We start from the raw sequence: 72,089 nt of genomic DNA, 5'->3' as shown, positions 1-72,089 counted from the left end.
TCAAAGGCATCCAAATCGGCAAAGAGGAAGTCAAACTCTCACTCTTTGCAGATGATATGATACTGTATGTGGAAAACCCAAAAGACTCCACCCCAAAACTGCTAGAACTCATACAGGAATTCAGTCAAGTAGCAGGCTATAAAATCAATGCACAGAATTCAGTGGCATTCCTATACACCAACACCAAGACAGAAGAGAGACAAATCAAGGAGTCGATCCCATTTACAATTGCACCCAAAACCATAAGATACCTAAGAATAAATTTAACCAAAGAGGCAAAGGATCTGTACTCAGAAAACTATAAAATACTCAGGAAAGAAATTGAAAAAGACACAAAGAAATGGAAAAGCGTTCCATGCTCATGGATTGGAAGAACCAACATTGTGAAGATGTCAATGCTACCTAGAGTAATCTACACATTCAATGCAATCCCCATCAAAATACCATGCACTTTTTTCAAAGAAATGGAACAAATAATCCTAAAATGTGTATGGAACCAGAAGAGACCCCGAATAGCCAGAGGAATGTTGAAAAAGAAAAGCAAAGCTGGCGGCATCACAATTCCGGACTTCCAGCTCTATTACAAAGCTGTCATCATCAAGACAGTATGGTACTGGCACAAAAACAGACACATAGATCAATGGAACAGAATCGAGAGCCCAGAAATGGACCCTCAACTCTATGGTCAACTTATCTTTGACAAAGCAGGAAAGAATGTCCAATGGAAAAAAGACAGTCTCTTCAACAAATGGTGTTGGGAAAATTGGACAGCCACATGCAGAAGAATGAAACTGGACCATTTCCTTACACCACACACAAAAATAGACTCCACATGGTTGAAAGACCTAAACGTGAGACAGGAGTCCATCAAAATCCTAAAGGAGAACACAGGTAGCAACCTCTTCGACCTCAGCCACAGCAACTTCTTCCTAGAAACACCGCCAAAGGCAAGGGAAGCCAGGGCAAAAATGAACTATTGGGACTTCATTAAGATAAAAAGCTTTTGCACAGCAAAAGAAACAGTCCACAAAACCAAAAGACAACCGACAGAATGGGAGAAAATATTTGCAAATGACATATCAGATAAAGGGCTAGTATCCAAAATCTATAAAGAACTTATCAAACTCAACACCCAAAGAACAAATAATCCAATCAAGAAATGGGCAGAAGACATGAACAGACATTTTTCCAAAGAAGACATCCAAATGGCCAACAGACACATGAAAAAGTGCTCAACATCACTCGGCATCAGGGAAATCCAAATCAAAACCTCAATGAGATACCACCTCACACCAGTCAGAATGGCTAAAATGAACAAGTCAGGAAACGACAGATGTTGGCGGGGATGTGGAGAAAGGGGAACCACCTACACTGTTGGTGGGAATGCAAGCTGGTGCAACCCCTCTGGAAAACAGTATGGAGGTTCCTCAAACAGTTGAAAATAGAGCTACCCTACGATCCAGCAATTGCACTACTGGGTATTTACCACAAAGATACAAATGTAGGGATCCGAAGAGGTACTGCACCCCAATGTTTATAGCAGCCATGTCTACAATAGCCAAACGGTGGAAAGAGCCAAGATGTCCATTGACAGATGAATGGATAAAGAAGAAGTGGTATATAAACACAACGGAATATTATGCAGCCATCAAAAGGAATGAGATCTTGCCATTTGCAACGACGTGGATGGAACTGGAGGGTGTTATGCTGAGTGAAATAAGTCAATCAGAGAAAGACATGTATCATATGACCTCACTGATATGAGGAATTCTCAATCTCAGGAAACAAACTGAGCGCTGCTGGAGTGGTGGAGGGTGGGAGGGATGGGGTGGCTGGGTGATAGACATTGGGTAGGGTATGTGCTATGGTGAGCGCTGTGAATTGTGCAAGACTGTTGAATCACAGATCTGTACTTCCGAAACAAATAATGCAACATATGTTAAGAAAAAAGAAGAAGAAGAAGATAGCAGGAGGGGAAGAATGAAGGGGAGTAAGTCAGAGGGGGAGACGAACCATGAGAGACGATGGACTCTGAAAAACAAACTGAGGGTTCTAGAGGGGAGGAGGGTAGGGGGATGGGTTAGCCTGGTGATGGGTATTAAAGAGGGCACGTTCTGCGTGGAGCACTGGGTGTTATGCACAAACAATGAATTATGGAACACTACATCAAAAACTAATGATGTAATATATGTTGATTAACATAACAATAAAAAATTTTAAAAAAAAGAAATATTCCTAGAAATAGCTTTTTAAACTACAGGCTGTAGCCCATTAGTGGCTCATGAAAGAAAGGGTGAAATAGATAATAGAGTGTATCACATGTAACAGACACACACATTCTGCCAAGACTTGTGTTACAGGTGCGTGTGTGTGTGTGTGTGTGTGTGTGTCTGTGTGTGAGAGAGAGAGAGGGAGAAAGATAGGGAGAGGGAGAGAGATGGGGAGAGAGAAAATGGGTTACAAAGTAAAACAAATGTCTTGCTGTAGATCTTGGTTGAAAAGTTTGAAATCAAATACACTAGACTGAGATTTTTTTTCTCTCAGACAAGATCTAAATGTTTAGAGGACAAATATATATATAGACAAATAGATACATATACTAATAAGTTATAATTTGTGTGTGTGTCTGTGTGTGCATATACATACATATATATATATATGCACACACAGACACACACACATATATGATTCAGAAGATTCCTGACGAGAAAATGAAAAACAAAAACCACCCTTGGGAAGAAACAAGCATTGTAAGAAAAACACATCAAGAAAAAGCAAATACTACAAAATTACCTCGACAAGATGTCTCCGAGCTTTCCATTGAATCTAGCTTTAAAGCATCAAACACCTCAAAGTCAGATTTCTTGACATGGATCAAATTGTTAATCGTGCCAAGCTGACTGGTAACCACAGGCTGAAACAATGAATGGAAAATATTCATATACCCTGTTTTAAATTCATCTCTTCCATCTAACTCTCCTATTTTAAAAAATGATCATACTTGGCACCTCCATCTTTAATCAAGAGAGAAATCCTCCAGTGTAGGAGCCCATCAATCACAACAGCAATGACGTTGGACACCAAGGGGAATAATAGGCAAAAGGACAGTTAAATTAATGGTTACCCTTGGAGATCAAGGCCTTACCTCTGACGGATCATGAACCCACTGTCCATCCACAAAGAACTTGTACTGGTGCTCTCCCTCAGGGAGGTCTAAGATGGCAACAAAGTCATTATGGCTACAGAAGAAAACAGAAGGTTAAACAGGCCAAGTTCCTGTTAGAAGACAGAATGTAAATGTAAAAACCATGAGACATTCACAACATCATACCAGTGATCTCCCACATTCCTAAGCAATTGTCTCCCCTGGAATAAAAAATAATTTACAGACCCATTCCCCTTTTCTGTATCACCTTGAGCACATATTTGCCAGCCCCTCCCAATAACTTTAGTTCTTAATATCTGGAAAAGAACAATAGATGTTAATCCCCCAAAATGGTTCACCTTAGTACAGCTAATTTGCTTCAGTAGGAATAGGTTCCTTCACAAGTGTAAAGATAGCAGGTAGCTTCAGAATATAGAAGTGCCTCAAGTTACCCTTTCCATATTTTGGTGAGCATTTTCTGAAAAATGACCTATTTATAAAGGGCCATTCTGATTACCAAATAATTCATTATTGCTCTGCAAGCAACAACTCACATTACTACCTAGTACATCAGTTGTGTTTTGTCTTAGTGCAGAAGTCAGAACAAGTGGACTCAGCCAGTTACAGATGACTTCCCACAAGCATAGACAGGACTTATGTTAACACAGTCCTAAAGAATGTACCCACAAAGCTGTATGATAAGTTCCTCTAAGGCAATGATATTCTAACTGGTTAAACATTTCTGACTCACTATGAGATTAAAAAAAAAAAACAAAAACAGCCACAGATGTAGTCATTGGTCACAGAAAATGTTCTAGATAAGAGTCCCTATCGGGTGGAGAGGAGCAGTCCAGCAAGGTCTCTCCCCTGAGAAGGGAAATCAGGTCTCTACTCCTGGACCCTGTAGACTCAACCAAGACACTTGTCTTCACCTCTTAATCAGTGGAATCTTGGTGCTCCAATTGTTGAAGGACCCAGAGATGAAGACCTCCTTGCCTCCTTCAGACCAGCGGATAACAGTGGGCCGGGCCTGCTGTGTGGGCTTTACGGAGTCCTCCAAATCCTGCTGCCATGATACAAACTCTTTGTCCCCAGGGAGCTGTAAGAAGGATTAGGTCATCCCTAAATTGTGACCCAGGAATTCTTAAAAGGTCACTCTCCTCCCTAGGGCAGAGAGGGGTGCTAGGTTTCTGGTAAGGATCAATAAGCCTTGAAAATTAGCAACTGAATCAGATACTGAACAAACTATAGAAAAATAACACATCTAGGACCAAAATGGTCAAATGACTTATGCTCAGGCGTTGCCCAAATCACAGCCTAACTTTAGACTTTGCATATATCACTCAACCTTTCAGAGCCTTAAGATCTCCCTTTCAAAAAAAGAGGTGTAGGGAAGCTTACTTACTACTCCCTGTTACCAGATTAACTCACAGGCAGGCAATTATGCTTCTGAGTACCTCTTAAGAGAAAAAATGTGAAAAAAAAGTATGCTTCCGTAAAAAGCAATAAAGTTAGCCATGTATTCTTCACATGTAAATAAGACCAGCTCTGAATTATCAGTTGTAATGCAAGTTAGAGATACTGAAATTCATAAATAATTCATAAACTTCATTTTGGCTAATAGGTTACAAAAGGACATTAAAAGTATAGAAAAATCATAGCATTGGTTTCTTAATTTTTGAGAAGTGGTTATGAAATCTTACTTGCTCACTTCTGCCAGGTATATACTAATTATTTCAGGAGTGGGGATGAAAATTCTGGAGCCTCAAGGAGTATCAGATCAAAAACACAGCTTCCTTTTACAAAAGCAGTTCCAATATCAAATGAGGTCTGTAGGATTATAAAAAAAAAAAATTGACTTCTTACTTAGTTTATTTTCATTACTATCCTTTAGAACAAGAGTTGGCAGACTCTGGCCAGGGAGCCAAATGCTTTTATAAATAAACTTTTATTGGAAAATAGCCATGCTCATTCATTTACATATGATCTACAGCTGCTTTCATGCTAAGCAAAACTGAAGAGTTGTGACAGAGACTGTACAGTCCATAGGTCTAAAATATTTACTGTCTGGTCCCTTACAGAAAAAGTTTGCTGATCCCCACTTCAGAATGGTTTAAATGACTTTGGTAAATAGGTAAATAGGACTACTGTATCAAGTAAAAACATCACCAAATAATGTGGGTTAAAAAAAAGGATTAACTTATTCATTTGGGCTTTACTTTGAAAATGGCTAAGGTAGTCTACCTTCCATACAGTCTCTCAATATTCCTCAAAACTATACTATGAGACACAAGTAGCAGCATAAACTCAAGTAAACAGAGAAACAGAATTGAAGGGACTTTAACATTACATAAGGAAGTGTCTTAAGTGAAAACCTTTATCTCCTTATTCTTAAAGCAATGCACTCTTGCATGACTGGCTGCATTAGAATTACAGAAATTTTTACATATGCCTAAGAATAACTCTCAGATTCTGATTTAGATATAGGGCCTAGGAATCTGCTTTTAAAAAGTTTCACAGAGAAGAATAATACTGTGGTTGTTAAAATAAACAAAGAAAAAAACCTCATCTTTACAGATACATCCTAAAATATTTACAGATAAAATAATATTTGATAGGATGTCTGGAATTTGTTTCAAAATAATTGCTGGGGGGGAGAATGGATTGGGGTATAGAGGATATAAATTTGTTCACAATTTGATCATTGTTTAAACTGGGTGATGGGTATATAGGAGTTCATTACACTACTTTGTTCTTCCTACTCTGAAACATGGAAAATGTTTCCAAATTTCCATATAGTGTTTAAACAAATCTCAAGTGATTCTAATGCGCAAATAGGATTGAGAACCACTGAACTAGTCCACTGATGAGGATTGTCATTTGAAGCAATGTAGGCCCCACTGCCACTGTTTCTATCAGTTACTTTCATGATTTAGTATTTTCAGTTTAGAATTTGAAAGCTACAAACTATTAATATGCTAGCTTTGGAAGAAAGCCCTTCCACATATGACATGACATTTCTGTGGCAGGCCTGAGTGCAGCTGACTAGCAGAAAGCCCATTTACTCCAAGTTAAATCATCAGCAAAATCATCAGGAAAAGAGGAGAAACATTGAGAACTACAGTTTGAAAATGTTTAAGCAAAACACTGAAGGAAGAAGAGAGTAGATTAAGAAGTATAAAATTTTAGACATAGAATAGACCTTAGGAATTATCTGAAACAATTTTCTTATTCACAAATGACTGAGGTTAAGGAAAGAATGAGCCAAAATAGGCTCCATTTCAGATGGAGCAACCTGGCTTTTATTCAGCACACCGATTATTGCAGTAACAGTTTGATAATACACTGTACTTAAATCCTGAGTCATCGATGTAGGAAAAGGGTAAAATTACGAGGTGGATCACCTTGAGAAAGCTTTGAAGAAGTAAATTCAAATGACTTGGTAGATGGCCCAAATGTTGAGGAAGAAGTTCTAAAGTAGGAGAAGGAAGGAAGGAATGGAGAAGAAACCCCAAGAAGTGGTTCTTTTAATCACCTTCACTTCTTTTTCTGTAGTTATGTTCTCAACTGGGATTCAAGAAAATAAACAGTAGAATCCAAATTTCATGTGCCACCTATGGGGCAAGTCAATCTTTACTCTCTGAAACCCCAATTTGGTGGAAGGTTTGAAGTGATAAGAAACTTCAAATACGCCAGAATCTCCTCAGTCCCCCATTTTTCTACTTTATCCCACTCGCACTGCCTGGAGGGATTATTGTATTTCGTGCTGACAGCTCTAAATGTGACTAGAAATATTCGGACGGTAATCACATTGCTGTTAGCTCCATCTAACACTTCTATGGGTGAACACAAGTTGCCACTTTTCTGAAAGTCCTTGGATTTGAGAGCAAGGTCTTCCAGGCAGCTGTGGGTTGTCCTTTTTTCAGCGATGGTAACATCATGAACTGCTATTGGAAGTGGAGAAATCCTGGAAACATTTGCTCTCCCACTTGAGGATGTAGCTGGGCGTGAAAGAAGCACCTCAGCCACCACAATATAAAGTATGAAATGAAAACTGAGCAACCAAAGGAGGTCCTTTATTGACCCCCAAGACTAGGAGAAAGTATCAAATAAGCAAGTGGTTGCTGCTCACAATCATGCCAAAGGGGGAGAGGATCAGAAGCGATGAGTTCTTAGAAGGGCAAAAATGATACTGATACACAGAAATTGTCAGGAAAAAGAAATTCATTTACCCACCTCAGGGTAAATTTGAGAAACTGCCGCCGACGATCAGCAACTCAGGCAACCTACCGTCTTAAGTTTTCTACCAGGGTTTACAACCTTTAAACTCATCAGTACTCTTAAAAGAGGGCACCTGCCTGTTAGGAAAATCAGGGATGGGGTGGGGGTGGGGGTCTACAGTCCCCATCGTAAAAATATGGCCAACAAATTAATCGAGAAACAAAAACTCCGCCTCTATCCTGTTTTGAGGCAGCGCCGCCGGAGTAATTAACCTCCAACATCTCCGTCCCCCCCCCCCCGCCAATCCCTTTAAGTCAGAAAACCGTAACCTAGGTCAGTGTGGTAAGAACCAGGAAAGGGAGGAGGAGCTCTGACCCCCATCCTGCTGCAGCTGCGCCCACCGGGGGCGTGGGGACGCTCACCTTGGAGTCTGGCAAACTGAAGACGCTAGGGTCGTCCGTACTCCCCACCATGATCTTATGTTCCTTGCCCGGCGCATGGCCGCCGGCGCCTTCGGCGCGTGAAGACTTGGCGCCGTGGCGCTCGCCAGCCACCCGGTCGCTGGTGGTGTTTCCCATGGCCGCAGCTCCAGTCGGGGGCCACCTGCCGTGGGGAACAACACGGGACTAGGAACACCCCCGGGGCCGCGTCAGGGGCGCCCCCGGCTCCGCCCCTGCGCCTGGGGACCCGGGCAAGGGAATCCCCGCCCCAGGGAAGCCGTGCCCGGGGTCCCCTCCTTCCCCGGCCTCCAGGAGCGCCCGGAACCCCCCACACCCCTCTCGATACGCGCTGCTCAGGAAACCCACTTTCGGGAACACCCTGCATCCCCGCGCTCACTGCCCGGGGACGTCCCCGACCCCAGTCACCTCCCGCGATGCTCTCCCTCCTCCCCTAGCCACTAGTGCGATGGCTGTTCTGCGGGTAAGGCCACCAATAAAGTTATTGAAATTGAAGCCGCGCCCGGGGCTAGCGATCCGGGTTTCCTCCTAAAATGGCTACAAGGCCCCTGGCGCGAGACCGGCCCCACGCGCGTTCCCTACGGCCGCGCGGCGACGGCTCCGGGAGCTCGCGGGCCCCTCTAGCCGCCGTCGCCTCTATGGTGGGCTGCCTCCTTCGCCAGGCGGGGGCGCCAGCTCTGCAGTTAGCCTCGGGGAAACGCCCGCCGCGTGGCCGGGGTCCAGGAATCGTTCGTGCGGTCAGCCCCAGGGCCTGCCTTCCGGAGGAGACGGTCGCTAGATGGTAATTAGGGCCACCTCCCTGGGTTCAGGTGCTCCGTACCCGGAGAAGCGGCGCTACTTTCTTCCCGGCCGCCTCACCCGGCATCAGGTTAGCCAAAACGTTTTCTCGGCAGCGTTTTTATGGGAGGCAACCCGGAGAGGTGGGTTCCTGTAGGGAATTAAAAAACCGTACTTCCTACTGGAGTCAGAAGGAAGTAGTGGCAGTTGTTTGCGGTTCAGCCTAACTGCTGCGGGGAGCCAGGGAAGAAGGGGTGTTGAGGAGATAAACGTTGACAAATTAGTGAAACGTTAGTCTGAAGGCGAGAAAGCTATTCTAGGCTAAGAAACAGCATATGCAATGAGCAACCCGAAAAGAAATACAGTTTGAGAGAGCAACAACAAAAACATCAGAAGGAACCCTGAAAGCAGAAAAGGACAAAGATTGTTCTCGGGTTGGGACAGATCTAGGTTTTTGCTGATAATTGATGGAACTTAAATGGTTTTTACTAATTCTTACTTTGTATTATAATCATGTGCATGTCTAATTCCCAACTAGAAACCCTTATCACTCAGTGTGTTACACAGACCAGCCGCACTGGCATCACCTGAGGGCTTGTTAGAAGTGTAGCATCTGAAGCTCTATCCTACAGAAATCAGAATCTGCATTTTAACAAGATCCTCCGGGGAACGTGTATACATATTAAAGTGTAAGCAGCCCTGCTTTGACAGCTGGCAGAGAACAAATCTAATTTGATTACTCTTCATATTCTGCATGCATCTTGTACCGAGTGAGTTTTAATGAACATTTGCCCAATGAAGGGTACATGAATACTGTTTATTTCTAACGAGATAATACTACTTAAATAGCCAGTGATGGGGAACCCCAAGTTGACAAGGCCACCCTTTCTGAATGAGCAGCTCTATTTGCTGAAAAGTTTATTTTTAATTGAAAACCCATCCACTTGAGTTCGACATATCCACTTCTCTGCCTTTTGTCTTTCCTCTGCCCCAGTAAACTCAGTTATTCTCTGCTCTTAACCAAAGGCAGTTTGCAGAAAAAAGGTACATTTTTGCTGCGACCTTTTGCTGGTCCCTCCAAAGTCTCCACTGCCTGGTTACCTCCTCTTTGGTCCCTACCCTTCCCCTCCCTGCCAGTTCCTTTCATTCTTTCCATGGGATTCTGAAGCAAGGCGTTGAAGGAGTAATACATTAAATTTTAACTTGTGTACTATTCAGCTTTCTAACCACAGGGTGGTTTCTCTGTGCCAAATAATATGTCCCTGGTGTATACCCTACAATAGTCTGATCAGCTTAGGAGAAGTATACCAGGTATTACATTGGCCAATGGAAAACTTATTAAGAAATAAACTTTTTTTAAAAAGATTTTATTTATTTATTTGACAGAGAGAGACACAGCGAGAGAGGGAACACAAGCAGGGGGAGGGTTAGAGGGAGAAGCAGGCTTCCCGCGGAGCGGGGAGCCCGATGCGGGGCTCGATCCCAGGACTCTGGGATCACGACCTGAGCCGAAGGCAGACGCTTAACGACTGAGCCACCCAGGCGCCCCAAGAAATAAACTTCTTGTAAAAGTAAATAATAGTGCTTTTGGGTTATCTCCTTTAGGGGATTACCCATGACACTGTTTTGCTCTAATAGCATAAGTTAGTCAATAGTTAATATAAGTCAGCCTTGCATATTGCATATTCAGACACAGGAGAAAAGTAATTAACACTGTAGGATGGATTAATTGCTTCTTTCTAGTCCCAAGTTTGGTTGTTTGTCGCCACCCCAATGTTCGCTCTTTCCTTACAGAGAGAAAGAAAAGGAGGTAATAGGTAATGTAATTGGTGGGGGTTCTCTTGACGTTACTGTGTCTCAGATGTCATTGCCGCTGATCTCAGATCGGCCATTCTGCCTGATAAACAGAGGAAAACAACAGAGAGCATGGGAAGCCTCATAGCACAGTAAGCTTTTAGGTACACCGCTAAAGGTGTCCTTCTGAGAGGTGAAGATGGGAATGGGAGAAGAGCATATTGATTTTACAGAACTCGATGGCAGGTTAGATCGGGCGTCTGGGGTTTTACACTCGCGTCTCCCCGCCCATTTGTGGTCAGGGTGTGTAGGGCGGGACGTCTCATCGTGGTGATTTACATTCCAAAAAACAAGCTGATATATTTTTTTATAAAGCTAAATAGTCACTTAACATGTAGTTTAATAATCCTGCTCCTAGGTATTTGTCCAGGTGAAATAAAGGCGGGTTCACACAAAAACCTGTACACAAATGTTTATTTGTATTAAACATATGTGGCTTTATTCATATTTACCCCCAAATGGAAACAACAGAAATGTCCTTCACCTGGCGAATCAGTGAACAAAATGTGGCATAGTTGTGAATGGAAAACTACTCAGCAATAAAAAGGATTAAACTCTCTATACACACATGGATGAATTGCAGATGCATTATGGGGAGTGAAAGAAGCCAGACCCTATGTACATGACATTCTGGGAAAAGTAGCGCGCCAGATACAGAACCATGCCTTCCAGGAGTTGAGGATGGGAGGGGAGGGGTTGACTACAGAGGAGCAGGAGGGAATTTGGGGTGGGGTACGGAACAGTTCTATATCTTGATTGTAGTGGCCAAAACTTACAGAACTGTATCTGCCAAAACTTACAGAACTATACAATTAAAAGGGTGACTTTTATTGTAAGAAAATTATACCTCAATAAGAAATAAAAATAATTTAATACTATTTTAAAAATCAGCTTTAGCAAGAGGAAAGATACAAGTTTATATACAAAAGAGACTACTCAATCATTGTAGAAACCAGTTATTTTTAAAAACAAATACCATTGATTTTATTTTAAAAATTTTCCAGCTTTATTGCGGTATAATTGACAAAATTATATATATTTAAAGTGTACAACATGACGACGTGATATAAACATCGGGGAATGATTATCACAACCGAGTTTATTAACACACCTGTCAATCCACATAGTTACCTCTGTGTATGTGTGATGACAATGCTTAAAATTTGTCTCTTAGCAAATTTCAAGTATATAATATAGTTATTATTCACTATAGTCACCATGCTGTGCATTAGATACTTTTATTCATCTTATAACTGAAAGTTTATACCCTTAAAACAACATCTCCCCATTTTTTTCACCACCTAGTCCCTGGCAACTACCATTCTACCCTCTGATTCTCTGAGTTCGACTTTTTTTTTTGGTTCCATGTAGAAGTGAAATTGTATGGTATTTGTCTTTCTTTGACTTTGACTTCCTTTGACTGACTTACTTCCTTTCTCTGTCTTGACTTAATTTCCTTTCTCTGTCTGATATTTCACTTAGCATAATACTCAGGGTCTATCCGTGATGTCACAAGTGGCAAGATTTCTTCTTTCTCATGGCTGAATAATGTTCCAATATATAACACATCATTTTATCCAGTCATCTGTAGACAGACACTTAGGTTGTTTCTGTATCTTAGCAATTGTAAATAATGCTGCAATGAATATGGGAATGCAGATACCTCTTTGAGATCCTGATTTTATTTCCTTTGGATATATACCCAGAAATGGGATTGCTGGATCCTATGGTAGTTCTAGTTTTAATTTTTTGAGGCATCTCCATACTGTTTTCCATAGTGGCTGTACAGTCCCACCATTTAAGTATGGTGGATTTACAGTCCCACCAACAAAGTATGTGGGTTCCTTTTTCTCCACATCCTTGCCAACACCTCTCTTGACTTTTTTTTTTTTTTAACCTCTCTTGTCTTTTTGATGATAGCTGTTCTAACAGGTATGAGGTGATATCTCACTGCATTCCCCCATGATTAGTGATGTTGAGTGTTTCATGTAGCTCTTGGCCATTTGCATATCTTCTTTGGAGAAATGTCTATTCAGGTCTCTGTTATTGTTTCTAACAAGAAATGTTTATTTGGCCTTTATCCCATTTCTGGCACAGAGCTCTTAAAACTCTTGGAATTTCCTAAGTGATGAGCGCACTAAAGTTGTCTCTTGTTATGTTAATGAGGGGACTTTTAGAAGGAGGGACCAACTTAGATGGTTAGGGGGCTGGAATGTTTAGTCCCACCCCACTGACCTCCAGGGAGTAGAGAGGGTCTGGAGGCTGAATCAATTGACAGTGGCCAATGATTTAATCAATTATGCCTATGTAATGAAGCCTTCATAAAACCCAAAAAGGACAAGGTTTGGAGAGCTTCCAGGTTGGTAAACATGTGGAGATTCAGGGAGAGTGGTGAACTAGGAAAGGGCATGGAAGCTTCACGCCCTTTTCCCGTACCTTGCTCTATGCATCTCTTTGCTGTTCCTGAGTTAAATCTTTTTTTTTTTTTAATCTTTTTATAGTAAATCAGGGATCTAGTGAATAAATGGGTTTTCCTGAGTTCTGTGAGCCACTCTAGCAAATTAATGGAACCCAAGGAGGATGTCCAGGAACCTCCAATCTATAACCTGTTGGTCAGAAGCCCAGGTGATGACTTGGACTTGTGATTGGTGTCTGAAGTACGTGTGTGTATGGGGGTTGGGGGCACTTCTGTAGGACTGAGCCCTTAAGCCGTGGAATCAGACACCATCTCCAGATACATAATGTCAGAATTGAGTTGAATTTTAAGACACACAGCTAGTGTCCTAAGAGTTGCTTGTTGGTATGGGGAGTTATTCCATGTTGGAATTAGTAACCAGAACACTTAAGGACCTTTTTTTTAAGTTGAATTATTTGTTTTCTTGCTATTGAATCGTTTGAATTTCTTATGTATTTTGGATATTAGTCCCTTATTAGATATATCGGATATATGGTTAAGTATCAGATAAATATTTTCTCCTATTCAGTAGGTCACCTGTTGATTGTTTCCTTTGCTTTGAAGAAGCTGTTTAGTTTGATGTAGTTACACTTGTTCATTTTTGCTATTATTGCCTTTGCTTTTGGTGTTCAATCCAAAAAATCATCACCAAGACCAATGTCAAGGAGTCTACCCTCTACGTTTTCTTTGAGGAGTTTTATAGTTTCAGGTGTTAATTCAAATCTTTAATCTATTTTGAGTTAGTTTTTGTGAGTGGTGTAAGATAGGGGGTTTAGTTTCATTATTTCATATGTGGGTATTCAGTTTTCCCAGCACCACTTATTAAGGAGACTTTCCCAGAATTTTTTGGTTTTGGTGCCCTTGTCAAAGATTAGTTGACTATGTATAGGTGGGTTTATTTCTGGGCTCTCTTCTCTCTTCCTTTGGTCTGTGTCTGTTTTTATGTAGGTACCATACTGTTTTGATTATAGTAGTTTGAAGTCAAGAAATGTAATACCTCCAGTTCTGTTCATCTTTCTCAAGATTCCTTTGGCTTTTTCGGGTCTTTTGTGGTTTCCTATTTTTTATTTTAAAATAATTTTATTCTGGGGATGCCTGGGTGGCTCAGTCATTAAGCGTCTGCCTTCGGCTCAGGTCATGATCGCAGGGTCCTGGGATCGAGCCCCACATCGGGCTCCTTGCTCGGCGGGAAGCCTGCTTCTCCTTCTCCCACTCCCAACGAGGGCTTGTGTTTCCTCTCTTGCTGTCTGTCTCTCTCTCTGTCAAATAAATAAAATAATAATAATAATAATAATAATAATAATTTTATTCTGGCCTGGGAGCAGTAGTGGAAGTTCTTACATTCTGTCCACCCAAAGGAAGAGGAACCAAATTAAAGGGTCCAGAATTTTCCTCACATATTATCATAATTCTGTCTTTCAGATTCCAAAGGGTTTGCATGTGAATTGTATCATGGGATCTCAAAACTGCCCTGTGAGGGTAGGCAGAACAGATAATTATATCTCATTGTAAACAAGGCTCAGGTTAAATATATAGCCAGCATTTTCTAAAATGATATGTATACCTTATTCATTTTTTAAAACCTTGATGAGGGCCTAGTACCTGCTGAGCCTATGCTAAGCAGCCCCTGCTCTGGAGTTACTCACAATCTTGAAATCTCCAAGTGAAGAAGGACTATAACTCCAACTAGATATGACCCCAAGCCTGACACTTATAGACACATAAGTATCTATAGTGACACATATGGCTAAACATTCACTGAAAATTTCCTTTTCCAAAAGTATAAACTTACATTATTTGAAGAGTTAGTATCTCAATTAGCATCATAATTAACAGGCATCGATTGAGCACTTTATATATCACCACATGAGTATTGATTTGGTACCAAGAGACTGTTAACTGTAAATTGTTTGACTTAGGGCAAGTATCTTTATGTGGGATTGTGCATGTCATCACTAAATCCTGGGTTAGAGTTGAAGACATTAATATGAATTCATGTTTACCTTAATATAGATACAGATGAATAAATATAGAAATAAATATGTGTGTATTCATGTGGTGGTATATACACATATATTTCCAAGCTCTGTCCTCTGAAGGGCCTAGAAAAAAATGACACCCCAGTAGCCATGAACACACCTGCACCCAGTTTTTGGTTCCTAATATCCTTCTCCAATAAAAGGAACCAGGACTCTTGGGAGAAATGGCTGCTTTTAGGACTGGCACACTGAATATATAAGATGAGTCTGGAGCATCTGGTAGTGCCAGAAAGTGAAGAAGTGCTTAAGCCAAACAGGCAGACAAACACACACACACACAAAACAATTGGGGGTATGTCACAGGGACACAGGAACCAATGCAAGATCTCCTAATGGCTAAAGATGGAATAAAATGAGCAATGAAATAAATGATACAGTATTGGATTATAACCCAAATTATAATATAAATATCCATGAGTCTATACTGATATAAAGAAATGATTAAATAAGCAAATAAAGGGGAAAGAATTCTTCCCATACAGAAGAATTCCAAAAAATTTATGTAGATGTTCTGCCCTCGAAGAGATGGAACATAACTGTCAACTGCTTAAGTGTAGGCTGAGTATATTAATTCCTCCTAAAGAGTACAGTATATAAGGGGGGGAAAGAATAACAACAGTAGAGAAACATGACAAACACGACATCAGCCAGTTGATAAGTAGCATGTACCCTTGATATAATGTAATGAGAATAACACTTTACCTCTGGTCTTTTTCCTGAAAAACCATAATCTCAGCCTAATCGTGAGAAAAAAATATCAGACACTCACCAGGTAAGGGATATTCTACAAAATGCTTAACCAGTAGTACTCTTCAAAACTCTGAAGATCATCAAAAACAAGGAAAGTCTGAGAAACTATCACAGTCTAAACGACCCTAATGATGAGGGTTAATGTATTTTGAGTGGGATCCTGTGACAGAAAAAGAACATTAGAAATAAACTAAATAAATCAGAAAAAAGTATGGAACTTAGTTCTTTTTAAAGTGTCAAGATCCTGAAAGACAACAAAAGACTGAGGAACTGACAAAGATTGGGGGAGAGTAAGGATACATAACAACTAAATACAATATGGGATCCCCGAGTTGATCCTGGAATGGAAAAAGGAAATTAGTTTGAAAATTGGTGAAATCTGAATAAGGTCTGTGGCTTAGTTAACAGTATTGTATCAATGTTAATTTACTTGATAATTGTTGATTACAACAATATATAACATATAACATTAGTTATATGAAATCTTATAATTAGGGAGTCTGGGTTAAGGGTATATGAGAACTCTGCCCATTTTTCAAACAGGGTGTTTGTTTTTTTGAGATTAAGTTGTGTAAGTTCTTTATTTATTTTGAACATTAATCCCTTATCAGGTGTATGATTTACAAGCATCTGCTCACATTTCAGTAGGTTGCCTTTTTATCTTGTTTATGGTTTCCTTCATTGGGCCAAAGCTTTTAGTTTGACGTAATCTCATTTGTTTATTTTAGCTTTTGTTGCCCTTGCCTGAGAAGCTGGTCAAAAAAAATATTGTTAAAGCTGCCAATGTTTTCTTTTGTTTCTTTGGTTTTAGGTCTTACATGCAAGTCTTTAATACATTTTGAATTTATTTTTGTACATGATATAAGAAAGTGATCCAGTTACATTCTTTTGCATGTAGCTGTGCAGTTTTCCCAGCACCATTTATTGAAAAGACTGTCTTTTCCCCATTGTGTATTCTTTTCTCCTTTGTCATAGATTAATTGATGATACATGAATGGGATTATTTCTGGGCTCTCTCTTCTATTCCATTGATCTATGTCTGTTTTCATGCATATATGGTTTTGATTTCTATAGCTTTGTAGTATAGCTGGAAATGAGGGAGCATGAGACCTCTAGCTTTGTTCTTCTTTCTCAAGATTACTTTGGCTCCTCAGGGTCTTTTTTGATTCTGTACACATTTTAGGATTGTTCAATTTCTGTAAAATTGCCATTGGAATTTTAATAGAGATTGCATTGAATCTGTTGATTGCCTTCGGTAATCTGAACATTTTAACTATATTAATTCTTCCATTCCATGAGCATGGAATATTTTTCCATTTATTTGTGTCATCTTCCCTTTCCTTAATCACTGTCTTATAGCTTTCAGTGTATAGGTCTTTCACCTCCTTGGTTAAGTTTATTCCTAGGTATTTTGTTCTTTCTGATGCAATTGTAAATGGGATTGTTTTCTTAATTTCTCTTCTTTGTTGTTAGCATATAGAAATGCAACTGATTTCTTCAATGTGCAGATCTATTGCATTTCTATACAAGAATAATGAAGAAGCAGAAAAAGAAATCAAGGAATTGATCCCATTTGCAATTGTACCAAAAACAATGATACCTAGAAATAAACCTAACTAAAGAGGTAAAATATCTGTACTCTAAAAAGTATAGAACACTTATGAAAGAAATAGAAGAGGACACAAGAAATGAAAAAGTATTCCATGCTCATGGATCGGAAGAACAAACATTGTTAAAATGTCTATACTACCCTAAGCAATCTACACACTTCATACAATCCCTCTCAAAATACCAACAGAATTTTTCACAGAGCTAGAGCAAACAATCCTAAAATGTGTATGGAACCACAAAAGGCCCCAAATAGCCAAAGCAATTCTGAAAAAGAAAAAACAAAACTGGAAGCATCACGATTCTGGATTTTAAGCTATATTACGAGTTGTAGTCATCAAGGCAATACGGTACTGGCACAAAAACAGACACATAGATCAATGGAACAGATTGGGATCCCAGAAATGGACCCACAACTACATGGTCGACAAAACAGGAAAGAATATCCAATGGAAAAGACAGTCTCTTCAACAAGTGGTGTTGGGAAAACTGGATAGCAACATGCAGAAGAATGAAACTGGACCACTTTCTTATACTATACACAAAAGCAAATTCAAAATGGATGAAAGACCTACATATGAGACAGGAAACCATCAAAATCCTAGAGGACAGCACAGGCAGCAACCTTTTTGACCTTGGCCATGGCAGCTTCTTACTAGATATGTTGCCAGAGGCAAGGGAAACAAGAGCAAAAATGAACTTTTGGGACTTCATCAAGATAAAAAGCTTCTGCACAGTGAAGGAAACAATAAAACTAAAATGCAGCCTATGGAATAGGAGAAGATATTTGCAAAAGACATATCTGATAAATGGTTAGTATCCAAAATCTATAAAGAACTTATCAAACCAACACCCAAAAAGAAATAATCCAGTTAAGAAATGGGCAGAAGACATGAAGAGACACTTTTCCAAAGAAGACATCCAGATGCCTAACAGATACATGAAAAGATGCTCAACATCACTCATCATCAGGGAAATGTGAATCAAAACCACTATGACATACCACTTCACACCTGTCAGAATGTGTAAAATTAACAACACAAGAAACAGCAGGTGTTAGTGAGAATGTGGAGAAAGGGAAAACACTCTTGCACTGTTGGTGGGAATGCAAACTGGTTCAGCCACTCTGGAGAACAGTATGGAGGTTCCTCAAAAAGTTAAAAATAGAACTACCCTATGATTCAGCAATTGCACTACTGGGCATTTACCCAAAGGTTGTGAAAATACAGATTTGAATGGATACATGCACCCTAATGTTTACAGCAACATTATCAACAATAGCCAAACTATGGAAAGAGCCCAAATGTCCATCGACTGATGAATGGATAAAGAAGATGTGGTTTGTACACACACATACACACACACACACACACACACACACACGAATATTACTCAGCCATCAAAAAAGAAACCTTGCCATTTGCAATAACATGGATGGAGCTAGAGTGTATTATGCGAAATGAAATAAATCAGAGAAAGATATCACTCATATGTGGAATTTAAGAACGAAAACAGATGAATATACAGGAAGTAGGGAAAAGGAGAGAGGGACTGTATAAGAGGCTCTTTTTTTTTAAGATTTTATTTATTTATTTGTCAGAGTGAGCACAAGCAGGGGAAGCAGCTGGCGAGGGAGAAGAGGCTCCCTGCTGATTAGGGAGCCTGATATGGGACTCAGTCCCAGAACCCTGGGATCATGATCTGAGCCGAAGACAGACGCTTAACCAACAGCCATCCAGGTGTCCCGAAGAGGCTCTTACCAATAAAAAACAAGCTGAGGGTTGATGGAGGGAGGTGGTTGGGGGATGGGCTAGATGGGTGATGGGTATTAAAGAGGGCACTTGTTATGATGAGCACCAATGTTGTATGTAAGGGATGAATCACTGAATTCTACTCCAGAAACCAATATTGCACTGTATGCTAACTAAAATTTAAATTAAAAAAGAAATGCAACTGATTTCTGTGTGTTAAATTTGTATCCTGCAATTTTACTGATTTCTTGTATAGTTCTAACAGTTTTTTGGTGGAGTGTTTAAGGTATTCTATATGTAGTATCGTCTGGTATTAGTGACAGTTTTACTTCTCCTTTCTGATCTGATTGCCTTTTACTGCTGTGACTAGGACTTCTGATACTATGTTGAGTAAAAGTGGCAAGAGTGGGCATCCTTGTGTTGTTTCTGAACTTAGAGGAAAAGCTCTCAGCTTTGTTAGTTGTGGGTTTGTCTGTATAGTACATTATTTCTATACCTACTTTGTTGAGAGCTTTTATCATAAAAAGATATTGACTCTCTAGTCTTTTTCCAACTTTTCTAAAAGGCTGAAACCAGTTCAAAATAAAAAGGTTTTAAAAATTACTAAAGCAATCAAAATAAAACACATGAGCAAGTCCAGTGCCATGATTTATGGTCAGAGGACTCTTCAAATGAGAGAATTTGCATCCAAGGAGTAGAGAAAAAAGAATGCTCTAAAATAAGCTTCAAAATACATTAATTTAAAATTCTCAGGGAGGGGAAGATGCTAGTTTGAATACTTCCTAGCTCCATACTACTCCTCACTCCAACCCAGTTTTCATAAATAGCTATTGATTCTTGCAGATAGTAAGAGTACATAAAGACCTCAGGATTAGTTTGAGGCGTGACAAATGTTCTCAAACTTTGCTATGCATCTGAGTTACCTGGAGGGCTTATTAAGACACACTTGACTAGGCCATGTGCCCAAAGCTTATGATTCAATAGGTCTGGGGTGGGATCTGAGGATTTCTGTCAAATTCCAGATGATGATGGTGTTTCTGGGTACTTGAAATGCTAGGCAAGAGTCTGGAGACCAATGTAGGACCCTGATAAAAGTCAATGTGTACAAAAAAGCTGAATCTTACAGCCTTTATAATTCTTCTCATATCCCCAAAATAAAACAAAGAATCAAAACCAACCAGGATATGGGAGAAGAGATTTCCTATACAGAATTCCAAACAAATTATGTAGATACTACCCCCTCACCTCCTGAGTTGACTCATCTTTATTCATTTTATTTATTTCTCATAGTACTTTTTTTAGGACCATTGATACAATGTTACATTAGTTTCAGGTGTACAACATAGGGATTCAACAACTCTACATGTTATGCTACACTCACCACAAGTGTAGCTATCCTGTGTCCCCATACAACCCTATTACAATACCACTGACTATATTCCCTATGCTGTACCTTTTATTCTCATGACTTATTCATCCCAGTTATGGATACTACTTATCATTAGAAAGGCCAGCTTCCAAGTTTGACCTATGGCTGGTGTCTGGGAACTTGGATTTGGGGAGAGTTATTACCATCCCAACTGATAGAGTGGCTTACTGTGCCCAAGCTATTTGTGCAACCATGTGCTTTAAGCTGAACACCTGCTTTCCTTGTGGGACTCAGGAATTTTGATACAAGCTAGGCAGAGGGTGTCTATGTCTAGCCCCCATTAAAATCATTGGGTGCTGAGCAGAATGATGTGAAAGTCTTCTGATTGCTTCTTATTTCATAGAGAAAAAAGCAAGGTGATTACCTGACTGTGAGGAAAGGGGGCAGGTTTGAGGTTTGAAGATGTGAAATAATCAACTAGGAGAGTAGAGCAAGGAATTGACTAGAAAAATGAAGTGGGATTGACAGGTAGCACTGAAGGCCCACTTAGGTTTTGTCATCATGAATTTAAGATATTAAGTCAGCATAGTGGTGTTTTTCTCTTGCTATATATATAGCTGTTTTAGTGGAGGAACATAACTAAAGGTAAAATTTAGTTAAGCAAGTATGGGGGAGAGGGGCAAAGAAGTTGAGAGTGCATGTAGGGTATGATTACAATGTTGGACCATGGGTTTTAAACCAGGTAGCCTGGGAAATGAAGACAGAGCAGATTGATGGAGGGCCTAGTGGAGTCAAAGAACTGGTGGAGTTGAAATGAATGAGCTTAAAAGGTAAGAAATGGTTTTAGAGAGTGGGCAAATGAGTAAAAAATTGACATCGAGATTTTGGTGGTGTTGGAATTATTGGTAATGACATTGTCTTAGATATGACCATGGGTGTCAGTTGATAAGGTGAGGTAGATCATAACATCATTGGACTGAGAAGGTCATTGAACTGAGAGACCAGGTGGCAGAGAGTGTTAATGTCTACTTCAACACTCATCCACACTCATCCTCATTCTCCCTTCCTCCTTAATAACAGAACCTTGGTTTTTACACAGGCACATTGACTCTCTGTAGAAAGACACATTTCTGAGCTTCCCTGGTAGCTAGATGTGTGTGACTAAGTTCTAATGAGATCTAAGTGGGAATATATCCTAAGTGGAAAATTCTAGTAAGTCTCCTTAAAAGAAAAGGGTTATACCCTTCTCCTATATTTCTCTTTCCTTCTGTGTAGAATGTCCATATGACAGCTCCAGCTCCAGCAGCCATCTTGGACCCTGAGGTAAAAGAGATATGCTCATAGTGGAACAGAAAGAGGAGCTGTGGAGCTGTTATACCATCTTCCTCCAGACGCTCTTCCTCCAGACTTTTTTATATGAGATGGAAATAAACTTCAATTATATTTAAGCCATTGTTACTTTGGGTTTTTCTCTTATATGCAGCTGACCCAAATCCTAATGAATACATTGAATTGGTGAAAGTATTACCTACATACTTGTTAAAATCAACTACAGGAATAGTCATACTTATAAAGAGAGTGAAGCAGAGAGCTTGGTGCTAAAACCTTCACTGAATGAAGGAGAATAAACTTGGGAGGTCTATAAATTATTTCAAATTGTAGAGGTAGTGTGTGTTTGGAAGAAGGTGGGGAATTTGATAAAGGAGAGAGAAATGGAAATGAGGATCAAGGAAGACATTTACCCCACCTTCTTTCCCGTGTTAGGAGTTGTGGAGAAAGGGGAACCCTCTTACACTGTTGGCGGGAATGTAAGTTGGTACAGCCACTTTGGAAAACAGTGTGGAGGTTCCTCAAAAAATTAAAAATAAAGCTACCCTATGACCCAGCAATTGCACTCCTGGATATTTACCCCAAAGACACAGATGTAGTGAAAAGAAGGGCCATATGCACCCCAATGTTCATAGCAGCAATGTCCGCAATAGCCAAACTGTGGAAAGAGCCGAGATGCCCTTCAACAGATGAATGGATAAAGGAGATGTGGTCCATATATACAATGGAATATTACTCAGCCATCAGAAAGGATGAGTACCCAACTTTTACATCAACATGGATGGGACTGGAGGAGATTATGCTAAGTGAAATAAGTCAAGCAGAGAAAGTCAATTATCATATGGTTTCACTTATTTGTGGAACATAAGGAACAGCATGGAGGACATTAGGAGAAGGAAGGGAAAAATGAAGGGGGAAATCGGAGGGAGAGATGGACCATGAGAGACTATGGACTCTGAGAAACAAACAGGGTTTGGGGGCAGGGATTGGTTAGCCCCATGATGGGTATTAAGGAGGGCACGTACCACGTGGAGCACTAGGTGTTATACAAAAATAATGGATCATGGATCACCACATCAAAAACTAATGATGTATGGTGACTAACATAACATAATACAATTTAAAAAAAATTTAAAAAGTGCTGACTTTTAAAATTTATTTATTTAGATTTAATTTTTAATTTTTTAATTTTTTTAATTTTTATTTTTTTTAGAGAGAGAGGGGCAGAAGGAGAGGGAGAGAGAAAATCTTAAGCAGGCCTCATGCCCAGCACATGTGCGCAACACGGGACTCAACCCTAAGATCATGACCTGAGCTGAAATCGAGAGTTGGATGCTTAACTGACTGAACCACCCACATGCCCCAATACCTTTTAGATCCTATGTTTGATTGAGGAAGTAGGTTGTAGACAGGACACATCACTTGTGTTTCAAAACAAACATAATATTAGAGATTACATACTGACTCAGATCATTTATCTATTCCAGAATATTTTCTAGAATATGCTTGCCCCATAGACATTTCAAAATGTTTAGCATCCTTAAAGACCTTAATCACTTTTTTATAAAAGTATTAGTCACTATTTTATTTTTATGTATGTGTATATTTTGGGGTATATTCATGATTTGATTTAATCCTTTAAAAACATTCATATATTAAAGAATATTCATGTCAAATTTATTCACTCAATTAATTAACTCAATTTACTGAGCTCTTCCTATGTTTTAGGCAGCACTGGGAATATATAGAGTAATTACAAAATGTCTTCCTCCAAGGAATTTACTACTTCAAGGAAGAAACAGGTGAAAGAACCAATGTAATAAAAGTGTTATAACCAACCAAGTATAACAAAAATATTCACCAAACAAAATTGAGCAAAATACCGGGTACAATAAGAGCACAGAAGAATGTTACCTATTTCATATTGGAGATCATCAGTAAGAGATTCCTGGAAGATAACAGATGAAATGAATCTTGAGGGTAAAATAGGTGCTAGCCATCTGGGCAAGTGGAGAATTTACCAAGAGGAGGGTACAGCAAAAGAATATTTACAGAAGCATGGAAAAATACAGCACTTTGGAAAATTCCAAGTAGGCAGTCTGGAGGATGTTTATATACAATTAAATATTATATTGCCATTGACAAAAGTAACAGGGCACAGACCCAGTTATTAAGTAAAATTATCTCATTTATGAATGTACTTGCCATTAACATACCATAAAGTTTGCTAGTGGAGACTATTGGCTCAATGAACTCAGCTACAGGAAAGAACTTAATCTAAGTGATCTTAAGAAGATGTCTCTTTTGACCTTATTTCACTGTTTTCTCCTCTCTACAATTATAGTTTATATTTATTCAGCAAAGAAAACAAAATTGCTATAGTAAGTTATATTATGTTTATTAGAACAACTTAATTTGTAATCAAAGGAAAACAGTAATTTATTTTTTATTTTTATTTTTATTTTTTACTTAAATTCAAGTTAGTTAACATGTGTAGTATTGGTTTCAGGATTAGAAGTTAGTGATTCATCGCTTACATATAACACCCAGTGCTCATCACAACAAGTGCCCTCCTTAATGTCCATCACCCATTTAGTCCATCCTCCCACTCACCTCCCCTCCAGCAACCTTCAGTTTGTTCTCTATAGTTAAGAGTCACTTATGGTTTGCCTTCCTCTCTGTTTTTATCTTATTTTATTTATCTTTCCCTTCTTTATTCATCTGTTTGCTTATGAATGAAATCATATGATATTTGTCTTTCTCTGACTTATTTCACTTAGCATAATTCGCTCTAGTTCTATCCACATCATTGCAAATGGCAAGATTTCATTCTTTTTGATGGTTAAGTAATATTCCATCTTCTTTATTCATTCATCAGGCAATGGACATTTTGGCTCTTTCCATAATTTAGCCATTGTTGATAGTGCTGCTATAAATTGGGGGTACATGCACTCCTTCAAATCATCATTTGTGTATCCTTTGGATCAATACCCAGTAGTGTGTGGTGCCTGGGTGACTCAATCAGTTAAGCATCTGACTCTCGATTTTGGCTCAGGTCACGATCTCAGTGTTGTGAGATTGAGCCCCACAGGCTCTGCACTGGACATGGAGCATGCTTAAGATTCTCTCTCCTTTTCCCTCTGCCCCTCCTCACCTCCCTCTCAAAAAAAAAAAAAAAAAAGAAAAGAAAAGAAAACAGTCGTGCAATTGGTGGATCATAGGGTAGTTCTATTTTTAACTTTTCGAGGAACCTCCATACTGTTCTCCAGAGTGGCTGAACCAGTTTGCATTCCCACTAACAGTGCAAGAGGGTTCCCCCTTCTCCACATCCTCATTAACACCTGTTGTTTCTTGTGTTGTTAATTTTAGCTATTCTGACTGGTGTGAGGTGGTATCTCACTGTGGTTTTGATTTGTATTTCCCTGATGTTGAGTGATGTTGAGCATCTTTTCATGTGTCTGTTAGCCATTTGTATGTCTTCTTTGGAGAAATATCTATTCATGTCTTCTGCCCATTTCTTAACTAGATTATTTATTTTTGGGGTGTTGATTTTGATGAGTTCTTTATAGATTCTGGATATTAGCCCTTTATCCGATATGTCATTTGCACGTATCTTCTCCCATTTCCTTGGTTGCCTATTGTTTTATTGATTGTTTCCTTCATTGTGCAGAAGATTTTTTTTTTTTTTTTTTTTTTTTTTTTTAGAGAGAGACAGAGGGACAGAAAGCGGGGTAGGGAGAGGGGCAAAGGGAGATTGAGAGAGAGAGACTCTTAAGTTGGCTCCACGCTGGGCATGGGGCCTGACTCAGGGCTTGATCTCACAACCCTGAGATCATGACCTGAGCCAAAATCAAGAGTCAGATGCTTAACTGACTGAGCCAGCCAGTTGCCCCTGTGTAGAAGCTTTTTATCTTGGCGCTCTCTCTCTCTCTCTCTCTCTCTTTTTTTTTTTTTTGTCCCTTGCCTCTGGAGATGTGTCAGTAGATGTCAGTAGACACAGAAGTTGCTGCAGCTGAGGTGAAAGAGATTGTTGCCTGTTTACTCCTCTAGGATTTTGATGCTTTTCTGTCTTACATTTAGATCTTTCATCCATTTTGAATTTATTTTTGTGTGTGGTATAAGAAAGTGGTCCACTTTCATTCTGTATGTTCCTATCTGGTTTTCCCAACACCATTTGTTGAAGAGACTGTTTTTTTCCATTGGATATTCTTTCCTGCTTTGTTGAAGATTACTTGACCATAGAGTTGTGGGTCTCTTTCTGGGTTCTCTATTCTGTTCCATTGGTCTATGTGTCTGTTTTTGTGCCAGTACTATGCTGTCTTGATGATTACAGCTGTGTAATAGAGCTTGAAGTCCAGAATCGTGATGCCTCCAGTTTTTTTATTTTTCTTTTTCAGAATTGCTTTGGCTATTTGGGGTCTATTGTGGCTCCTTACAAATTTTAAGAGTGTTTGTTCTAGTTCTGTGGAAAATGCTGGTGTTATTTTGATTGGGATTGCATTGAATCCCATAGATTTGCTTAGGGTAGTATAGACATTTTAACAATGCTTGCTCTTCAGATCCATGAGCATGGAATGCTTTTCTTTTTTTTAAGATTTTATTTATTTATTCATGAGAGACAGAGGGAGAGAGAGAGAGAGAAGCAGAGGGAGAAGCAGGCTCCCAAAGAGCAGGGAGCCCGATGCGGGACTCGATCCCAGGACCCTGGGACCGTGACCTGAGCCGAAGCCAGACGTTTAACCATCTGAGCCACCCAGGCGCCCTGGAATGCTTTTCTATTTCTTTGTGTCGTCTTCAGTTTCTTTTATAAATGTTTTATAGTTTTCAGTATATAGATCTTTTACCTCTTTGGCTAGGTTTATTCCTAAGTATCTTATGGTATTTGGTGCAGTTGTAAATGGGATCGATTCCTTGATTTCTCTTTCTTCTGTCTCATTGTTAGTATATAGAAATGCAACTGATTTCTGTGCGTTGATTTTGTATCCTGCCACATTACTGAATTCCTATGAGTTCTAGCAATTTTGGGGTGGAGTCTTTTGGGTTTTCCACATAGAGTATCATGTCATCTGCAAAGAGTGAGAGTTTGAGTACTTCCTTGACAATTTGGCTACCTTTTATTTCTTTTTGTTGTCTGATTGCTGAGGCTAGGGCTTCTAGTACTATGTTGAACAATAGTGGTGAGAGTGGGCATCTCTGTCGTGTTTCCGATCTTAGGGGGAAAGCTCTCCGTTTTTCCCCATTGAGAATGATTGTTGTACTTTGTCAAATGCTTTTTCTGTATCAATTGAGAGGATCATATGGTTCTTGTCCTTTCTTTTATTAATGTAGTATATCACAGTGATTGATTTGTGGATGTTGAACCACCCTTGCAGCCCAGGAATAAATCCCACTTAGTTGTGGTGAATAATCCTTTTAATGTACTGTTGGATCCTATTGGCCATTATCTTGGTGAGAACTTTTGCATCCATGTTCATCAGGGATATTGGTTTATAATTCTCCTTTTTGGTGGGGTCTTTGGTGTAGGGATCAAAGTAATGCTGGCCTCATAGAATGAGTTTGGAAGTTTTCCTTCCATTTCTATTTTTTTGAAATAGCTTCAGAAGAATAGGTATGAATTCTTCAAATGTTTGGTAGAATTCCCCTGGGAAGCCATCTGGCCCTGGACTCATGTGTTGGGAGATTTTTGATTATTGCTTCAATTTCCTTGCTGGTTATGGGTCTGCTCAGGTTTTCTATTTCTTCCTGTTTCAGTTTTGGTAGTTTATATGTTTCTAGGAATGCATTCATTTCTTCCAGATTGCCCAATTTGTTCGCATATAATTGCTCATAATAGTCTGTTATAATTGTATTTCTCCAGTGTTGGTTGTAATCTCTCCTCTTTCATTCCTGATTTTATTTATTTGAGTCCTTACTCTTTCTGATAAGTCTGGCTAGGGGTTTATCACCTTTGTTAATTCTTTCAAAGAACCAGCTCTTAGTTTCACTGATCTGTTCTGTTTTTTTTTTTTTAATTTCTTTATCATTTATTTTTGCTCTAATCTTAATTATTTCCCTTCTTTTGCTGGTTTTAGGTATTACTTGCTGTTCTTTTTCCAGCTCCTTTAGGTGTAAGTTTAGGCTGTGTATTTGACACTTTTCTTACTTCTTGAATAAGGCCTGCATTGCTATATATTTCCATCCTAGGACTGCCTTTGCTGCATCCCAAAGGTTTTAGACTGTTGTGTTTTCATTTTGATTTATTTCCACGTGGTTTTTTTTATTCTTTAATTTCCTCGTTGACCCATTCATTCTTTAGTAATATGTTCTTTAACCTCCATGTATTTGTGGTTTTTCCAAATTTTTTCATGTGGTTGACTTCAAGTTTCATAGTGTTGTCATCTGAAAATATGTGTGGTATGTTCTCAGTCTTTTTGTACTTGTTGAGGCCTGATTTGTGATCTAGTACATGATCTATTCTGGAGAATGTTCCATTTGTACTTGAAAAGAATGTATATTCTGCTCCTTTAGGATCAAATGTTCTGAATATATCTGTTAAGTCTATCTGGTCCAGTGTGTCATTCAAAGCCATTGTTTCCTTCTTGATTTTCTGCTTAGATGATCTGTCCATTACTGTAAGTGGGTGTTAAAGTCCCCTACTATTATTGTATTATTATCCATGAGTTTCTTTATGTTTCTTATCAATTCATTTATATATTTGGCTGCTCCCAAGTTGGGGACATAAATATTTATAATTGTTAAATCTTGTCTGATAGACCCTTTTTTATGTATATATAGTGCCCTTCTTCATCTCTTATTATTTTAAAATATAGTTTGTCTGATATAGGTATCACTACTCCAGCTTTTTTTTTGATGTCTATTAGTGTGATAGATGGTTCTCCAGCCCCTCACTTTCAATCTGGTGGTGTCTTTGGGTCTAAAATGAGTCTATCGTAAGCAGCATATCAATGGGTCTTGTTTTTTTAATCCATTCTGATACCCTATGTCTTTTGATTGGAGCATTTAGTCCTCTTACATTCAGAGTGATTATTGAACGATATGAATTCAATGCCATTGTATTATCAGTAAATTCTCTATTCCTTTACATTGTCTCTTTCTAATCTTTGTTGCTTTTGGTCTTTTCTATTCAAAGAATCCCCTTTAATATTACTTGCAGGGCTTGTTTAGTATTCATGAACTCCTTTAGTTTTTCCTGTCTTGGAAACTCTTTATTTCTCCTTCTATTCTAAATGACAGCATTGCTGGATATGGTTATTCTTGGCTGCATATTTTTTTCATTTAGGACATTGAACGTATCATGCTACTCTCTTCCAGTCTGCCATGTTTCTGTGGAGAGATCTGCTGCTAACCTATCTACCCTTGTAGGTTAAGGACCTTTTGTCCCTAACTGCTTTCAGAATTCTCTTTGTATTTTGCAAGTTTCACCATGGTATGTCTTGGTGTTGACCTGTTTTTGTAGATTTTGAGGGGGAGTTCTCTGTGCCTCTTGGACTTGAATGTCTCTTTCCTTCCCCAGGTAGGGAAATTCTCAGCTATAATTAGTTCAAATAAACCTTCTGCCCCTTTATCCTGCTATTCTTCTTCTGGGACTCCTATGATACAGATATTATTATGCTTTGTGGAATCACTGGTTCCCTAAGTCTATATTCATGATCTAATAGTTTTCTTTCCCTCGTCATTTCAGCTTCATCATTTTCCATAATGTATTTTCTGTATCACCTATTTGTTCCTCTGTTTCTTTCATCCTTGTTGTGATTACATCCATTCGGTTTTGCATCTCAGTTATAGCATTTTTGATTTTGGCCTGACTAGTTTTTAGGAATTTTATCTCCACAGCAAGGGTTTCTCTGGTGTCCTCTATGCTTCTTTCAAGCCCAGCTAGCATTCTTACTACTGTTGTTCTAAATTCTTGTTCAGATATATTGCTTATATCTGTTTTGAGGAAATCCCTGACTGATTTCATCTTGATCTTTCTTTTGGGGAGAATTCCTCCATCTTACCATTATGTCTAGGTTTCTGTCTTTTCTGTGCTATGAAACCTTGTTATGTTTCCTGCTCCTGAGAGTAATACTATATTAAGAAGGGGTCATACACTGTCCAGGGCCTGGCACTTCAGGAAGTGCTTTTGGTATATGCTGTGTGTACTCTGCTGTTGGGTTTTGGCTGCTCTTTCCCAGAGGTCAGTCCTCTGCAGAGTTCCTTCTGGTTTTCATTGCAGAGCGTTTGGAACTTTAACTAGGTGTGCTTTGATTTGTTTGTTAAGATAAGCCTGATATTTTTTTAAAAAGCCTGATCCAAGAAAAGAGAAAAGGTACAAAAATGAAAACAGAAAAAAAAAAAACAAAACTATAAACCTGAGGGGGAATAGCAAGATGGTGGAGGAGTAGGAGACCTAAATTTCGTCTGGTCCCAGGAATTCAGCTAGATAGGGATCAAACCATTCTGAACACCTACGAACTCAACAGGAGATCGAAGAGGAGGGTAGCAACAACTCTCTGAACAGAAAAGCGACCACTTTCTGGAAGGTAGGACGTGCGGAGAAGTGAATCCAAGGCGGTATTCAGGAAGATAGACGGCGGGGGAGGGGAACTTTTAGAAGTCGGCTCTGCTGAGTGACGTCGCTCTAGTGGCTAAACCCATAGCTGAGACAGTGTGGTCTCAGGACCCTCGGGGTCACAGAAAGACCAAGGGTGCCTGAGTGAGGCAGAGCTCCCAGGTATTGGAGCAGGGAAGCCAGCTGCAGAGACGGAGCTGAGGAGTGGGTTCTCAGCACGGGGTTGCCATAAACTGTGATCCGCAGCACAGTTGGGCCACTGCTCCTCCAGCAGGGACCCAACAAGCGGCAGATCCCGGGAGACTCCCCTTCCTCCCCCGGGAGGAGCGACGCGGGAACGCACCGCAGGGATCTGCTGGGTTTGGAGACTCCACACAGGGTCGTGAGCCAGAGATAGAAATGCTCGGTCACAGGCTGGGTGAGCACGGAGTGCAGCTGGAGACCAGGGAGATGAGAATGATTGACTGCTTTTCTCTGGGGCGCACTGAGGAGTGGAGCCCCAAGTTCTCAGCTCCTCTGGGGCGGAGATTGGGAGGCTGCCATTTTCACTATCGTCCTCCAAAGCTATACAAAAAGCTTGCAGGGAACAAAAGCTCCCGAGAGCAAACCCGAGCGGATTACTTAGCCCGGACCCGGCAAGGGTGGGGCAATTCCACCTCCGGCAAAGACATCTAAGAACGACTGCAACAGGTGCCTCCCACAGAAGATCAGCAAGAACGGCCAGCCAAGACCAAGTTTACCGATCAATGAGAACGGCAGAACTCCAGTGCTAGCGGAATACTGCACATAGAATTCATAGCTTTTTTACCCCAGATTCTCTAGTCTTTCAAAGTTAATTTTTAAATTTTCTTTTTCTTTTTTTTTAATTTTTCATTTTCCATTTTTCAACCAATATCTTATTAATCCTTTTTTTAAAAATATTTTTTATTTTTCATTTTTAGAGTCATAGTCTATCCCTTCATAGGAGTTAATCTTATTTTTGGCATATATGTAAGTTGTTCTCCCTTTAAAATTTTGGGATACAGTTTCTTCTAAAAGACCAAAATATACCCTAAATCTCTAGTGTATGGCTTTGTTCTAGTCTCTTGCCTATCACAATCTCTCCCTTTTTTTTTTAAATTCCTCTTCCTTCTTTTTTCAACCAACTTCCTATCTTATCAATTCCTTTTATAAAATCTTTTATAATTTTCATCTTTACAGTCATATTCCATCCCTTCATCGTATTTACCCTTATTTTTGTACATATATAGGCTTTTCTTTCTTTAAAATTTTGGGAGGCACTTTGTTCCCCCAGACCAAAATACGCCCAAAATCTAGAGTGTGGCACTGATCTATGCACCAGCCCGATCATATTTGATCATATTCTTTTTTTTTATCTTTTTCTTTTTTCTTTTTTTTCCCCTGGATTCAGATGTCTTCTGATTTGTTTAGTGTATATTTTTCTGGGGTCATTGTTACTCGGTTAGCATTTTGTTCTCTCATTCATCTATTGTCCTCTGGACAAAATGACAAGATGGAAAAAATCACCTCAAAAAAAAGAACAACAGGCAGTACCGACTGCCAGGGACCTAATCAATGCAGACATTAGTAAGATGTCGGAACTAGAGTTCAGAATGACGATTTTAAAGATACTAGCTGGGCTTGAAAAAAGCAAGGAAGATATTAGAGAAACCCTCTCTGGAGAAATGAAAGAACTAAAATCTAAGCAAGTCGAAATCAAAAAGGCTATTAATGAGGTGCAATCAAAAATGGAGGCTCTAACTGCTAAGATAATTGAGGCAGAAGAGAGAATTAATGATATAGAAGACCAAATGATGGAAGAAAAGAAGCTGAGAAAAAGAGAGAGAAACAACTACTGGATCATGAGGGTAGATTCCAGAGAGAAGCGATACCATAAGACAAAACAATATTAGAATAATTGGGATTCCAGAAGAACAAGAAAGAGAGAGGAGGGGCAGAAGTTATATTGGAGCAAATTAGAGCAGAGAGCTTCCCTAATGTGGGGAAGGAAACAGGCATCAAAATCCAGGAGGCACAGAGAACCCTCCTCAAAATCAATAAAAATAGGTCAACACCCCAACATGTAATAGTAAAACTTACGAGTCTCAGGGAGAAAGAGAAAATCCTGAAAGCAGCTCAGGGCAAGAGATCTGTAACCTACTATGGTAGAAATATTACTTGGCAAAAGACCTATGCACAGAGACCTGGCAGGCCAGAAAGGACTGGCATGATATATTCAGAGCATTAAATGAGAAAAATATGCAGCCAAGAATACTATATCCAGCTAGGCTTTCATTGAAAATAGAAGGAGAGATAAAAAGCTTCCAGGACAAACAAAAACTAAAGGAATTTGCAAACACGAAACCAGCCCTACAAGAAATATTGAAAGGGGTCCTCTAAGCAAAGAGAGAGCCTAAAAGTAAAATAGACCAGAAAGGAACAGAGACAATATACAGTAACAGTCACCTTACAGGCAATACAATGGCACTAAATTCATATCCTTCCATAGTTACCCTGAATGTAAATGGGCTAAATGCCCCGATCAAAACACACAGGCTATCACATTGGATTAAAAAACAAGACCCATTGATATGCTGTCTGCAAGAGACTCATTTTAGACCCAAAGACACCCCCAGATTGAAAGTGAGGGGGTGGAAAACCATTGACCATGCTAATGGACACCAAAAGAAAGCTGGGGTGGCAATCCTTATATCAGACAAATTAGATTTTAAACCAAAGACTGTAATAAGACATAAGGAAGGACACTATATCCTACTTAAAGGGTCTATCCAACAAGAAGATCTAACAATTGTAAATATCTATGCCCCTAACATGGGAGCAGCCAGTTATATAAGGCAATTAATAACAAAAGCAAAGAAACACATTGACAACAATACCATAATAGTGGGGGACTTCAACACCCCCCCTCACTGAAATGGACAGATCATCTAAGCAAAAGATCAACAAGGAAATAAAGACTTTAAATGACACACTGGACCAAATGGACTTCATAGACATATTCAGAACATTCCATCCCAAAGCAATGGAATACACATTCTTCGCTAGTGCCCATGGAACATCTCCAGAATAGATCACATCCTAGATCACAAATCAGGTCTCAACCAGTACCAAAAGATTGGGATCATTCCTTGCATATTTTCAGACAACAATGCTTTGAAACTAGAACTCAATCACAGAAGGAAAGTCGGAAAGAACTCAAATACATGGAGTCTAAAGAACATCCTACTAAAGAATGTATGGGTCAACCAGGAAATTAAAGAAGAGTTTTAAAAATTCATGGAAACAAATGAAAATGAAGACACAACTGTTCAAAATCTTTGGGAATCAGCAAAGGTAGTCCTAAGAGGAAAGTATATAGCAATACAAGCTTTTCTCAAGAAACAAGGAAGGTCTCAAATACACAACGCTACACCTAAAGGAGCTGGAGAAAGAAAAGGAAATACAGCCTAAACCCAGCAGGAGAAGAGAAATAATAAAGATCAGAGCAGAAATTAATGAAATAGAAACCAAAAGAACAGTAGAACAGATCAACGCGACTAGGAACTGGTTCTCGAAAGAATTAAGAAGATTGATAAACCCCTGGCCAGACTTATCAAAAAGAAAAGAGAAAGGACCCAAATAAATAAAGTCATGAATGGAAGAGGAGAGATCACAACCAACAGTAAAGAATTACAAAAAATTATAAGAACATTATGAGCAAATTTATGCCAGCAAATTAGATAATCTGGAAGAAATGGATGCATTCCTAGAGATGTATTAACTACCAAAACTGAACTAGAAAGAAATAGAAAACCTGAACAGACCTATAATCACTAAGGAAATTAAAGCAGTCCTCAAAAATCTCCTGACAAACAAAAGCCCAGGGCCAGATACCTTCCCAGGGGAATTCTACCAAATATTTAAAGAAGAATTAATACCTATTCTTCTGATACTATTCCAAAATGTAGAAATGGAAGGAAAACTTCCAAACTCGTTTTATGAGGGTACCATTACCTTGATCCCAAAACCAAAGACCCCATGAAAAAGGAGAATTACAGACAAATATCCCTGATGAACATAGATACAAAAATTCTCACAAAAATACTAGCCAATAGGATCCAGTACATTAAAAGGATTATTCACCACGACCAAGTGGTATTTATCCCTAGGTTTGCAAGGTCGGTTCAACATCTGCAAATCAATCAATGTGGTATAATACATTAATAAAGAGAGAACAACCATATGATCCTCTCAATAGATGCAGAAAAAGCAGTTGACAAAGTACAGCATCCTTTCTTGATGAAAACTCTTCAGAGTATAGGGATCGAGGGTACATACCTCAATATCATAAAAGCCGTCTAGTCAAAACGCACAGCAAATATCATAGTCAATGGGGAAAAACGGAGAGCTTTCCCCCTAAGGTCAGGAACATGGCAGGGATGTCCACTATCACCACTGCTATTCAACATAGTACTAGAAGTCCTAGCCACAGCAATCAGATAACAAAAAGAAATGAAAGGCATCCGAATCGGCAAAGAAGAACTCAAACTCTCACTCTTCGCAGATGATACGATACTTTATGTGGAAAACTCAAAGACTCCACCCCAAAACTGCTAGAACTCATACAGGAAGTCAGTAAAGTGGCAGGAGAGAAAATCAATGCACAGAAATCAGTGGCATTCCTACACACCAACAAGACAGAAGAAAGAGAAATTAAGGAGTCGATTCCATTTACAATTGCACCCAGAACCATAAGATACGTAGGAATAAATCTAACCAAAGAGGCAAAGAATCTGTACTCAAAAAACTATAAAATATTCATGAAAGAAATTGAGGAAGACACAAAGAAATGGAAAAACGTTCCATGCTCATGGATTGGAAGAACAAATATTGTGAAGATGTCAATGCTACCCGGAGCAATCTACACATTTAATGCAATCCCTATCAAAATACCATCTAGTTTTTTCAAAGAAATGAAACAAATAATCCTAAAGTTTTTTATGGAACCAGAAAAGACCCCGAATAGCCAGAGGAATGTTGAAAAAGAAAAGCAAACCTGGTGGCATCACAATTCCGGACTTCAAGCTCTATTACAAAGCTGTAATATTATTAAAAGCTGTCTTGAGACAGTATGGTACTGGCACAAAACCAGATACATAGATCAATGGAACAGAATAGAGAGCCCAGAAATGGACCATTGACTCTCTGGTCAACTCATCTTCAACAAAGCAGGAAAGAATGTCCAATGGAAAAAAGACAGTCTCTTCAATAAATGGTGTTGGGAAAATTGGACAGCCACATGCAGAAGAATGAAACTGGACCATTTCTTTACACCACACACAAAAATAGACTCAAAATGGATGAAATACCTAAATGTGAGACAGAAGTCCATCAAAATCCTAAAGGAGAACACAGGCAGCAACCTCTTCGACCTCAGCCGCAGCAACTTCTTCCCAGAAATATCACCAAAGGCAAGGGAAGCAAGGGCAAAAATGAACTCTTGGGACTTCATCAAGATAAAAAGCTTTTGCACAGCAAAAGAAACAGTCCACAAAACCAAAAGACAACCGACAGAATGGGAGAAGATATTTGCCAATGACATATCAGATAAAGGGCTAGTATCCAAAATCTATAAAGAATTTATCAAATTCAACACCCAAAGAACAAATGATCCAATCAAGAAATGGGCAAAAGACATGAACAGACATTTTTCCAAAGAAGACGTCCAAATGGCCAACAGACACATGAAAAAGTGTTCAACATCGCTCGGCATCAGGGAAATCCAAATCAGAACCTCAATGAGATATCACCTCATACCAATTAGAACGGGTAAAATGAACAAGTCAGGAATTGACAGATGTTGGCAGGGATGCGGAGAAAGGGGAACCCCCCCTACACTGTTGGTGGGAATGCAAGCTGGTGCAACCAGTCTGGAAAACAATATGGAGGTTCCTCAAAAAGTTGGAAAAGAGAGCTACCGTACGACCCAGCAATTGCTCTACTGGGTATTTACTCCAGAGATACAAATGTAGGGATCCGAAGGGGTACGTGCACTCCGATGTTTATAGCAGCAATGTCCACAGTGGCCAAACTATAGAAAGAGCCAAGATGTCCATCGACACATGAATCAATAAAGAAGACGTGGTATATATATATATATATATATATATATATATATATATGTATATATATATGTATGTATATATATATAATGGAATATTATGCAGCCATCAAAAGGAATGAAATCTTGCCCTTTGCAATGATGTGGATTGAACTGGTGGGTATTATGCTGAGCGAAATAGGTCAAGCAGAGAAAGACATGTATCCTATGATCTCACTGATATGAGGCATTCTTAATCTAAGGAAACAAACTGAGGGTTGCTGGAGTGGTGGGGGGTGGGAGGGATGGGGTGGCTGGTTGATAGACATTGGGGAGGGTATGTGTTATGGTGAGTGCTGTGAATTGTGTAAGACTGATGAATCACAGACCTGTACCTCTGAAACAAATAATACATTATATGTTAAAAAAAAAAAAAAAAGAAGAGAGTAGGAAGGGAAAAAAATGGGGGGAAATCGGTGGGGGAGATGAACCATGAAAGACTATGGACTCTGAGAAATAAACTTAGGGTTCTAGAGGGGAGGGTGGTGGGGGGATGGGTTAGACTGGTGATGGGTTTTAAAGAGGGCATGTACTGAATGGAGCACTGGGTGTTATATGCAAACAATGAATCATGGAACACCTCATCAAAAACTAATGATGTAATGTATGGTGATTAACAAAACATAATAAAATTTTAAAAAATGCAAAAAAACCCCAAACAAACCCAAAAACACTGTAAGCCTGATTCTGAAGGAAAAGAGAGAGAAAGAGACAGACAAGCCCAATCAAAAAAATGAGAAAAAGAAACAAACAAACCAAGAAATGAACAAAAACTATAAACCTGATTCTAAAGAAAAATAAAATAAAATAATTGGAAAAAAAAAAAGAAAAGAAAAAGAAAGCCTGATCCTATTTGCACCAGAACTGAAGCTGATGCTTTGGAGCACTCTGTGATCCGTAGATTTGGTACATGCAGGGGACCTGTGTTGGTTTTATGAGGGAGAGACCCACTGTGCTGGCTCAGAGCTGCCCTAGGAACTATGCCCCTGCCATAAAAATACCCCTGCCAGGCACAGGTGGTCAGGGTTTGGTGTAACCAACTCCAGCCTCCAGGGGAGATGTTGTGTTTCACTCTGATAATGCTGGTGTGTGTGGGGGTGAAGTGGGCTGGAGTTGGGGTTGGGAGGTTAGTGGTGGTAGTGGGGAGGTGGTGGAGACGGCATCACCCCGCCCTCTCATCCCCGGGGAGGGGAACTTGTGGCTGCCACTGCTCAAGAGGCCCTCCCAGAAAAGGGAACAATCTCTCCTCTTATGTCCCAGTCTTCGTCAGATTCTTGCCCTCAGCCTGTCTGTGCCCTGGCCTTTGGCAGGCCTGGTGCCATAGTTCTCCTGTGTTTTATCTCTGGAATTCAAAACTCCAAGTCTTAAAGCACCCAGCGAGGCACAGACCCACTCTCCTCCCCAAGAGGAGAGCCTCAGAGCACTGCACCTGGCACCATTCTGTCCCAGAAAAGCAGTTGCAAAGCCACATAGGTGCCTGGAGTCTATGGTAAAGCACAGTGAAAAGCTGCAACCACGTTATCTGCCCTCTGTGCAAGCCTCTGTCCCTGGTTGTTGAATGGCTGCTCAATGGCACCTGGAGGATCCTTTGTCCATGGAGAGGTAGTATACCCTCTTCCAAAGGTACTCCGGGAAGGGGAACATTCTTTCCCAGTGTGACCCAGCGGATCCCCAGGCCACAGCGTCTTGTGTGAACCCTAATGCGCTGCTCTCTCTCCTGCTTTCTCCCTTTCTCCCTGACTTCTCTCTGTGAAAAGGGCTCCCCCCGCCTCCACAGCACTGTGGCTTTTCTCTCCCACATTTCATGTCTCCAAACCTTACATCTACCATGTTCTCTTCCTCTAATTGTGCAGATTGTTTTCTTAATCCTCATGTTAGTTTCCTAGTCATTCCAAATGATTTGATGTTGATCTAGCTGTGTTCAAGGGATGAGGAGGCCCAGGGTCCCCCTACTAGTCCACCATCTTAACGCCTTCAAAACGTAGTAATTAAACAAATGGCACTATCCCATATTCTCCCTCTCTCTGAGAAAATGCCACTAGAATATGGCTCTGGGTCAAGTCCTGAACCAAATAAATATATTTCATTTTTTAAAATAATTTTTAAACTTTAAGGAATCATTTTAAATTTAAGAAAAGTTGCAAAGATAGTACAGAGTTCCCATATACCCCATGCCCAATTTCTTTTATTATTAACATTTTACATTACTGTGGTATAGTTGTCACAACTAAGAAACTATTACTGTACATTATCATTAACCAAATCCATACTCTGTTAATAATATTTCTTTAGGGGTGATTGGGTGGCTCAGTCGGTTGAGCATCTGCCTTCGGCTCAAGTCACAATCCCAGACTCCCAGGATCGAACCCCGTGTCAAGCTCTCTGCTCGGGGGAGAGTCTGCTTCTCCCTCTCCCTCTGGTCTTCCCCCATCTCGTGCTCTCTCTCTCTCTCTCACTCTGTCTCTCAAAAATCAACATTTTTTAAAAAATAATATTTCTTTAGTTTTTTTTAATGTACTAAGATTTAATCATTCATAAAAGCTGTAATTTAATCTGACAGTAAAACACAAGAAGTAATATTAGAGTTGGTTTTGTATATTATATATTTTAGCTTTGAAAACCACAGAAATCAGTTATCTCAATTTTTTTCCTATAAAAGACCCATTTTTCAAAGCATTATGCACAATTTTAAGTAGACTATAAAGACAGAATGATATTTCATAATTTTTAAAATATACAATGAAGCCAATGACTCAAAAAGTTGTCTGCTACAATGAGTTTGAGGGGAAATTTCATAATCTATAGAATTATGGATGTAAGTATAATGGTTCAACTTTTTAGTGTTTGACAGGGAGAAATCATGACAAAAAGGCCAATATGCGAGGTGCCTAGGTAACTTGGTTGGGCATCTTGATTCTTGGTTTTGGCTCAGGTCATAATCTTGAGGTGATGAGATCAAGCCCTGCGAAGGGCTCTGCGCTCAGCATGGAGTTGGCTGGGGATTCTCTCTTTCCCTCTCCCTCGGCCCCTCCCCCCCCTCAGCGGGCTCTCTCTCTCTAAAAGAAATAAATAAATCTTTAGGAAAAAAGGTCAGTATGGAATCATTTGATTATACTAGCACTATCCGGCATTTAAAATGCATCCGTGTCTTTTGTATGATCATATTAGAGTTAAGTATATTTATTTTCACATCTGTTATAACTGCAATTTCAAAGGAGAAATACTATTGTCTTATATTCCAAGAGCTATACAGAGAGCATTTGTTTTTTTTCTCCAGAGAATTTGTGGAAACCAATAGAAGATTTCAGTTATTCACAAAATGTATAAAACAGGAGAAGCCTCTTCAGATTTAATTTTTGAAGTCTGGAATGCTGGCGCTTCCCAGTTACGCACCAGTTCATTCCTGTAATCTGGCCCAGGATTACTGCTTACTGCGGGTCTAAAGCAGCAGACTCGACTTCTTTTTAGGCTTCTTCTTTTCCACTGGTGTTTTCCTATTTATCTGTTTTGACCAGGTCATAAAATATCTCATTAATGTTGATCTTTGACTTTGCAGAAGATTCTCAAAAGGCACAGTCACGCCATTGTCATGCTAAATTCTGACCTGTTCTTTGCCAACTATTCCCTCATCTTCCGGGTCGCGTTTATTGCCAGCCAAAATCACTGAAACATCTTCTGTGCCCTTTACCCATCAAATGGTCCTGTAAGTCATTAAACGTGGGCTGAGCTGTAGTAGAATATGCTTGTGCAAATCCTTGGCCAGTCTTCATATACAAATCCCCCATCACTGTAAATTTCTCTGTCCTGCTGGGTCCAGGATTTCGAGCATACACTTTTGGCAATCTACTTCAACTTGCCTTCTGTAGGAATCTTCTATCGTTGGGTCATATTTTTCAACAAAAATTCCAGGAACAAACTGAACTGTCAGAGCAGACCTCCCATGCGTCCTATAAACCAAGGGCCACTAGCTTGTACTCATGCATCATGCGGTCTGTTTAAATACTGACGGTCTGCTCAGTGCTACTGAAGGTGCAGTGAGACGCACACTGTTATATCCGGGATAACCACCCTCTGATCCAGTTATCCCACTTCTGGGACTCTATCCTCCCCGCCCCCCACAGCCGTGGCTCCTGCTCTGGTTCTGCACGGTGGTGGCAGCAGCGGCCGCACCCCCAGAACACACTCACCCACCTATTTAACTGTTACTTAAATTTCCTCTTATGTTCCAGTTCCTATCCAGGATACATCACATTAGGTCATTTATTTTGTTGCTCAGATTGTTTTGCCCTTGGCCATTGCGACCACTTTCGGTTGGCTTCTGTATCCCTTTGAAATACCCCTGTCACTTTGCTTTTTGAGCACTTTCTTAGTTTCTGGCACAACAAGAATGTGTGTGTGTGTGTGTGTGTGTGTGTGTGTAATATAATGGGAAATGATATATAATGGGAAAGTGATACAACCTTTCAACATAATTAGAAAAGCAAGGTATGTTAAATTAATGAAGATTAGTACACAATCATCAGCAACTAGGGCTTTGTATCTTGAGTTGTTTTTAGTTCAGTTTCCTGTTCATTTCTCACTTTTGGCTTGGTTTAGAAGTTAACCAATGATTTTTTTCTTTTTTTGGTAACCTTGCATAGTGTAAGTAAAATGAGAGAGTCAATGAATTTAGAATGACATACTTTTTACTTAAAAGAGGACACTGGGATACTTACTGATACTGTATTATCAAAGGATTGTTCACTCAATAAGCTTACCCGTTAAAAGAGGCAAATTTATATGTTAAAAGAAGAAAATGAAAAAGAAGCAAGCAACGTTCATTTACTTTTGAACTAGAATAATCTGCAGATTTTAAGATACTGGGTCTATTTTTATAGATGATAAATCATCAGTATCACAAGTTTTAGGGAAGGAAAAAGACCTAAGAAGTAATACCATTTCTCAGTTCTCTAATTCTCCAAAGGAATTTCCACAGGTAAATTAGGCCAAATGGCATGGAACTGTGTACAGAGTTCAATGATGAGGAGGACGTTGTAGCTCTCACATTTCTGGTTCTCCTATGTGTATTCACCCTGGGAAAGATAATACTTTCTAATGTTGTTCCTTGTTCACATTTATCCTTTTGTTAAGTAATAGGCAGCAATGCAAAATGTATTGCAGAACAGTTTATTTATGAATATAAGACGGGCTGGTATATGCAGTATCATTCCTGATGAAGTTCGGTGTGCCTAACAGTTAACACTTACTTAACTTTGTGGGACAAAAACAGAACAAAGCTTCTGCAAATGAGAAAAAGGAATCAACGGCAGTCCTAGGCCATAAATGGAAGTCTCTGCTTTTCATTTCATTTGCTCTGTTTTTCAGAACTACATTGCATGACATTAAAAGAACTGTTATAAGCAGAACGTCCCTCTATTTAGTTAACATCAATCCTATTTATTTATTTATAATTTATTTTTTAGAGAGGGGAAGGGGGAATGAGAGAGGGAGAAGGAGAATCTTAAGCAGACTTCACACCCAGCATCTGAGCCTGCTGCAGGATCTCACAACCCTGAGATCATGACCAGACTCGGACGCTCAACCAGCTGAGCCACCCAGGCATCCCTCAATCCTGTTTGTTTTTTTTTTTTTTTTAAGATTGTATGTATGTAGGTATGTATGTATGTATGTATTTATTTATTTATTTATTTGACAGAGAGAGAGAGACAGCGAGAGAGGGAACACAAGCAGGGGGAATGGGAGAGGGAGAAGCAGGCTTCCCGCTGAGCAGGGAGCCTGACACGGGGCTCCATCCCAGGACCCTGGGACCATGACCTGAGCTGAAGGCAGACGCTTAACGACTGAGCCACCCAGGCGCCCCTTAATCCTGTCTTAATACATAAATGACCTCTTTGAATAAGTACTACTTAGACTCTGTGTGTGTGAGGGAGTAGAGAGGAGAAAGTAGGAGTAAAGGATGACAAATCAAATCACATACATAGGCCAACTACCAAAGTTGGCAGCTACGGATCTAAGACAAAGTCGTATTGGATCCTTATATGGGAACTAAGAGATCAAAGGAAGATAGGACAGCTAACTTAAAATCCGAAACTTTTCAACCAAGTTGAACCTATTGGCAGATGCTAGATTATTAGAATGACCCATGAGCCTAGAAAGCTGAAGAAAGTTTTCTCATTGAAAAAAAAAGACATGCTGCTTACGGGAAAAGAGTAGAAAGAACCGGGTATCACACATACTAGTGAGTAGCTAGTGAAATAAAATGGTTGAGTGTTCATACATCTTATCTTAGATGTATCCAAGACCGTTATTTCTCTTATCTGTCAGGAGATACACATTTAGTTACAGTATTAAAAACAAACAAAAGATTGCGCTTCTAATAGAAAACCATATCCTATCAGCTACAGAATTACACGGAGTCACCCATTTCTTATACAGATATTGACTTACGCTCCCCACCGTAATATGTGATAAATGAAAACAAACATTTATTAAGCACATACCACATGTCAAGAAGTCCACCAAGGACAGACAAAGATGGCTAAAAGAATACCTGAGCTCACAGTTCAGGGGATACTAAAAGGAGCGAGTGATGGGTCATAGAAGGAAGGGAGGGAAATCAATATGAATGAAAAGCTAGCATCTCACTCTAGGGAAAAGGGGACAGAGGATTAATGCTTTGGTAAAAGCAATGAAAGTAGATTCCTGGGCAATGTGAAGCTGAGAGTGGTTCAATCTCATCAGATTCTTCAGGCATCTGTAGGTCCGGTTTTCCAAAGAAAACTAGGGCAATGACAAATGGGACAGCTAAAAGTAGGTCATAATTACAGCAAAGAAAACAACAGCCAGCATAAACCTGGCCATTGTTATTGCTGAAGTCGTGGATTTACTGCTTTCAATCACTCTAGTCATCATTGGCTTCCTGATACGATCTTCTGTGGTGAGGATAGCTTTTCGGGCTCCATCCCATTTTCCAGGGCCTTGAAGACGATACTGGATTGGAGTGCAGGGTCCCCAAAATAGCTGTACTGCCAATTTGGGGTCAGTGAAGGCCAGAGCCAGCAGATTGGGCCTGACGCCCACCAGATCAGCAAGCTCTTCCATGGTATCTATGTAGTCTACCTGAATGGTATGGCGTTGGCTCTCCACGTACCTGAGGCAGAGAAGACAAAAGCCATGGCCTATCAACAACTCAATCAATCAATCAATCAATCAATCAATGCTTCTCAGTGCCTATTATTGGCTCCCTGTTCGGCTGGGAGCTGTAGAAAACAGAGAAGAAAGACAAGACATTACCTCCAACCTTAAGGACCTTATATAATCTACTGGAGGATAGAAGACAGATACACATGAAGCAGAACAGAATATAAGAGTTTGGGTATATTGTGTAGTTTTAGATTGCTAAATATAAATGTTAGAAGAGGGTAGTTAAGATAGAGCAATTAGTCCTGGAAGGATGTGGAGGAGATATCTGATAGCAAACAGCGAAGTGTTACAAGTCAGGCGAGCAGTAGAATGAAGGAGCAAAGCAGGAATGAGTATGGAATATGAGCATGGAATATCTACGGGTGCTACCTACAGTAGAGGAGGCACGTTGTGGAAAACAAGGGTGGACAGAGAGAGACAAATGGAGCACATCCAGATACAGAGGACTCTGATGTTATGAGAGAACTCCCCACAAAAATGCTCAAGTTTGGGATCTTCAGTTGTTTATGAGGGCAGTGGTAGTGGGCTCCACAGAGCACGCCTTCCCAGGGCCAGTGCTAATTTGGAATACTGAAAGGAGGGGGAGGAGGACGCATCCCACTAGAGGAAGTGGCCCTCCAAACAGAATCAGGTGGAGTGATAATACTAAGTACAGATGTGAAGAGCTAGAACTTTTTAGGGGGAAAATGTGGTAACAGATACTTGTGGGAGGAGTGGGATTTAGAGAGCTAACTGGTAACTTCTTACTTCCTGTCAGGAAAATAAAATAACAGTAGGACAGAAAGGAAGAGGAAAGCCAAGTCAAATTAATTGAGATTAGATGGGATAACTTGAGGAAGCCAAAAACGAGGACAGGAACAAATGACAGAAATCTGAGGTGGAATTGGTGAGATGGAATTCTAGAGGAACTAACAGATGGTCCAATTGGAATTTATTGAAATGGGACTAATTTTATAGAAATGGGACTAGACAGGAAAGAATTTTGAGAGCTTCCCCTTATGGATATTATGTTGGCTGAAGGGTCTGGAGGCATGCATTTATCCTATAGTAGGGAGGCAAGAGCTGAGTATTCATGGTTTCACCAAAGGGATTCACCCGAGCCTTGTAGGTTGTTGCAAGGATTAAATAAACTCGTGCACATAAAACACTTTGTGTACATAGATGACCCTCAATAGAGGTTACTGGAGACTGCTCACAGTCAGAAGGTAGTTAGACAAGAATGGGTCAAAGGAAAGACAGGAGGAAAGTTGAAATAGGATAGTTTACTGCCAGAAAAGCAATAATAAATATTATCTAAATCCTTAAAATAACACAAGGAAGATTAAATATAATACAATAAGGGCGCCTGGGTGACTCAGTTGGTTGAGCATCTGACTCTTGGTTTTGGCTCAGGTCTGATCTCCGGGTCATGAGACCGAGCCCTGAGTTGGGTTCCACCCGCAGGGTGGAGTCTGCTTGAGACTCTCCCCCTCTCACTTTGCCCCTCCCTGCTGCGTGCTCGCTCGCTCGCTCGCTCTCTCATATAAAGAAAGAAAGCTTTAAAAAAATTAATAAATATAGTATAACATCACTCTAATTAAGAACTAAGTTGGGGCACCTGGGTGGCTCAGTCGTAAGGCATCCGCCTTCGGCTCAGGTCATGGTCTCAGGGTCCTGGGATGGAGCCCCGCATCGGGCTCCCTGCTCGGCGGGAAGCCTGCTTCTCCCTCTCCCGCTCCCCCTGCTTGTGTTCCCTCTCTCGCTGTCAAAAAGTAAATAAAATCTTAAAAAAAAAAAAAAAGAACTAAGTAAAAAATTAACCACATACCTCCTGGGAGAATTTCTTACCTTTTAGCAATTTCCTCTTGAGCCTTAGTTATTTCTGCCTTCATTTCACTTTGTGAGGGCAATGTCTTTAGCCCTAAAGAGGAAAATCAAAATTTTAAGTGTAAAATTACCTCACTGGGAATAACAATCTATTAAAAATCACTATGCCATGCAGAACTCAAAAGCAATACAGGATAATTTTCTGTACCCAAGGAGGTTATAATTCACCTTACCCCATCATCACCACAATATGACATTAACAACAGTAACTTACTCTAGTCTACTTTGTCTTTGGAAGATACTTCTCCTATTCTGGCTTCTAACCAATACCTTCGTCCTCCCTAACATCATCTTCCTAGTTGGGAAATTAAATAATGGACAAGAGGAAATAATAAATGGTCCCAAAAGTATATGAAAAATAAAGAAAGAAGTAAAAGGGCAGAGTGGGGGGAACCACGCCCACATTTGTACTCTTTGTAACAAATAGGCTTTATTCCACAGGGAAAGAAGGAACAATTCTTGATCCCATTTTATGCCTAAAGTCCTATAAAGATAAGCTTTTTCCTATTCTGCTTGGATTCTTCACAATTGCAGAGGCAGCCCATTCCGTCTTGATATGGCAATAGCTGACCAAAAAAAAAAAAAGGTTGGTGTGTTTGTTTTTAATGTTAAGCTGATTTTGTGCAACCCTCAAAGTTTCACTCCTTGGTTCTGGTTCAACCCTTGGAAGTGATACTGAGCAAATCAGATCCTTCTGCCATGGGACATTCTACAAACCTTTGAAGGGAACGCTCATATTGCCCCTGAATCTTATATTCTCTAGGTAAACCCCTCTGGCTCCTTCAGTTGTATTTCCAATGTCGTTTTCAAATCCCTTAACCATTCTTCTCTCTCTCCTTTTCATGCACCCCAGTTTCACTTTTAAAATAGGTCTTTGGGAAAAGTAAAATAAAATGAAATAGGTCTTTGGGTATGTGCTGACCAGTTTAAACAAGAACAATTTAAGTTCTTAGAGAAGAGCAACTGTAAGTTCTATGACATTATAATTCTTTAATGCTGCTAGAGATGATTAAGCCTTTTAGAAGCTATATCATTCTCCTGACTCATATTTAGCCTATTATCCCAAATGCCAAAGTTTTTTCTCGTGTTCTCCTAGCCAAAACTGAAAGAGGGGATATAAAAGGGGGGAAAGGAGGAATTTGAGAGGTTGAATCTTATACATTCTGGACTAGTCTTTAGCCAGGTCTTAATTTTTGGCTGAAATCAAATCACACCATTTCTATATTTGCTTTTCCGTATAATGAAAGATTACATTGTTTCGCTTCACAAATAGGTATCAGTTGTCTAAAATCTAGATGAGTGGATTCTACTATTGGCATCAATGGAGGAATATTTTCCCAGAGATCGTACGCCTGCCCCACTTAGATTTATCAAAGAAACACCACCAGGCAAAGCATACGTATTTGTGGAAAATTTCCCAGGAGATTCCAATATATGTCCACAGTTCTAAGTTATTACTCTATGTTCACTCAAAAATAATTTTTGAGCACTGATTTTATGCCAGGCACTGTTACAGTCCTACACACTGTTTAGCTATTTAAAAGCAAGAACATGAACATAACTAAACATACCACTAAGTAGTTAGGGAGTCAACTTGCACGGTCACTTACCTTTAAATACTTGAGTGACCCAGCGTCCTTGCATCTCTGAAATGGGCATAACGGCACCCAAGGGCTGGATCAAGCCTATGATTGCAAGAGTTGGCTTTTCCAGGTTTGGAGGGAAGACGTTTTTATATAGGGAAATCTTGTTTTTGACTACTTGGACAGAATCTTCCAGAAAAGGGAAGGCGAAAGTATAGCCTGTGGCAAAGATGACAGCATCCATGTTGTCCTCCCTGGAGCCATCTTCAAATATGGCAGCCGTTTCTGTGAATTCCTTCACGTTTCCTTTCACCTTCACCAAGCCAGATATTATACGATTTGGCAGGTCATCATTCAGCGTTGGATGTTGACTCAGAGCTCTGTAAGTCGTGAGATCAGAAGAAAGAAAAATGCGGAAAACAAAAAGGGGTATCGGTAACATGTCAGTAAAATTCCACTTTGATGGAGGTGGTTAAACAATATGGTAATGGTCTCTCTCTGGTCTATCCATGAAATTTGGGAAAGCTCTAACGTATACCAGCTTGGCACAGATTAGGATCTCAGAGCAGAAGTTGAGACCTGGATGGCATTGAAAGAGAAGACGGGGGCGCCTGGGTGGCTCAGGCGGTTAAGCATCTGCCTTCGGCTCTGGTCATGATCCCAGGGTCCTGGGAATGAGCCCCGCATCGGGCTCCCTGCCAGTGGGGGTTCTGCTTCTCCCTCTGCTCCTCCGCTGCTTATGCTCTCTCTCTCTCTCTCTAATAAATAAAATAAAATAAAAAAAAAAAGAAAGAAGACATTGGAGAAGTAAAAGAAGAATGGTCTTATTTGAAGAGTGTATATATGGTTTCTCAAGGAATAGCAGTAATATCCTCAGTGATATGATAAGGCCACAGGCCCATAGGTTCTATCCACAGATCAGTAGGTCTGGAGAACTGGACTATCTGCATTCTATTGAGTCTCATTTCTAGTTTCAAAGGCCCAAGAGCTAGAATTAAACCATCATTTTCAAATGACCTGTATATAGGGATTTATACTTATAAATTGATTCTCTATACATTCACTTATTGGAGTCTCACACAAACCCAATGAAGGAGGCAGGACAGGTGTCATTATCCAAGTTTAGAGATGAGGAGATTGAGGCCTACAGAAGTGGCTTGCCCAAGGTTACACAGACTAGGATTTTAGAATGTATGTCAAAATGGTTTTCCATGAATTCCTTGGGAGCCTCTGGGCCTCCTAAGTACTATTTTCGTAGAGAAGGCATAGGATAAAGACTGTCCCCCCCACAAAAAAAATTAGGGTTTCTAGTGTCTTGGACCTCTCTAAAAATCAGTCTGGATCCCTGGGCCCTGGGTTAATAGGCTCTGGGAATTCTCAGCACATCATGTTCAGACAGAGATGGCCAAGCCTCAGGAACATGGCATTACTGTTACTGGTCTGTTGCATTTAGTTACGCTTTGACTCTAACCTTTAGAGTTTAGGTACAGGTTGTGTTCTTATTCTGACCTCATGATTTCATCTTTCTCTCTGAGCTTACTGCTTTTCACAAACAGTACCACCATCTACGTAGTTGCCTAAGTCACAAAACTTGAGTCTTCTGTCTGGTCACACGGGCTTTTCCCTTTCTCCACTTAGTATCTCCAGAGTAGTTTTTTCTGTTTTCTATCTTACCTAGACCATTACAATTGTCTGTAGGGCCTCCTGCTCCATCCCCCTTCAGTCTATCTCCTACATCATTTTTGGAGTGGTTGTTCCAAAATGTATTTATTATTAGGTCACTCACTTGCTTGAAATCTTTCAATGCCTCTGGACTCTTGATTCCAAATGTTTTAGTTAGCAGAGTATACAAAGGTTTTTTTTTTTCTCTTTTTCTAAATGTTTTATGTATTTATTTGACAAAGAGAGACACAGCGAGAGAGGGAACACAAGCAGGCGGAGTGGGAGAGGGAGAAGCGGGCTTCCCGCCGAGCAGGGAGCCCGATGCGGGGCACGATCCCAGGACCCTGGGATCATGACCTGAGCCGAAGGCAGACGCTTAACGACTGAGCCACCCAGGCGCCCCACAGAGGTTTTAATATACCTGTCTGGTGAGGCTGTAGATGTGCTCAATCACTCTTTCACCTTTGCCATTTTATTACAGTCTGCCCAAACCAGACGACATGCAAGTCCCAGAGCAAAATGTATTTTTCACTATTCTAAGACCTTGTAGTTAGAATTAGAATGCAACTTCCTTTCCCTCCTTACTTGGCTAGCTCCTATTATTCCATAAAGCCTCAATTAATTTTGTAACCACCAAAGTTATGGATGCTACGGTTTCCATAACTGGGTGAAATTAATGAGTGAAAGAACACAGTCTCAAAGTATCACCCCACTGATCAAAGGGAAAACATCTTTACAGAGGAGAAACCTGGTAGGTGCCACCTTATCCAAGTGATCAAATTTAACCTCATTAATACGGGAGAAATTAATATGATGTGGATGCTGGTGTCATCCACCAAGAAGGTACAACATAACCTATGAGTATTTCTGCCAAAATGCTTAACCAGATTATAATAAAGGTAGGACAAGTATGTGAGTCCAAATTTAGAGATTTTCTATAAAACAGTTGGCTCAATTCTTTCAAAAAAGCCTATGTCAAAAAATGGTAAATTATTTCGGATGAAGAGAGACTAAAGAGACCTGACAATTAAATGCAATTGGGTAATACCTGAAAGGATCCTAGATTTAAAAATAAGAGAGCTGTAAATAATATTTTGGGGAACATTTAGAAAATTTGAATATGTGATATATTAGATTGTATGTATAAAACTATTTTATCAATGCTGAATTTCCTGTGTGGACGCTCTGTTACGTTTATGTGGGAGAATGCCTAGAATGTAGGGCAAAGTGTCTTAGTGACTGTGACTTACTCTCAAATGGTTCAGGAAAAATATGTACGTATGCATTTATGGATGGATGGATGGTGTATATGTGGGGATTTATCTATTTTCAGAGAGAGGGAGAGAGAGAAGGCAAATGTAGCAAACTGTTGATAGGTGAATCTAAGTGAAAGGTACATGGGTACTCATTGTACTTACTATTTTGGAGTAAGTAAATCTGAACGTTTAAAAAAAATGAAGAGTTGGAAAAAAGCATTTAAAATCAGCCTCTAGAAATGCTTTCACAGTCTGTCTCCTTGACTGTGTGAGGTCTCCCATAGTTCATACCCCCAGAACACTCCATGCATTTATCATGCTCTCTTGCCTGTCTTCTCCTTAGAGTACTTAAGGTAAGATCCATTTCTCGAGTCTGACATTTATTTCTTGTGTGACCTCAGACGAATTAGTTTCTCTAGGTGTCAGTTTTTATATCTGCAAAATAGAGGTTAAAAAAAATACTTCTAACCTATAGGGTTGTTGTGAGCATTAAATGAGATCATACATGGAACTCATTTAGCAACGTGCTTGTCTTATAATAAGTCCTCAGAAAAGTAAGGTGTTATTATTTGTACTAGTATTACTATTAGGTCTTTAGTCTCTGTATTCTCATGCGCAGCATAATGCTTGGCTCATAACTGGTGCTCAGTGTTTGTGGGATGAATGAGTGAATTATATTATACACTGCCATCTGCTACCATTTGGTTGTTACTGGGTAGTGTGTAAAAAGAACTTATATCTGAGGAAATGATCAAATGGTTAATGCCAAGGAGAATCATAGGCTGAAGATTACAGATTACAGTAGATCTTGGACTTCTATAAGGCGCAAGGTAGAAATCTGATCTCAGATCGGTGGATTTTCTTAATGTATGCGTAGAAGTAGCTCTATGGTTAGCCTGTGTGAACAGTCCTTATTCCTGCGCCTTGGGCATCACTGCCCCACTCCCATCGTGGTAACATACCTGTGTTTAGGCTTTAGGCCAAACATCTCGTGGTCAAACCTTTGGTTCATCTTTTTCTCCAAAAAACTGTTTACTAATGACTGACCACAAATCTTCGAAAGAAAATGTTTATATCGAGAAGAGAATAACACATCAAAAGGATATCCATAGTCAGATACACGATTCAGGATCCAAGACCCTCTCCTGGTGCTGAGGAAAACCTGGGGCATGGGGGAAAAATTGTTTGCATTTCTCATTCTCTGCTCATAATCCTTTAATAGCACCCCACTCTCTTCAAGACTAAGTTCAAACTCATTTGTCAGTCTTTTTAGTCCCTGTGCAATTTTTTTTTATTTCCTGCAATTTACCTTTTCAAACACTAAGAATACAATTAAATTAGTACACTCACTGACCAAGAACATGTCTTTCTCTCAATTACCACTGCATTTCTGTTTAATGTCATTATGCCTCCTTGAAAAGTCACTTATTTTAATTCTCCAAAGCCTATTTATTGTTAAGATCCAGATAAGTGTGCCTTCCTCCATAAGACACCACTGACCATTCTGCCTGACAATTTTCTCTCCATCCTTTGAACTTCTCTAGCATTTAATCTGCCCAACTCTTTTAAAAATCAAGGAACAATAGAACTCAAAGCAGTCGGACATCATTTAATCTAAAACCCTCAGTCTCTTTTGCCTTTGACATTATCTGCATTATTACGAAAAACCCCTGTTATTTATCATATATACTGATACTAAGTTTTTACACTTCATTCTGCAAAACCCTTTCCTCCAGGGTGGGAGGTACAGCATAGACATCTTTCAGTCTCCCCAACACATCATCATTGCTTCTTTATTGAGAATTGTGACCTGTAACTCACTGTGCCAGGTCCTTTAATCTAATTCTTACTTAATCAATACAACAACCTCTTGAAGTAGGTATTATTATCCCCATTTTACGGATGAGAGGCATGGAGAAAATGAATAGCTTGCCTGAAATCATACAGTTAGTAAGTGGCAGAGTTGAATTTCCAACCCAGGTCTGATGAACCCAAAGCCTGTGCTTGAAGAAGTGTTTCACTGATTATTTAATGGAAAAACAGCAGATCCCTAGTAGAACAAGAAGGTGGTCAGTCTTTAGGTGCCCTCTACTGGCTACAGTCCATATTCAGAGCTGATAAAGTTTTGACATTCAATTACCTGGTGAATGTATCACTTTCTCTACAAAACTTCTGGGGATAGTTCGCAGAATTGTAAGGTACATAAGTACCTGCTCTATGGTCTTTTGTCTATAAACTCTCATATAAAAAGGTGACCAGGCTACAGAGGGATAATTATGTACTTCACTCATACATTCTCACTGACGGTAACCTTACACACTCTGATGATTAAGCACAGTTGAAAGAGCATGCACGGTCTAAGGAATCACACAGCTTTGTGTGCAGTCTGTATCACTTTTGTTATATAAGTATGTGAGTAAACACTCAGAGTCTCAATTAACAGATTCCCTATGTATAAAGTAGTGAAAATAATACATCCCAAGGCTGTTGTGAGAATAGTGAACCACCTGCAAAGGGTGGGGGATATAGTAAACATTCAATAAATGCTTAATGGCTTTCGTCATACTTCTCATTTCAGTTTTCCATGTATACTTTGTTTTAAGCAAACACCGTATTTACAAGTCTGGATTTATATGAAAAAAATGTAAGTAACGTTGTTTTATAAGAAATGGATTTTTTCTCTTCACAGAATGGGTGTGCTGGTGTCAGCCCTGCCGTGCAGACATGGTTGTACAGTGTGTTGTCCCCAGGCCTTCTCAGACACAGCCACCTTATCTCCATCTACTCTGGATGTTTCCTTTGGCAATCTGCAGTTCCTCAGTGTATGGAAGGCCCAGCTCCCTTATAACTGACCATGTGATAAGCCAGTGATATTAAAGAAGACTCAGGCTTTGGGTCCCCATCATATACCTTACACACTCTTTCATCATAACACATACTTTTACCCTTTTTTGTTTATATACCTATTTCCTGATCAAGCTTGTTGAACTAATTTATAGGGCAACATATGAAATTACTTTTGTGGCAATAGATGGGGATAATACTGAGAAGTGTTACTGAATGGATTTTCTGGGTAAAGGTCACTTAACAAAGTCGTGGCATTAAACTTCTATTTTAAAAAGATTTTAAACATATTTGTGGATAAACACAGCTTAATTTAAGTTACTGGAAAATGACCAGAAACTTACCTATTGCCAATAAATTTATTCAATACAGGCATGAATAACAAGATATAAAATGACATGTCTTTTTCTAGGAGTTTATAATGAAGACTGTTTTTTTCCAGCTCAAAATCCATGCTACAAAAAACAAAACAGCTCAGGTCTTTTTTTTTTTTTTTTTTTTAACACTGGAGTGCAAATCTGGAACCCAAAAAACAAAACAAAACAAAAAACTCTAGGACACAGAAATTGCTTTAGAGTGAATGTCATTCTGATACCTAACTGTATGCCAAGGCTGGGGTGAACTCCCTACACATGCTACAGCATGGATGCTTTTCATACCAATATCCATGTTGTCTTTGGAAAGATTAGACTGTTTCTATTTTCCATTTGGGGAGTGAAGAGGAAAATTCCCCACCATCCTCTGAGTGCAAAGCCTTCCGCTGAACCAGTGTGCTTTCCTTCATATGAGAGTGTGGCACTTCCGCTAGCCTAAACAAGACCAATACTCTGAATGCTGCATTTGACCAAGCTCCCTGGGCAACTGCTTGGTCTTCAAAGTCAGAGGCATACTGAGAAGAGAGAGCTGATTGAGATAATTGGGATTCTTTAGTGTGAGGTCAACAGGAATGATGGGAATCTAACAGGGAACACTGGCTCCATCATATCATCGTCATAATGTTGCCAACGGAAGCAACGGAGCCAAGCCCTGTGTTTGCCATTGGCATGGATGGGCTATGTGCAGAGGCATTCATACTCCATGTTGGGTCTACATACTGCTTCCTTGATGAAGCAAAGTAAATAATTTACTGATTCAAACCTGCTTGGCTGTGTGGGAAATTTCCACAGCCAGATCCCCTCCAGAATTTCCAATGCCAATTATAATGACTCTCTTTCCAGTGAAAATATCTGGATTCTTATAGTCTCGGCTATGGAAGTACTGTCCTTTGAACTTCTCAATTCCTGCAAGAGAAGGGAAAAGAATTATCGGATGAGGCTTATCTGCTATCATTTGCCAAAGCATTCACTTTGCTGGCAGTGGGTAGAGTTTAAGCACATACCTCCATCTGTTCTCCCTTTACTCAGCTGCATGCTTGCCTTTCTGAATATTTTTGCCTATTTTCTTTTCTCACAGTCTCAGAGCAGACCTTGTGACTTCCTTACCACAGACAGTCTGCTTAACTCAGGATCTGCTTGTATTTTAGACTTGTAGACTCCCAAATCCAAACTGCTGCAGAAAACCTCCTTTCTCTTTTGTCTTTTCATATTTAAATACCTACTCCCCTTTCAATTGGAGTACATATGGTTTCATATACTTTAGAGTATACTAGAGTGCTTTTTTTGTGTTGTTTTTTTCAAAATGAAAATCCAGGTCAAAATCTATAATTGAATTCCTTAAGTTTTCATTTCTTCCTTAGAAACTCAGTATTTGTTTGTTTCCTTGATTGCTGAAAAAGTCTTTATTCAACCTAATACGGATCAACTCCATGTTCTTTCTTTTGCTCCTTAGAAAAACTAAGGTTGTTGGGAAACCAAAGAAAGAGCCCTCTAATTCTTCTCTAGTCTTCAAAATTAATGTTATTGTTACCTCCCAAATGGCAGTAATCAAAGTTGCCCCAACATCTTTCAGGGAAACATGCAGAATTAGGATAAACTTCTTCTCATCCTTAGGTAGGAATCACTCAGGCCACAATCCTCCCATTTCCTCAGAGATCAGCTCACAGGCATGGCTCAAGGGTTTCCTTCCTTGTAGGCTACTCACCAGGAAAGCTTTCCAAGGGTAAGTGAGCATTGGTGTGATGGCCAGTGCAAACCATGACTCCATCAAAGACATTTACCTCCTTTTCCCCTTCAGATTCTGTGAATACCTCCCATTGGCCTGAAGTGGAGAAATCAGGCCGCTTCTTCACACTGCACACAGTGGTCTGAAAAGAAAAGTGATAGCTCCAGGAGACTAACCACAGCCAATACAGTGGACATCTTCCCTGACATGACTCTCCTTGCAGAGTGTTACACAAAGGGCTAATATCACATAATAGAGCTCATGCAGCGATATTTGATTTTCATATTCCACACATAAGAACTTCTTTGTCCGGGGCTGTGGTCAGAGTGAGAAAACTCCCATGAGACAGGCTAAATAAAATAGTTGGCAGGTTAATGGTGCACTCTCCTCTGCTTCTAGAAAAGTGCAAATTACTCGTTCTCTTAGACCATGCCCTAAGATGTCATGAGACGCGTGAACAGAACGTAGGTTTCTCCTGTGCTTCTAAGGCACTCCATGCACTAAATGCCTACTACTCTCCTGACCCCCAGACATCCTGGGACCCTCTGGTATCTTTTTATCCCAAGTCCTGTTCTCACTGTCTAGGCTTAAACTCGTGACTGAGTCAATGATCCTCTCTTTGGCTCCCATAACTGCCAATTTTACAAGTGATTATAAAGAAAGACGCTGCAAGATGGGATAGTCAGTGGTATAATTTTTAGGTTTAAAAAAATGGGTTTTTCTATCCAGCCTAAGGAAACATTAAGAGTGTATTCCTATGTGGTTCTAGGGTCTCGGACCACAATGTCTTGGTGGACTCCTAGAGATACTGTATCGGTAGAACCTAGCCATCCTGCACTATTTAGAGTTCTTCTCTTTAAGCTTCTTGCTCTAACACAGGCTTGTGCCTCTGCATGGGTCATCTTTTATTTCTTCATTTGGCAGATTCCTACTTACCTTTCAACATTTAGCTTACATATTATCTCCTCTAAAAAAACTTCCCTGGTGCCTATTGTCTCATGCCCTGATGGGTTACGCACCCTTCCTCTGAGCTAACAATATAAATCTCTAAGGCATTTATTACCCTGTAACTCTTTACTTTCATTAAATTTATAGAAATTTTTTTCTTCATTCTTATATCTTCTTAACTAGGCTATGAAATCATTGGCTTCTTTCGGTCTTTGTGTCTCCACCGATTAGTATGGCAACAAACTTGTTAAATGTGTTTAACAACAAGGGAAGTCACTGAACTATAAAAGACTTACTTTGGAAGTTGTCACTGGATATTACCAGTTTATTATCCTTGTTAAATAGAGAAAGTGATGATTTAGCAGAACGATCAGAAGGCAGAAGGGAGGTGGGAGTGGGGAATTGGATGCAGATGGTCAAGAGGTACAAAATTCCAGTTATAAGATAAATAAGCACTGCGGATATAATAATGTACAACGTGACGACTATTGACAATACTGCTGTATGGCATATTTGGAAGTTGTTAAGAGAGTAGATCCGAATAGTTCTCATCACAAGGGGAAAAAGGAATGTAGAATATTTAGGCTTTTTGCCAGCTGTCAGAAATATGTGTTCTTCTATGGCCATGGTTAAAGATGATAGAAAAATCGGGCTCCTAGGTGGCTCAGTCGGTTAAGCGTCTGCCTTTGGCTCAGGTTGTGATCCTGGGGTCCTGGGAACAAGTCCTGCATCGGGCTCCCTGTTCCATGGGGAGCCTGCTTCTCCCTCTCTCTCTGTCTCTCATGAATAAATAAAATAAAATCTTTGAAAAAAAGGATGATAGAAAAATCAAGGAAGACTTAACAACAGGAAGGAACCATTGAACTGATCTGATATAATCAGCCTGTTTTACCAACAAGAAAATTTTTACAAACAAGAGAACAAGAGACGTCAAAGTTGAGAAACTTACTTGTCTGAAGCCACAAGTTGATTAGTGGTAGAGCAAAGAGTAGAACTCAAGTTTTTGTTCCCCAATTAGTGTTCTTCCCTCTACACCAGAGTTAATTTCTTGGCTTCCTCAATAACTTCCCAATAACTGCTTCACTAGGTTGTTTGTGATCACATAAAAATAATGCATTGGTGTGATCTGATGAGCAATGGGTGTTACACGCAACGGATAAATTGTTGAACACTACACCTGAGACTAAGGATATGTTGGCTGATTGAATTTAAATTAAAAAAAATGCACTGGCAAGTACTTCAGAAAGTATAAAAGGGCTAAGCAGCAGCAGATAAGCTGTGGTGGACCCAGAAGTTTCCATACCCGTCAGTTCCCCTCCGTAACCAGGAAAACACTTGCCCTCATTTGTTTTATTGCAATCAAATAGCATAAAGTGAAGGAATGAAAACATTCTGGCAGGTGGCTTCTAGGATCTGCAGCCAAAATATATAGAAAAAGGACCTTTCCATGGACAGAGACAGGCACAGAGAAGACAAAAGAATGGTCTTTTTCTGGATAGGATAGATACATGGGCATATTAAGCCAGTCTTTACACATAGGCACGGGTAAATTAAGCCACATTCTTCATTTATTTTACAAACAACTTCAAACACAGAGACACCCAGAAAATTCCCTACCTTAAAGCGAATATACTTTAGAAGATCAAATTCTTTGGCATACATCCGGAAATACTTGAGGACCTGGGAGTTGGGCATGAAGTTAGGATAATGATCTGGGATGGGATAGTCACTGAAGCACATCATCTCCTTAGATGTGTTGATGATCACTGATTTGTAAATACTGGCCCTTCCTTCTTCAGGATTTTCCTGCATTAAATAAGAAGCATTCATAGCAACTTGAGAATTAACTACATGGTTTATTAACAGTCAGTAAACATTTGAAAAAGTTTTCTGAAAGAAATGCCAATTAAAAAAAGTTATATAGACACACACACCCCTCCACGTCTCCCAGTATTTGTGCCCTTGTGTAGTCTCTTCCCTTTGAATCTGAGTTGTCTTTGTGACTTGCTTTAGACCAACAGCAGGCAGTTGGCATGATACCTGGGTAACTTCCAAGTCAGTCCTAAGTAGTCTTGCAGTTTCTGCCCTCTGTCTCTTAGAAAGCTTGATCTGGTGGAAGTCAGCAGATATGTAAGAAGTCCAACTACCTTAAGTCACCATTCTGTGAGTAAGCCCAAGTCAGACATGTGAAGAGAATGTCTGGGATACAGAGATGTGTAGCCAGCCCCCAGAAATTTGGTTTATCCCAGCTGAAGTTCTAAACATGTGAACAAAGAGACCACAGCAGATATACAGTTTCAGTTGTCACCTAATTGCAACGACATGAGACTCCCAAGTGAGAACTGCTCATCTGAATAATAGTCTTATAAATATTTTATATATTTCAAAGCCTAGATGAGTTTCAAGGGTTGTTGTACTCTGGCAAGACTGCGCTCCAGGAAACATTGTACTAACTTCTATTCTGTCCCGCATATGTTCCCCTATGACCTCATTTTTTACTCATTTATTTTTTATTTTTTTAATTTTATGATGTTATGGTACTCACCATACAATATTTTTTACTCATTTAAAAGACTATTACTCGGTGTTAGCACAAACAGAAACTTATGAAATGGGAACTTATGCTGGAGAGAGTGAAGTTAGTAGAATGTTTTCTGGAGAGCAATGTGGCAAGTATATGAAAATCCTTGAAACTTACTTAGCTCTTTAAGAAATATTCAGCGTAGTAGACAAAGTTACATTAAATGATGTTAATGATAGCGTTATTTATAGAAAAGAAATAAGCTAAGTGCCTGTGATACTGTGACTTATAAGAAATACATGTTTGGTCATTCAGACGACCAAAAAATTGTCTCTCGTATGTATTTGGTCTTTGTATATATTTTGCATATATATGTGGACTTGCCTACAGTTCCTGACTCATAGCTCCCCATCCCTGGGAATTTCCTAAGTGTTAAGAATGATAAAGATGTCTTTTGTTGTGTTAATGAAGGGACTTTGGGAAACCACTTAAGGATAGGGGCTGATTGCCAAAGGAGCCAACTAAGGGGAGCCTGGGTGGCTCAGTCAGTTAAGCATTCCACTCTTGATTTTGGCTCAGGTAGTGATCTCAGGGTTGTGAGACTGAGCCCCATGTTGGACACCCCTGCTGAGCAGAGAGTCTGCTTGAGATTCTTCTCTCCCTCTCCTTCTGCCTCTCCCCACCCCACCACCACCACCACACATGCTCTCCCTCTCTCTCTCAATTAAAAAAAAAAAAAAAGAGGAGTCAACGAAGTGATTAGAGGGCTGGAACTTTCAGTCCCACCCCCACCCCCACCCCCGACCTTTGGGGAGGGGAGAGAGGCTGGAAGTTGAATAAATTGCAATGGCCATGATTTAATAATTTCATCAACCATGCCTACATAATGAAGCTTCCATAAAAACGCACAAGGATGGGGTTTGGGGAGCTTCCAGACTGCTGAAGCTGAGGAAATATGGGGAGAGTTAGTTAGAGCACTCAGAAAGAGCACAGAAGCTCTGTGTCTTGTCCCCATACCTTGTCCTATGCATTTCTTCCATTTGGCTGTTATAAGTTATATCCTTTTATAATAAACCGGTAATCTAGTGAGTAAATGGGTTTCCTGAGTTCTGTGAGCCACTATAGCAAATTAATCAAACCCAAAGAGGGGGTCATGGGAACCTCTGATTTATAGGCAGTTGGTCAGTTGTATCAGTAATAACCCGGATTTGTGACTGGTATCTGAAGTGGGTGCAAGTGGGCGGCCCTTTCACAACTTTAAAAGTACATATTACTGCTTCTCCATTTGGAAATTTCCTATCATTCAAGAGTCACATCAAATGGCACTTCTTTGAAGAAGACTTTTCTGTTTTCCCCACAGAGTTAGATGTCCCATTCATATCCAAGCTCTCAAAGGCAACTTAAACTTAACACTGTATTATCCTGTATATGTTTCTATGACCGTGAGGTACCTGAGAACAGGATGTATATCTTATTCTTCTTTGTGTCTCTATCATCAACACAGTGCCTGATATAGAGTGGATGTTCAATAAGTGCTTTGAAATGAATTAATGACTGAATTATGGAGAATGAGTTTGGAGACACATAAACTGTAATTTTCAAGTCTATGTAGGAACATTGAAAATGACCTATAATATACCTTTTGGTAAAAAAAAAAATTAATGTTACAAAATCAAATTCACATTCTCACCATCAAATATATAAAATTACGTCAGCATGGGGCAATAGTATACTACCTATATTTACCCATGTTTACATAATTGTGCATTGTATAACCTCTCCCCTGTCAGATGGTTCTGATATATTTTATTTATTTTAAGCCAATAGAACTTGAAAATAGGAAAAACAAATTGATTTATTAATGAGGTAGTATTTTTCTTTTGTTTTTGTTCAAATGTTGTTTATACAACACCCCTTCATGATTTAAAAAAGAAAAAGCTTCAGCAAACTAAGAATAGAAAAAAAATTCTTCAGTTTGATTTAAAAAAAAAATCTACAAAATACCCACAGCTAACATCATAACTTAATGTGAGAAAATGGACAGTTTCCCCCTTAAAATTGGGAACAAGGCAAAGATGTCCTCTCTCACCATTCCTGTTCAACACTGTACTAGAAATCCTAGTTGATGTAATAAGACAAGAAAAGGAATAGTGGCTGTACCAGACTGCATTCCCCCCAACAGTGCAAGAGGGTTCCCCTTTGTCCACATCCTGGCTAATAACTGTTATTTCTTGTGTTGTTGGTTTTAGCCATTCTGACAGGTGTGAGGTGATACCTCATTACAGTTTTGATTTGTATTTCCCTGATGATCAGTGATGTTGAGCATCTTTTCATGTGTCTGTTGGCCAGCTATAGGTCTTCTTTGGAAAAATGTCTATTCATGTCTTCAGCCCACTTTTTCATTGGATTATTTGTTTTTTGGGTGTTGAGTTTGATAAGTTCTTTATAGGTTTGGGATACTAACCCTTTATCAGATATATCATTTGCAAATATCTTCTCCCATTCCATAGGCTGCCTTTTAGTTTTATTGATTGTTTCCTTTGCTGTGCAGAAGCTTTTTATTTTGATGAAGTCCCCATAGTCTATTTTTGCTCTTGTTTCCTTTGCCTTAGGAGATGTATCTAGAAAGAAATTGCTATGGCCTATGTCAAAGAGGTTGCTGCCTGTGTTCTCCTCTGGGATTTTTATGGTTTCATGTCTCACGTTTAGGTCTTTATTCAATTTTTAATTTATTTTTAGGTGTACTGTAAGAAACTGGTCCAGTTTCATTCTTTTACATGTTGCTGTCCAGTTTTCCCAACACCAGTTGTTGACGAGACTTTTTTCCATTGGATATCCTTTCCTGCTTTGTCGAAGATTAATTGCCCATATAGTTGTGGGTCCCTTTCTGGGTTTTCTGTTCTGTTCTATTGATCTCTGTGTCTATTTGTTGTGCCAGGACCACACTGTTTTGATTACTACAGCTTTGTAATATACCTTGATATCTGGAATTGTGATGCCTCCAGCTTTGCTTTTCATTTTCAAGGTTGCTTTGGCTATTTGGGGAAAGTAGTATGGAGGTTCCCCAAAAGGTTAAAAATAGAACTACCCTATGACCCAGCAATTGCACTACGAGGTATTTGCCCAAAGAATACAAAAATACTAATTCTAAGTTTAGTATAAGGAGTAGAACCATGCTTTCTAGGGCAGGTCAGTCGGGCTCACAGAGCTAAATGCATCACAGATCCTACCCCTGTGACAAAACTCATATATTTATATTCTTTTTCATGTCACTAACACAGCAAAGTGTTTTCTTATGTCCACAAAAACCATCAAGGGGCACCTGGGTGGCTCAGTCGGTTCAGCTTCTGCCTCCAGCTCAGATCGTGATCCCAGGGTCCTGGGATCAAGCCCTGCATTGGGCTCCCTGCTCCGTGGGGAGCCTGCTTCTCCCTCTGCCTCTCTGTCTTTCTGTCTCTCATGAATAAATAAATAAAATCTTAAAAACAAAGACATCAAGCTATTCCAGACTCCTGACTGGACCCCAGGTAGGGTTTACCACGGTGTTAAACCACTGCTTTTTATAAAAGAGAGTGGGAACAGAGCAATATTGGATCAGTGAGTGGAAAAAGAAGCTGTTGCGCTGGGGTTTTAAATTTTCCTACCATAATTAATACATCTGCCCTCTACAAATGTACCTTGATTGTATTTCCTGCCTAAGCACATGACTCACACATGTGAACAGGAAGTTCATACAAGAAAAGAGAATGGGGCAGTGTTGCTCTTCTGTTCCTTTGAGAAACTCAGAATTCCATGGGACAGAAGCTCTCTTAGGACTGTTCTCAAACTTGTCTGCACATTGGAATAATCTGGGGAACTCTAAAAAACACTAAGGCCTGGTCCCTACTCCCAGAGACCCTGTTTTAATTGCTCCTTGTCTAATATGCAGACAAGGTGAGATCTGCTGGTAAGAGGTAGTGTGCTGGCCCCAGAAAGCTCAGGGCACCAGAGTTCATCCCATCAACCTCAAAAGTCTTTTCTCCACACATTCTTAGCTAAATTGCAAAATGCTTGAAGACAGCGGCAGGAGTTTACCTTTATTTCAACATCGTCTAACAAAGTCCAAAGTTCAATATACTGTTCCTGATTTTGTTTTAAAGATGCCACGTCATCCTCATTTATCAACTGGAAAGCTGGGGTTAAAAACTATAGGGCCAAGGTCTCCACACCGGCTGCACATTAGAAATAAGTGGTGGAGAGTTTTATTGGCATCACAGGCCAATAACACCAGAACTTCTAAATGGCCTGACATCAGTATTTGTTAAAGTTCCCCAGATGATTCTTTAAAAGTACCGTCAGTGCTGAGAACCACTGCTGTCTACCCTCTTCTAAGTGTTTTTGCATTCATTCGTCTTTTATTTTTTTGGAGGGGAGAGAGTTAAAAACCTATTCATCTAAGGGTGTTTATTACTTAATTTATATTTTATTTTGTTTTAATTTTATAGCATATTGTATCCACTTGGTATCTTTTTTATATTACTTTTTTATATTATATATACTCTTTTTTTTAAAGATTTTATTTTATTTTTTTTTTAAAGATTTATTTATTTATTTTGAGAGAGTGAGAATGAGAGAGAGAGAGATAGTACATGAAACGGGAGAGGGTTAGACGGAGAAGCAGGCTCCTTGCTAAGCAGGGAGCCTGATGCGGGACTCGATCCTGGGACTCCAGGATCATGACCTGAGCCGAAGGCAGTCACTTAACCGACTGAGCCACCAAGGCACCCCTTAAAGATTTTATTTTTAAGTAATCTCTACACCCGACGTGGGGCTCCAACGTACAACCCTGAGGTTAAGAGTCGCACGCTCTACCGACTGAGCCAGCAAGGGGCCCCTACATATACTCTTTAGAGCTTTGCTACTGGAAATGTAGTTCTCAGGTCATCAGCATCGACGTAACATAGGGGTTTATCAGAAATGCAGAATCTTGGCAGCACTCCAGATTAATCAATCAGAACGTACATTTTGGCACAAATCACCAGTGATTCATATGCACATTAAAGTCTGAGAAGCACTGCTTTGGTATGCTTTAAGGATTTTAAAAATTCAGATTGACTAAAGAATCTTAAAAAAATTTCCAGCATTAAATACTCATTAAATCCTCAGCATTCATAAGGGGTTTATCATTTTAAAGCTATTTCACTCATAAAGTAATGTTAAAGTATGAAAAATCAAAATGATACGTTAGCACCTACTTTCCACCATCAGTCTGAACTAATGTTAATGAGGAGACTAAGAATTGATTGAAATTATGTCTTGAGAACTTATAAATAATTACTACTGGAAAGTATTCAACAATAATAAGAAGGAGGCAAGGGGTAGAGTAAATCATATTCTCCTGTTTGGCAGGTGGAACAGAGAAAGAGGAAGAGAGATAGGAAAATGCAAGTGATGGTACCTGAGAATAAAAATATGGATGTATACTGGATCCCTAGGACCTGTCACAAGAAAAAGAAAAGGGCAGCCCTGAGTCCCCATTGTCTTATGGGACACCTGGCAGCAATGGTGGAATTCCAAAGTGCTTGGGATGATCCCATGTATGAAACCCCCAGTGAATTACTGAAGAGTTAGAGAAGTGGGGGAGAGCAGGACTCCAAATAACAAACCAACCAGGGGGTGGTAGGGAAGCAGGTCTCAGAGGAAATTCTTGAGGAAAACAGCATCGGCATGTAAAACATATTTAATCCAAAATTAATGAATGTTTACAATACCTCAGGATCCACAACTGCGTAACTGTGGAATGTGTGAGAATGAAGGTCCTTGTTTCCACAAGCATTTTAAGCAGCCCCTGAATTGCTTCTCAAGGATTTATTTATAAGACATAAATATATTTGGCACCTAACATGTGCCAGACATCACACTTGGCTCTAGAAATATAATGGTGTGGGTGTGCACATGTGTATGTATGTATATACATGTGTGTGTAAAATGTATTCCATATGATATGCAATATAATGGACACAGATGTAGGTGGTCTTAACAGAAGTCAGAGAGTTATGACAAAATATAGCTTCTTGATTTTCAAGGAAGCAGTTCATATGGTGCTGAAATTTTGCCAGGTGGATACTCAGGAAAAATCCCAGGTTAAGTCTTTAACAGAGAACAAGTCTAAACCACTTTGCAGGTAAATGCCAGAAACCTGATAATCAGGTAGAATGGGGACCTGACCTGATTGCATTGCCTGATAAGTAACTGGTAAACCTGGGTAGGACGCTTACCAAAGACACCAACCAGATGCATGGGCCCCACTCCAGGCCTACTGAATAACAATAACGATGACATCTGGCACTTACTGTACACCTGGCACTGTTATTACTGTTGACATAATTATCCATTCACTTACCCCCACAATAACTCCATGAAATGGGTGCTACTATTATCTCCTTCTCAAAGATAAGAAAACAGAGGTACACAGAGGTCTAATGATTCTCCTCAAGGTCACACTGCTAGTAGGTACAGACCTAGGATTTGAACACAGGCTGTGCGCTTAACTTACATACTATGGGGGCGCCTGGGTGGCTCAGTCGTTAAGCGTCTGCCTTCGGCTCAGGTCATGATCCCAGGGTCCTAGGATCGCGCCCCGCATCGGGCTCCCTGCTCCGCGGGAAGCCTGTTTCTCCCTCTCCTACTCCCTGTGCCTGTGTTCCCTCTCTCGCTGTCTCTCTCTCTCTCTCAAATAAATAAATAAAATCTTTAAAAAAACAAAAAACTTATATACTATGTTGTGGCTGGATTCAAAAGCATAATTTTCTCTTAATTACCGAACACTAATTAACAGCCTTTTCAGTTCATGCCCAAGACTGAGGCATGGGGGTTCCACCAGAGGATAGTCACTCTAGGTCTGAGTAAGAACTATTGTCAAATAAGAGTTAGTTCCCCAAGACAGAGCCAAGGCGCAAAAGGACTGCAGTGTTTTTCAACTAAGGAATGCTATGAAGCCATGTGTGTATGTACGTATGTATGTATTTTAGAGAAAGAGTGAGTGCCTGAGTGGGAGGGGCAGAGGGAGAGGGAGAGAGAATCTCAAGCCGACTCCATGCTGAGCACAGAGCCCAAGGTGGGGCTCCATCTCACGACCCTGAGAACATGACCTGAGCTGAAATCAAGAGTCAGACGCTCGACCAATTGAACCATCCAGGTGCCCTACTATGAAGCCATTTGTAAGTGACCGATCAACACTGTGTTTGTGTGTAGGAAATATGAGACACACCTGGACACCTTAATACCATTCACTGGTTTAGGAAGTGAGTTTAAAAGCAAACCCAGTGAATGCCTGCCTCTCTGAAGATGAGTAAAGGAGGTTGATATTCTTTGGCATGTAAGTAGCTTAATTATCTTTTAAGTAGATGATAACTAAACTTAGTGACAAGTTGCAGGGCTGGATGTACATATTAATAACTCAATTTAAAAAACTGAATACAATGCAAGGGTAAGAAATACCAGTTGCAGGTGCCCTCTGCCCTCTTCTGAAGACAGGCCTTTGAACTAAATTTGATTTTTCAAGTGAAAGAAAAGTTGAAAAGAAAGAAAAGCGCCAGAATTTATATTCTATTTGAGGACTAGGATTATTAGAGAATTATTTAAATTGAACTGGAATTCAAAGAGAAGAAAGAAAGAAAGAAAAAAGAAAGGAAAGAGAAAGAGAGAAAAATAAAGTAAAGAAAAGGAAAGAAAAGAAAAGAGAAAGAAAAAGAAAGGAAGAAAAGAGAGAAGGGAGGGAGGGTGGGAGGAAAAAGGAAAGACAAGACGGTAAGGTCAGAGAGGACTGAAAAGGGGATCCCTGGAAGGAGTTGTAAGCAAGTGTTCTAGATCACGTACTCATTAATGCAGACCGGGAGCAACCACTTTAAATTTCCTAACCACATTACATTTTCTTAAGTTTGTTATCTTGTTACACTCCACCCTCACTGTGCCCCCCCACCAAGATTGTTTACCCTCTTTCAGATAGCCACAAAACTCATTAAGTGAAAATGATCTCTGTGCCATTTTTATTTCCACAGACATCAGTAAAGTACAAACAAGTGATACCTGTGTCCTATTTTGCTCCTAGCCTGTGGTGGGGGGAGGAGAGCGTGAGGAAGAACCTGAATAGAACCTGAGGTGACGGCTGCTGAGAAGAGGGCAGCATGCTGGATTCTAGCAAGTTTAATCACTGTTAAGCCCATCATATTTCCTGACACAAGATAAAATGTCTCATTGCTGGAGGAGGTCATCAAGAGGACATGACCACCGGTTGACTGCACTCAGGCAATTGGAGGCTCCTCACCCCTTCCCCTGCCCTTGGGCAAATCTCCATTGGTGAATTCCACCTCTGGGTAACCAAATCAGTACTGAGGGCAAACATTAACTGGGAATCAGTAAGCCTGTCATCCCTGTACAGTGGTAACTGTCAATATAAATTGCTTGGGGGGGCATAAAGATAAGCAGTCCAAAACTGCACTGAATGTCCAGTAAAAACGTCAGATCCCTCATGGTGGATGACAGCACACTACCGAGAACTGAACAAGGTAGTCTCTTCCCAATCCATGCAGCTGTGCCCAACATTGCCACCATCTTAGATACCTTGGCCAGAGTCCAGGAGTGTGCTGTGCTGTGCTGGACTTAGCAAATGCCTTTTTTCAGTATATCCCTGACCACTGAGTCACAAGACCAGTTTGCATTGACAAGGGAGAGGCACCTGGGTCTTTCAAGTGATTCCCTAAGGCGCCATGCACAGCCCCAAAATATTTCATGGGATGGTAGCCTGAGACCTGCCCTGTTTTCCTTGCCCACATCACTAAAATGGGTCCATTACATTGATGATATGTTAACATGGGAAGATTTGCCTCTGCTGGAGGCAAACCCGGAGGCTTTGCTGGAGCCTGTGTGAGAGAGAGGATGGGCAGTGAACCCACAAAAAACTCAGGGTCAAGGGAGCTGTCTGGTCAGATGAGACTTGTGTTGTCCCAGAAGCTGTGGTTGATAAGGTGCAAGGCTACCCAATCCCTAAGAATGTGAATGAAATGCAGGCTTTGCAAGGATTTAGGGACTTAGGAGGACTCTTATTTCCCACCTGGCACAGTGTCCCCATTTCTTATACCACCTGGTAAAGAAAGGGCACATGTAGGACTGGGGATCAGAGCAGCAAGCTGCCTCTGAAAAGGCCAAAATACTAGTAAAGCAGGTTAGAGTTCTGGGCATCTCCCAAGCAGGACTACCATTTGAATTAGATGGGTCTGTGACTCTGAATATATGGGCTGGGCAGCAGTACCTGAAATAAGACAAGGAGAGAGTACTCCTAGGATTTTGGTCTCAGCTCTGGCAAGAGAGCAAAAACCTGCCTCACCCGCATAGAGCACCCTTCCAGATTAAGCCTCTCAGTAAGGAACAGAGCACTGTGGTAAGAACTTCCCTGCCCATCAAGGGATGGGATGAGAATACGTTCCATTTACCCACCTCTACCATAGCTCAAATTTCCACGGTGATTAAGTGACATGCCTATTTGCAGCAGAGGTGCACCCGGTCCACAAGTCTACTAGAAATGCAGGTGCTGCTAGGACCTGTGGAGGATGTAGATCCTCCAGATGCCCCTGCCCCTATACCTGCTGTGTCCCTGTAGCCTGTAGGGAGGGAGTGGGGAAATTCTAGCTGACGCCCAGTATACACCTGGGTCTAGTCAGGGCAATCCCTTCAAGAGGACTAGGAGTGTGCTGTGTCACTATTTTGCCCAAAAATTACCCCATCTGGGCAGGAAACAGGAACAGAGTACAGTAACCAGTGGGCTGAACTCAGAACAGCTTGGCTGGTGATTCATGAGTTCTGGCTGTTACTCCTTTGTTAACCCTTTGCATTGACAATTGGGCTGTTCTAACGGGATGAAACCTATGGCTTGGTCATTGGGAAGCCAAGGGGTGCATGATCGTGAATGAGCCCTTGTGAGTATCAGGATATGTGGAAAGACATTTGGGTTCCCCTATAAGAGCCTGAAGTAGAACTCACTGTTTTCTAGATCCCTGCTCATAAAGCACTGACATCCCCCGGCAATCAGGAAGGTGATACCTTAGCTCGTGTCACCCTTGAACTATAGGGACTCAAGTTAACTCAGTAACAGCATGTCCTGTGTGTTATAACCGATGCCAAAGGCGACTACCAAAGGAATCTGGTGTTCTCAACCAGGGAGGGATTGGCAAATTGATTCTATTGCCTCAGTCTCCCCGAGTGAAGGTTATACGTATACCATGGTTTGTGTGGACACAGCACCTGGCTTAACCCAAGCTTTCTCTGTGAATGTGCAAACCAGGCTGCCACCATTAGGGGGTTATAGAAGCTGAGTACCATGTATGGATACCCTCATCAGTAGACATGACGGGGTGGTCCCATTTCAAAGGTCATGATGTGCAAGACTGGGCAACAGTCATGATAGTGAATGGAGGCTCCAGCTCCCCTAGAGCCCCCGAGCAGCAGGGTTGGTAGAAAGGAAATGAAAGGAGATGAAATTACTAACAGGTGAAACCATTTTGGCCAAGTAGACAAAAGTACTGTGCCAGACTTTAACACATTTGCATGATCAACCAATAAGTCCTAATTACCCCATATGCCAGACTGGGGACTCCTCCTAAGGCCCTCGATACTGTAAAGGTGTGGAAGTTGTGGAACCCAGCCATTGCCCCAGCTCTCACCAAGATGAGCATGCTGTACTGTTGAGAACACAGGACCCTGAGAAGGGCATTATCTACTGGGATTTGCAATGGTAAATTCTGCTGGGATGGGAGAGTTACTTCGCACTGGGATCCCATTGTCCTGCTACAAGCTAGACTTGTTGAAACATACTATACCTGCAATGGAATATGTACCATTGAGAGAGGGGGAGAGGATGGGGGTCCTGGTCAGGCATATCCCACCCCAGTCCATCTCACACCTGACAGTGCTGCCTCGCCTGGGCAACCTGGACGGTATACGTGACCTGGTCCAATTCCTAAAACTGCAACCACCCTAATGTCTAAAGATCAGGCCTTGTCATTCTTGTAACAGAGGAACATCTCCCCATACAAGTTCCTACTAAATATCTGTTTGACCTGAGACTCTGCTGCTCCTTTGGTGTCCAGGTACACGATGGGCACCTGACAGAAATTCCTTTCTATGGTGGGCTCACCCCTATGTCCAACAAAGAAATCAATCCAACTGATGGCTATGTGGGAAGCTGCCCGTCTCTAGCTCCTCAGGATTGCCATGGTGAGAATCACCCCTCCAAGAAAAACACTGAGAGGCCCTAAAGCCGTACATTAAGGAAGAACAAATTAGGACTAGCATTCTTGGTTCATCTGATCTTACCAACACTGATCCAGAAACCTGGCCTGGGGCACACAGTACCAATAACACTGGGCATGGGTCTTCTTTTCCTGTCTGTCAGACTACACAGGCAGCCCATTAACCTGCTCACTGGAAGGGTCCTAGAAATACCACCGTCGAGCCAGATTTGGGATGGGTTTATGGATATTTGAACACCCAGGCACCCCTACGTTGGGAGGAGAGAAAAGTCATTCGAAACAGAACCAACACAACTCTACTGGGAATACAGGAGGGATGTCACTGGAACTGTGTGGTCAGTCACTCTGCCATATTAAAGGAGAGTGACCAGTTTGGTACTAACTGGTTGCACCACCCAGGTATTTATCGGGTAGCCCGGAAAGGGGCCTACTGGTTGTGTGGAACAAAATTTTGGCCACGGTTCCCACCTGGGTGGTTGGACCACTGCACCCTGAGTTTTCCCTGGGCATAGGGGAGAGTTCCCCACACCCGTGGAAACAAGACTTGCCAATTTCCCTCACCTCAAGGCTAGATGGACACGCTGTGTTTTCACTGACACGGACTACAGCCGCTGTCTTCGTTTCCTCCATTGGCCCGGTGGATGTTATAGTACATATAGAAGTCCTTACGAAATTCACCCAGCAAGCATTAAATGATAACCAACAAACCTTGTCCTTACTGAATACTGCAATAGCTCTAGTGGGAAGAGCTGTCCTCCAAAAGAGAATGGCTTTGGACATTATTTTTGCCTCAGAAGGAGGAACCTGTGCCATTATCCAAACAGAATGCTGCGTGTTCATACCTGATGAGTCTGCCTATGTATCACCTATACTAAATCACATGAGAACATAAGTGAACACCGTGAGTGAGCCAACCCCCCAGACAGGGAATTTAATCAATCAGTGGTTCGGAGCCTGGGTTCCCTGGTGGGAAAAAAAAATTGTTTTGGAAATCATTACCTTAATCTGTGTTTTCTTTTGCATGTGCCTACACTTTTACCGTGGTACCTGACTCCCATGCAGACAGAAAGACAGCAAATGGGCCACCTCCATGATAGCGAACCCCCTTGCTGACTCCTCAGGGGACAGCATAGAAGAGGGGGCTGTGTGACATTGTAAAAGCTGGTCAGGAGAGGGGCGCCTGGGTGGCTCAGTCGTTAAGCGTCTGCCTTCGGCTCAGGTCATGATCCCGGGGTCCTGGGATCGAGCCCCGCATCAGGCTCCCTGCTCAGCGGGAGTCTGCTTCTCCCTCTCCCTCTGCCTGCTGCTCTGCCTACTTGTGCTATCTCTCTGTCAAATAAATAAAATCTTAAAAAAAAAAAAAAAAAGCTGGTCAGGAGAGGTGGCATACTGGGGGGAAGTCATCAAGAGGCTGTGCCCACACGTTACCCAGGAGCTGGACCCTCAGAGACTTCTTGGCATGTACATCTTGCTGGCCTTGCTAGTGATGTGGTGCTGAGACCATGTGCATGGTACTGATTGAATCCAGTTAACATATAGCAGGTGTGGAGATGTACTTGTCTTGCTGCTGCCCAGGACACGCCTCATATGTAAGTTCCCTTACTTATTTAAACTTGCCACCTGCCACCCTGGAGTCGCCCGCCTTTTTCTTGGGTCTCTCTCTGCCCTCCATGAAGGGGACCAGTTTCAGATTACACCTGGGATGCTCCTGAGGTTGCAAACTAACACTGCGGATGCCTAGTTTCAGTGCGGGTTCCAAGTACTGAAGAACCAGGAGACTTACCTGGAACCTCCAGAGCCCTCCAATGTCATCAGTTCTTTCAAAGCAGACTGGCTCCAGGCCTTCTTCCAGGCAGCACTTGATAGAGGAGAGCCCACTCACACCTCCCCCAATCACTGCAATGCTTTTCTTGGTCATGGTCTCCGGATATCTTTACCAGGCTAGATCAATGTAACCTGTCCAAAACAAACAAACAAACAAAAAAACAAAAGACACAAAGCACACCTCAGTGAACACATTTCAGGGAAGAAAGATCTTGGCCATGGCATCCTCCCAATAAATGCTGCGACAACAGGTGCTTTAGGAGAAGCCAGATTCTGCTGTCTCCCCGGGCATAGGGAATCCAACGAAAGGAATATGTGAGCCCTGCGTCCACAAGACCCGAAACAGAGAGCCCTGCAGTGGCAGCCTAACTCACTGCCTTTCCTGTAGTGCCTGGCGGATCCTTCAGCTGCCATCCAGAGGCTGTGCTGCACTTTTGGCTGTTGAGGAAGAAGATAAACCAACAAAGTGCAAACAGCAACAGCCAATGGGGAGTAATTATTCCTCTCCACCTCCTTCCAGCCAAAGCCCT

General features: G+C 40.5%; 2 protein-coding genes and 1 pseudogene across 3 annotated transcripts in view; all 3 read right to left on the bottom strand.

Moving 5' to 3' along the window:
- Nucleotides 1-8,362, bottom strand: part of PRKAB2 (protein kinase AMP-activated non-catalytic subunit beta 2) — a 19,024-nt gene extending 10,662 nt beyond the window's left edge. Inside the window, exons 1-5 of one of the 2 annotated variants that reach the window (XM_088022311.1) lie at nucleotides 8,233-8,362; nucleotides 7,789-7,969; nucleotides 4,078-4,244; nucleotides 3,146-3,239; nucleotides 2,794-2,914 (exon numbers count right to left, since the gene is read on the bottom strand). In XM_088022311.1, the coding sequence (XP_087878437.1) occupies nucleotides 2,794-2,914; nucleotides 3,146-3,239; nucleotides 4,078-4,244; nucleotides 7,789-7,944 (538 nt within the window). In that variant the 5' untranslated portion in view covers nucleotides 7,945-7,969; nucleotides 8,233-8,362. Of the gene's footprint in view, nucleotides 1-2,793; nucleotides 2,915-3,145; nucleotides 3,240-4,077; nucleotides 4,245-7,788; nucleotides 8,054-8,232 lie in introns of those variants that run through there. The other variant, XM_088022312.1, reaches the window with a different exon arrangement.
- A 31,544-nt stretch (nucleotides 8,363-39,906) lies between these two features.
- Nucleotides 39,907-40,450, bottom strand: LOC148164474 (ras-related protein Rap-1A pseudogene; annotated as a pseudogene).
- A 1,616-nt stretch (nucleotides 40,451-42,066) lies between these two features.
- Nucleotides 42,067-71,653, bottom strand: LOC148164473 (flavin-containing monooxygenase 5). Its single transcript, XM_088022310.1, has 8 exons — nucleotides 71,519-71,653; nucleotides 57,547-57,735; nucleotides 54,961-55,123; nucleotides 54,019-54,161; nucleotides 51,000-51,199; nucleotides 47,147-47,499; nucleotides 45,498-45,570; nucleotides 42,067-43,617 (listed from the first exon to the last, which is right to left on the bottom strand). Exons 1-8 carry the CDS (start codon nucleotides 71,651-71,653, stop codon nucleotides 43,272-43,274), a joined length of 1,602 nt encoding a protein of 533 aa, XP_087878436.1. The 3' UTR covers nucleotides 42,067-43,271.
- Between the last annotated feature and the right edge of the window lie 436 nt (nucleotides 71,654-72,089).

This window comes from Eumetopias jubatus, unplaced genomic scaffold (genome assembly GCF_037043125.1).
Source record: "Eumetopias jubatus isolate StellerSeaLion01/CBP00866 unplaced genomic scaffold, mEumJub1_p1.0 scaffold_4, whole genome shotgun sequence".
Classification (NCBI taxonomy): Eukaryota; Metazoa; Chordata; class Mammalia; order Carnivora; family Otariidae; genus Eumetopias; species Eumetopias jubatus.
The sequence above is the reverse complement of the archived record's forward strand: the minus strand, read 5'-3'. Positions and strand labels throughout refer to the sequence as shown.

What these genes read in the sequence shown, in the direction of transcription:
- LOC148164473 (XM_088022310.1), bottom strand. Translation starts at nt 71,653, where the DNA reads ATGACCAAGAAAAGCATTGCAGTGATTGGGGGAGGTGTGAGTGGGCTC. An exon ending in GGCCTAAAGCCTAAACACAG is followed by an intron (nt 47,500 to 50,999) that starts GTATGTTACCAC and finishes CACGACTTACAG; the next exon opens with AGCTCTGAGTCAACATCCAA. An exon ending in CAAGAGGAAATTGCTAAAAG is followed by an intron (nt 43,618 to 45,497) that starts GTAAGAAATTCT and finishes TCTCTGCCTCAG; the next exon opens with GTACGTGGAGAGCCAACGCC.